The 60,948-nt window shown below is 34.9% G+C and overlaps 4 protein-coding genes across 4 annotated transcripts in view; all 4 read right to left on the reverse strand.

The window, feature by feature from the left end:
• Window positions 1–3,353, reverse strand: part of LOC110716942 (mRNA cap guanine-N7 methyltransferase 2-like) — a 6,672-nt gene extending 3,319 nt beyond the window's left edge. The window contains exons 1-6 of the mRNA XM_021895592.1: window positions 2,918–3,353; window positions 2,017–2,332; window positions 1,832–1,926; window positions 522–593; window positions 322–431; window positions 1–29 (exon numbers count right to left, since the gene is read on the reverse strand). The exon at window positions 1–29 is cut by the window's left edge and continues 94 nt beyond it. Of these exons, the coding sequence (XP_021751284.1) occupies window positions 1–29; window positions 322–431; window positions 522–593; window positions 1,832–1,926; window positions 2,017–2,218 (508 nt within the window). The 5' untranslated portion in view covers window positions 2,219–2,332; window positions 2,918–3,353. The remainder of the gene's footprint in view (window positions 30–321; window positions 432–521; window positions 594–1,831; window positions 1,927–2,016; window positions 2,333–2,917) is intronic.
• Window positions 3,354–28,944: 25,591 nt separating this feature from the next.
• LOC110717014 (protein FAR1-RELATED SEQUENCE 5-like) lies at window positions 28,945–32,226 on the reverse strand. Its single transcript, XM_021895654.1, has 6 exons — window positions 32,098–32,226; window positions 31,855–31,982; window positions 30,734–30,858; window positions 30,020–30,144; window positions 29,136–29,924; window positions 28,945–29,046 (listed from the first exon to the last, which is right to left on the reverse strand). Exons 1-6 carry the CDS (start codon window positions 32,224–32,226, stop codon window positions 28,945–28,947), a joined length of 1,398 nt encoding a protein of 465 aa, XP_021751346.1.
• A 12,157-nt stretch (window positions 32,227–44,383) lies between these two features.
• On the reverse strand, window positions 44,384–47,947 carry LOC110717015 (protein FAR1-RELATED SEQUENCE 5-like). The gene is made up of 6 exons (XM_021895655.1): window positions 47,812–47,947; window positions 47,345–47,661; window positions 46,335–46,648; window positions 45,956–46,177; window positions 45,172–45,590; window positions 44,384–45,063 (listed from the first exon to the last, which is right to left on the reverse strand). The coding sequence occupies exons 1-6, from the start codon at window positions 47,945–47,947 to the stop codon at window positions 44,384–44,386; spliced, it is 2,088 nt and encodes a 695-aa protein (XP_021751347.1).
• A 6,512-nt stretch (window positions 47,948–54,459) lies between these two features.
• Window positions 54,460–59,781, reverse strand: LOC110716963 (auxin efflux carrier component 2-like). The gene is made up of 7 exons (XM_021895610.1): window positions 58,733–59,781; window positions 57,870–58,605; window positions 56,992–57,274; window positions 56,296–56,381; window positions 55,638–55,795; window positions 55,026–55,102; window positions 54,460–54,882 (listed from the first exon to the last, which is right to left on the reverse strand). Exons 1-7 carry the CDS (start codon window positions 59,303–59,305, stop codon window positions 54,816–54,818), a joined length of 1,980 nt encoding a protein of 659 aa, XP_021751302.1. The 5' UTR covers window positions 59,306–59,781; the 3' UTR covers window positions 54,460–54,815.
• Between the last annotated feature and the right edge of the window lie 1,167 nt (window positions 59,782–60,948).

Here is a 60,948-nt window from a genome sequence, read left to right on the forward strand (position 1 = left end):
ATGCTTCAACATTTTTTTGATACTTTGCCCTGTAGTGAAATCAGCAAAGTACAAGAAATGCTAAGGATATATAACCAACAGTTGGAAGAGGCTCATATAGGCAAGAAATATTGTAATCACACCTTATGTTTGTGCAAACAATCATTTATAGAAGAAAAACAGGATACCTATTTGATTTAAACAAAAAGGTTTCAATTCTAATTTTACAAAAGAGCATCATTGTAATCACAAGGAAAAAGAGGGTGACACAATAGCAGTAAAAATACAAAAGGAATTTCTAGAGAAAAAGAAAAGAGGACCTCTGCAAGCATAACTTCATACCATATCATGGAGGAGTCAGGAGTGATTCCTAAAAAGTAACCCCCTGGTTTCAGCAAAGATGAAACATTACGCAGAAGAATCCTTGCTCTCTCTTCAGATGTGAAGCATATCTGCAAAACATGTAAGATGTAGCTAAAATCAAACAAAAAATGCTAAATTGTGCTTAACCAATCTCAAAAACCAAATTTCAGGTTATAAACCTGTAAATGCTGCATGCAGCAAACAATATCAACTGCATTGCACATGTCCAGCAAATGTGGTTCCAGAATTTCCTATCAAGGTGATCAAAGATCAGAAAATTTCATATAAAGATATTATAACTAAAGCAAGAAACTTTAACTTCTACTACTACCATTCTACCAATTACAGCACACAGCAAAGGAAAAAAAAAACATTCAGAATATTAATAATGATAATCAATCTGTATGATCAGGTACATTTCAGACTATGGGCTTCTTTCTTGATAATGTAACAAAGTTTCGATTAAATAATTTCATATTAAATCTTTAAAAAGAAGACTGAATTGTAGTCAGCACTACTCAGCAAGAAATTACATGGCGAGAAAATATCAGCACAAAGATATGATTCATCTGGACATTTTTAGCAAATATATACGCGGTTACCAGAAATATTAAGAAGAAAACCCACATGACACATATACAAGAAGGATTTTATTCCTTTATAATCCCATTCTTAGAGAAGTCAAACTTCAGTTATGAAGAAAACCCCAATCAGTGAATATTATCACAATTTTACTTTATAAAAATAAAATGAGCTTACTTCTTCCCCAGAATAAATCACGCGCTAATCACTCATAGAGATTAAAAACAAATGTTCCACTACATCAGAAAAACAACTTATCTAAATTTTTAAGCCCTTTAATTCCCCATCCTGATTTTATTCTTCATAAGTGAACATGGTTGATCAAGGGAATGCATTCCAAGACTAAAAAAAAGTACACCTCTAAAGTAGCCTTGTATATATCAAGTCTATTGTATGAGTGTAGAACATTTTATGCAATGTGCATGGTACACTTTCAAGAATTAATGGGCTCACCTAATTGCCTATAGATAGACTCAGGATTAATTTGTACAACCCATCCAAGTCTTGTAAGCATTCTTGTCAAGTAATAAAAACTCTTTGTTCTACAACACTTCCAGAGTTCCAGCACACAAATCAATCCCTTAGAACATCTTGTCTAGATAAGCATCGAAAATCTTTGAATTGAAACGAAAAGCAAGTAAGCAGCATGTTTGACTAGCAACAAGGTAACCAGTTGAAATGCAACATGGGAAGTTAATTTGTCAAAAGTACACCTAATAAAACATGATCTTCAATTAATATCCAAGTTCAACAAAGATTATTTACAACAGAAATTTACTTCCAATCAATTAAGAGATCATTGTGGAGAATAACATAAAAATAAATAAACATATCAAGTCTCGTAACATCAGCATATCCTTAGTATATAATACAAATTGTAACAAGGCTAAAGAGAAGAGAGAATTACTGTGCAAGGATCAAGCTCAAAGAACTGTGAAGTATATGCTTTACGCTGACTCTCCCACGCCACTTGAACTTGGCTTACTCCAGAAGTTTCCACATCTTCAAAATTCAAAATTATTGATTCAAATTAATGCAACCATTAGTAGTAAAGAGAAAAAAAAAATTGGCAATGCGAAAGAAATTAGATACCAATCCCAATGTAATGACCAATTAGAGCATCATCAAATTTCTCCACATCTGGTACTTGGCCACAAAACAACTCGCACACCGTAGCATAAGGGAATAGAAAGATCTTGAATAGAGCAGTTTTAGCAAAGTCAAAGAGACGCTGGTGGGTGTGAGAGGTTTCCACTGTTGTAATCTTAGGTGGAACTGCTGCAAATCCCGCCATTACGTTGTCCAATGTCACACACTTTAATTAGGCGCCCGTTTCAGGGCTCTCTCACTACCCGTAAAATCGAAAGTACTCGATACACGAATAATCGTTTTATGCAACCGATGTACCCTACAAGATAAAACCAAAGCAATTACTCGATAACTCGAACATACTAAATACAAGAATAATCATTACTATACAACCATTGTACCCTGCAAGAAACTCCCACAAATGAATGAACATATAATATACAAGTATGATTTTAACAGAAAAACAAATAGCAAAACCATTTCACCTTGATAAAATATACTAGTACAAGATACACATAAATTTATGAACATGTAAATCATAATGCAATGTGATAATCATTACATTTCATTTGATGATTTTGACATAACACAGCTTACAATCTTTGCAAAAAGTATTTAAAGAATGAACTAAATAAGTGGTATTAATAATATCTACTACAAACAATCCCTAAATTAAGCCTAAACAATCAACCATTCTTGAGATACACATCATTCAACTAAAGCATTTCAGTTTCAAAAGAACTAAAATAAAACCTAATAATGAATGTTAAAGACAGATTAGCAAGAATAATTTCAAATAATTAATTCAGTTGGTGTAATTCAAATGCTGAAAATCAGTAAAATTGAATCAAAAACCCTAAGAAAGATGGAACAGAGAGAGAGTAAGAGGAAGTGAAGCGTTTACCAGGTGGTTGGGTGGTTATCGCCGGTTGTTTTCCGGCGCGACGGAGAAGTATTAAGAGTGGAGAGGGTGCGAGAATTTGAGAGGAAGAGTGAGTTAAGACAGAATTTTTTTTTTTTTTTTTTTTTTTTTTTTTGAACGTGACTTAAGACAGAACTCTTCGGTCATTTTTCCGAGTCACACTTTTTTTTTTTTTTTTTTTTTAATTCTACAATATAACCCGCTACTTTTTGAAATTTTATGTTGTGCCCTTACATTTTCAAACTTCTATACTATAACCCCAAGGTACAATTAGTAACCACGATGTAACCTTGTCGCCAAGTCTTCGTTAACAGGGTTCCGTTTATTATTATTGAACTATTGTTTGGAGTGAGTTGTTAAGTTTGGGGGGGAAGTTTCCCTCCAAATCAATAGTTCTCCCCTCCCCCTTTAAATTTCCCCTCCCCCTTTTCCCCAATTTATAATTTTTAGGTTGTCAATTTGTTTTCTCTCTCATCTTCATCCTCTCATTGCCCCTTTCCCAATCATGTCATCTTCAACCTCTCGATGCTCCTTTCCCTCAAATTCGTCTTGTTCGTTGGAGTTTGTCAGCCCTCGATGTTGGCGCAGACCATAGAAGCTTGCGAAGTTGAAGATCTCAAGCACAAATCGCAACCCAGGAAAGCATTTTTCAAGTGCAATGAGTGTGGATTCTTCAAGTGGCTGGACGAAAGTGATATTTTGGGGCTTGCTATGATGAAGAGCAATAATGAGATAGATTCAGTGCTTTTGCAGTTGGCAAAGTTTATGTCTTATTTTAGGGAAATAGTGAAAGTTGGAATTTTTATGTATGTTTTGCTAGTTGTGATTCTGTTGTTAAAAAATGGGGCAACTTAATTGTAATTGCCATGTTAAATTGTGTCTTATTGTAACCTAAGTTAATTATATGAAACAAAATAAAGTCTTATTTGGTAACTCTGTTTTTTTAAAAGCATTTGTTTCAAATTAAAAAAAACCAAAACAATATAACAGCAAAGGAGGCTAGATTAGCATATCTAAACATCAAGCATTGTTTACAAAAAAATTCCCCCTCAACTAAGTAACTAGTATAGTTTGGTAGTAAAAAAAGCACCCCCATTTACATTTAATCCCTAACCATTTTAATCATGTTTATGCCAAAATAATTACAAAAGGGCTGCAACACCAAATACATCAATTTATAGCATGGATAACCTATGCAAAATTTTCTGCCTCTTTGGACTAATGCTCTGGTCAAAGTCCCTGCTTGGTGGTGGTTGAGTAGAAGCACCAGCTTTTGCAGTTGATGCTCTACTGCTCTGTCTTGTTGGCTGGCTGGAACTTGCTCTTGGAGCTGGCATCCTCCCACTTTCTCTAGGTAGCGGCTTGCTTGAACTTGGAGTATACAATGGCTACCGTGATCTCTCCCTTGTTAAATTTTGGCCTGTTGTACAGTTGTTGATCATAAGGTCAATTAGGTTGGTGTTAGTTTGCTGGGCCGAAGGTTGTTATCTTGTTGACCCTTTCCCTTTGGCATTCTTGGTGGGTTCCTTCCCTTGTTGATGCATCGACTCTTTCTTAGTTGCCCCTCTCTTGCATGTAAGAGTATTGTGGTCATACTAGTTGCACTTGCTGCATTTGACAGTGGCACTTCTCTTCCCTTTCCTTTGTTCTCCCTCTTCTCTTCTTCTATTCCTAGAGGGTCTGCCTACACTCCTCTTGATTGGTGATGGCAACAATTTTGGGTTATCCATCTTTAGCCATTGCTCTTGATCTGGCAGTGGTAAAATGTTGCCACTGTAAGTGGCCTTGTACCTAGCCACTGAGTACCATTCACTGAAATAGTCAGTTGGTTCCTTTCCAGCATCCAGCAGAGCCCTCATTCCATGCTTATATGAAATACCACTTATTTTCCATCTTCCACAAACACAACTCCTTGAGTTCAGTGAGACAAGCAACATGATTTTCCCATCTGAGATCTCATACTCTCCCCTTCCAGCTAGGTATGCATGGCAAGATCTAGATTCTTTAATTAGAACTCTAACCCTTTCCCTGATGTTAGGATAAACACCTTCAACCCATTCCTCACTTTTTGGTTGGCTTGTAGCATGCCTCACCATAGCTATCCTCCTCACACCTGCACACATAGATACACACAGTTACCACTTGGTGAAAAAGGAGACATTACTAGTTGGAGAGTTTGATTGTTCACCTTCTAAAAGTGTTAGAATGGGGTAGGATCTGTCCACACCAATTGTACTGTTGAAGCTTTCAACAAAATTGTTGGTGTTTTCATTATAGCACATCTGGGGATCAAATCTCCACCTTATCCATCCTTGTAGAGGCCCAATGTCTAACTGCACCTAAACCAACAAGTCCTTAAAGCTTGATCAGTGCCTTCCTAAAGTTGAACTCAAAATAGGCATTTATCACTAACCGAAACACCTTATGCGTCAACATCCCAAGGTACTCTAACTTAAAATTCTTGCACAAATGCCTTGCACAGTACCTCCTAGACACCTTGGGCCAAAGTTGATCCAATGAGGGTCAATACCCTTATAGTGACAACATAATAACATAGATTTAGTATTACATGCTTATATAAACATAACAACAATAACAATAAAATATAAACAAGATGTGCACCTTTTGTCTATCTGACATTATGGTCCAGTCATCTCTACCAGTTTTAATGAGGATAGCCTTCAAGTGGTGGAAAAACCAGCACCAGCTTGACTCGTTTTCTGAGTCCACCACTACAACAGCAACAGGGAAGATCTCATTGTTGCCATCCAATTAGACAACTGACAACAAGACTCCACCATAATTCCCATTCAGGTGGCACCCATCAACACCAACCAAACCTCTACACCCTTAAATAAGTCCTCTAAACTATGCTGCAAAGCTGATGAATATGGACTTGATTGCAAAGGCTGCTCAGGCTGTTGCAATACTTTCCATGTACAGAAAGCAACAGATTTAGGATTTCTCTCCTTCAACAGATAGTAGTAGTCAGTCAACTTGCTGTAGGAATCATCATGTCCACCTTGTATCATCCCCCTGGCAATCCCTTTCATCTTGTACACAGTGGATACAACCATTTTAATTCCATATCTCTCTCATAACAGCTCATTCAGTGCTTTTCCTTTGATGTTAGGGCTAGCTCTAATCTCTTCCAAAAGCTTCTTAGCTGCTCACTCACAATTAGCCATAGGATTGTTGATAAGATTCATGTCACTCACATGCTTGTTCTTGATACTCTTAATAGCCTAGGTGTATCCATCAGGTAGAATGCTTTCATGAATTCTCCAACTACACCTAATGTCAGCACACTTAGTAGTGTACTTATCACACTCTACCCTCCTCGCCACTAAGGCAAAACCTTCCTGGATGCAGTAATCTTTAAGGGCATCCTTAAAATGCTCCATGTCAACAAATAACTATCATGCCCTAAGACTTATCTTTCCTAGCTCGGCATCATCATCATACACTTCACCATTTCTGTATACCTTCCCCAAATAACCCTCATCCTCAAATTCCCTCTCATGTGATTGAAATGGTACCCAATTCCCATCAACAAAGTTTTGGTTTACCAAATCCCTCAGATTCTCCTCAACTTCATCCCAATCATCCCCACTCTCACTTTCATCATCCTCTTCAGTATCCTAGGGTTGGTAATCCTTCAGAATCAGAACTAGCCTCACTATATCTTCCCTCATAGCACACATTAGGATCCCTAGTCCTGCATCTACCCCTTGCATTGTCAACTATAGGTATGACCTGTGATTCCTGGGTTGGTAATATCTTAATGCCCTATGAGCCATTTTTTTTACCATGAGGGAAGATTAAAACTTTTAGATATGACTCTTTACTTCTTAGGAGAAATTGAAGGGTTTATTTCAGCAGTTGGAAGTAATGTTTGACTTTGATTCAGAAGTAGCCTTGGGCTCCTCCTATTTTGAGTTGGAGAAGAAAATTGGGATTGAGATGAAGCTGCAAGTGATACATGGGGAGGAGATAGGGATATTTCTTCCAATAACCTAGGTAATCTCCTCCCACCACTGTTGACATGGATGGACTGGTTTTGTGGAGGGGAGTTATGAACAGGAGAATGGTATGGAGGGGAATTAAGTGGAGTTGCAGTTTCTAGAGGTGTAAGTCTTGGGCTCTTTCTCTTTATTGGAAGATTTAGTCTTGGGCTCTTTCTGGAGGTGGCTTGGTTGAAATAATAGAAGGACCACCTTTTTTTAAAGAAATTGTACCAACTGATGGGCCAGCTGGTAAAGAGGATGAGTGAGATGGGCCATGAGGTTCAATATGTGTTGCAGGAGGTGGCTGAGGTAGGCCTGCAGAAATTTGGGCCGGGCCTGTAGGTTAGGCTGAACTTGTTGGGGTTTAACAATCCTAGCCAAAGTCAATATAAATGAAGGCTAACTCAAACAACCAACCCACACATCAATCTCTTTACTCTCAATGTTTTCAAACATTTTCATCATTAAACCATCATCAACCAACTTAATTGCTTTCTCTTTAAAACAGTAGTGCAACCCAGGGTATTCAGGCAACTCAAACCCTCTCCTACCAAATTCCTCACACATGTCATTTATCACATCAATTAACAAACACTTATCAACATCATCAATTGTTAAATCAACACAATTTTCACGATAATGAATTTTCAATATTCTCTCCTCTTCCATCTGCAAATTTTTATCCTAAATCGATCAAACAACAACGAAACACACATCAACTACATTATACATCACATAAAACCAAATAAATTACATAAATTTTAACCAAACTCAAACTCAATTATGCCAAAAACCTATAATATGAACTAACCACACCTAGAATACGAACTCCGCAAAATATTACATAATTAAGCTAATTTATACCACAATTATGCCAAAAACTAGTAAATTATCACAAAAAGTAAACAACTTTATGAACTTTACGCAATCAACAACACAACCCAAACATTTAACAACAACATACTACCATAACTCGCAGCAAAAAAAAAAAAAAAAAAAACTACAGAGAAAACACATACCTTGCACGATGACAAATTTCGCACTAGAAAACCTTAGCTTCCTCGCTTCAAATCGTACCAAAAACAGGTTGATAATTTGCCCTTTTGTTTTCGCAATTTAGGGTTTCAGATAAATTTTTTCGAGGAGAAATGAAACAGGGAGCGAGTTTGGGAGGGAATTAATTTTGAAGACAGAGAAAAGAGCAGTAGAAAGGTAGAGTTAGGTGACGTCTTAAATGCCCACCTAACGTCCGTCATAAATGCATGCTGATGTGGGTTACCGTACAGTTACTAACTGTACCTTCGGGTTATAGTGTAGACGTTTGAAAAATTAAGGGCACGACATACAATTACAAAAAGTAGCGGGTTATATTGCTTTTTTTTTTTTTTTTTTTGAAAACTAGTGGTGAAATAAAGTTATTCGGATTATATTCAAAATTCAATCCAATCCTAATCAAATTTGTAATGTAAATTGGATTAAACATAAAGGGGTTGTTAGGATTTTCGATGTTGGCTGGTTTGATCAGTTGGAAGTGTTAGTTGTATGGATTGGTTTTTTTAACTTGGTTGTTTAACCTACTCCCTCCGTGTTTTAATAAGCACAAACTATTGGGTCAATCAAGCTTGACCAAACGTTTCGTCAGTCCAGCGGGTTTCTTGGCCCGACTTCTTTTTTAAGGCAATTTTGTTGGCTCGACCTCTTTTTAAAAAGCTTGTCCAGCCCAACAATGCCTCACTTATTACTCCAGCCCAACAAACTTCCTCAACGTTTATTCTTCCTTTTATTTATTTTTCAAAATAAACCGTCATTTGTTCATCTTCAATTTTAAGTTTCCTCCATTTTTCTTCTTCTTCTCTTCACTCTTACTTCGTTTTTGCTTCTCTGCATTCTTACTTACTCTTCATCATCTTTGTTTCTCTTTCTATTTCTTGATTTTTGCTGTTTTATGAAAGATTTTAGTCATACTTATTATCGTCGCAAATCAACAACGATGAAGTCGAAGAATGCGACTCTTCCTCCGTCTTCTTCCGATGATAATATTCCTGTTAAGTCCAATTCTGCTTCTTTTGAACTTTTCTGTTTTTGAATTTTCTGTTTTCATTTAGGTTTTCCAGTTTTTTTTTTTATTTTCTGTTGATAAAATGCTTTTTGATTTTTCTGTTTTGTAAAATTTGATTGTTGATGAAGTTATTATTGATGAAGTTATTTTATGTTTCTTTTTTTTCCAATTTTCTTCTTCGATTGTTGAATTTAATTTATGTGTTTATTTAACCTTATTTAGGTTAATTTTCCATTTCTAGTTCAATTACAACTTGTGTTTGAAAATTTGTGTTGAAAATTTGATTGTTGATTGGCAGAAAATCTCCAAAGCAAGCGTCGAAGAGAAAGTTAAACACCAAAACTAGGTTAGTTATGTCTCTGCCTGAATAGATGATTCGTCTTTTATTTGTGAGGATATAAACGCTTTGTTAGCTGATATGTATGCTTTGTCAAAGAATATTATTTATTAGGTTCTTTGATATCATCTTTTGTTTCCTGATTATCATTATGCTACTGTACATTATTTTTGTTTTAGTAGATATCCTGTATTCATTTCATCATATCCTGTATTATGTATATAATATCCTTTGTTGTTTTACTGATGTCTCACTTTGTTATGATTTTATTTTATATAGTTTTGATGATATCCTATATTTCTTTGATGATGTACTCTATTGTTGTACATGATATCCTCTAATGCTTTGTTTGATGTCCTCTATTCTCTTGATGATGTCCTCTATCTAATAAATGATGTCCTCTATTCTCTTGATGATCTCCTCTATCTAATAAATGATTTCTTCCATTGTTTTAATTGTATCCTATATTGTACATATAATGTCCTTTATTATTTTAATGATAAAAGACATTAATATATGTTGTCTATTCTTGTATTGTATGTATGTTGTCTTTTATGTTTCAATGATATTGTGTATTGCATGTATGATGTCTTTTATTGTTCTCATGATATTATTCATTAGTTTATCTTATACTTTATTTACTTTTTCAGAAAACAAGCAAAATAATCTCCTATTAAAAAAAGTTAAATGTGATGTTCCAAAGCCTCAAAAAAGAAGGAAATTAGAAAAACAAGCTTTTGATTTGAGGTATTACATTGTAAAAAAAAAAATATTATATGTATTATTTAAAAAAAATTCCTTGTTCTTTCATTTTCCTTTATTTTTTTTGTTTTTCCAGTGATATAATTGAAGATGATTTGTCAGATGTCACAGTTGCTAGTCAGTCAAGTGCACCTTCAATGACTTATTTTATAAGCCTTTTATTTGAGAAACAAAAATCCGATGTTAAGGAAATTGGATTTGGTGGACTTTTAAAGATGAACTTGTTTAAAGATCTAAATAAATCTTTGTATGTGGCTCTTGTTCTTAATTTTAATCCTACTATAAAAATTTTGTTGGTTGGAGATCAGAAGATGTCTTTTAACAATGCTGATTTACACAATGTTCTTGGCGTTCCTCACACTAGGACTCCGGTTATTGAATTGTCAAAAATGAAGCATGGTGAAAATCTAGATAAGGAAATAATCAAGGAATGGAGGGACTTTTTTTGTTTAGATGATGCTGAGAAAGCTGAAGTTGTCAAGCCCTAGAAGAAGAAATTTAATTTTCTATCTGGAACAACTGCTTTAAAACCTGAAAAAGTTGGTGCCAAAGGTATTGATGTCTTTTAATTTTCTTAATCCTATTTCTCCTAGTTATATTATATCCTCAATTGTTTAATTGATGTCCTGTATTCTCATTACTGATATCCTCTATTGTAGTTTTTATTTCTTTTTTGTGTTCAGTATATTTTCTATTCGTGTTATAATGTTCTTAATTGATATGCTGATAGCTTTCTTGATATACTTCATTACTCTACTAATATCCTCTATGCCTTTAACATATCCTTTATATATTTACTAATGTTATCTTTTTTGTTTTTCCAGCTCCTTCAACATTTGGGACAGAAAAGAAGTCTTCTGGAGATAAGTCTGTGAATAAAGAGAAGGCTCATGGAGATAAGTCTGTTGCCAAAAAAAGATATATTACTTTGGAAGTTTGGAAGGAGAAATTTGAGGCTTTAAAGGATGGTGGTGATCAGTTTAAGAGACTTTTTGTGGTTGATGCATTGACTAATTTTTTAGCACCTTACAGTGACAAGTCTCTTAATATTAGTGTTGTTAAATCTTTGACCGATGTTAATAAAATTAAATATTTTAACTGGTGTGGATATATTATGAGGGAAATGTGCAGTTCTATAGAGGATTTTCAAAATTATATGGTTGAAAAGAAAATCCCAAAGGAAACAACTCCTGGTAAATATTTGAAGAAGATTGGTGGCTGTTTACCTGCATTGTTCATTGGTTTTGTGCAAATAGTGCACTTTGGAGAACATGCAGAAGTTAAATTCACTTTATAAGCAATTGGGATTCTGATTCTTTGAATTCTCGAGTCAAGGCTTAGAGTAAAAGCCCATCTTAATTTGGTATCGGTATTGTCATACCATATATTGCTATTTCTACCATAGGGTTTGCTGAATCTTCTAAGGTTGCTCAATCTTCTAAGGCACATGAACAAATTGAGAAGGATGCCCCTTTAAGTATTGAATATAAAAATGACCTTGAGGTTTTAAGTGATGATGAATCTGAATTGTATGTACAATATAAGATTCCTAAAGGTTTTTCTACTGATAAAGAAATCCGTTCTATGGATATTCCAATAAGTTTTTAATTTATGTATTATATTTTTTTAATCTTTTTATATCCTGTATCATATAAATAATATCCTCAATGTTGTTAATGATATCCTTTGTCTTATTTATCATTTATTTTATACTTATTGTCATATCCTGTATCGATTTAATGATATCCTCTATGTTATTAATTATATCTTCTGTTACATGCATTATATCTTGTATACTTATTTTGATATCCTATGTTCTTAAAATAATATCCTCAATTCTATGAATGATATCCTACACCCATTGTTTCATTTCATTAGATGTTATAATAATATTTCTATTTATTGTTTGGCTTGATTATGATAGTTATAATAATATTTAATGTTTCATATCCTGTATTGATATAATGATATCCTCTCTGTTTTTAATTATCTCCTCTGTTTCATGCATTATATCCTGCATACTTAATGATATCCTATGTTTTTTAAATGATATCCTCAATTCTATGAATGATATCCTAAACCCATTGTTTATTTTTTCTTTTTCAGGATGTTGATAAGAAATTGATGATTATATAGCGCAACATTCAAATTGGTTAAGGACCTTAGGAAAGATGGTGAAAAATTATCACAAGAAGCTTCTCGGCGAGACTCAGATTTTGACATGAATGAAGAGTTTTTTCAGAAACTTGATTCTGTAGAAGAGAGTTTTCTCAAACAAAAAGAGATTGCTGAGAATAACAATGGATATACTGTGATGGTTGATAAGAACAAGACATCAAATGATTTGGATCGAACTGGTTTTTATTTACAAGACACTGGTTCAATTCAAGGTAATTTGGAGGGTGATATTCCAAGCACATCAGGGAATCCTTCTGTTGATGTGGAAAAGGATATTGATGAATCTACTGCTGCACATTTCCTTTCGAGTCCGGCTGTAAATTTGGAGTCAAATCATAATGTTACTCTAGAAGTTCCCGTTAATTTTGTATCTCGACAGATAGGTGTTAATATTACACCTCCTAACTTTAACCTTATTGATAGTCAAGAAACCCCTAATCCTCCTCCTCCTCCTCCTCCAATTTCTTCACAACCTTCTTCTCCTGTTTTACCATCCTTTCTACCTCCTCCTCCTCCTATTTCTTCACAATATAATCCACTTGTTTCACCAACCTTTGAACCTCCTCCTCCTGTTTCTTCACAACATCCTCCTACCACTACTCTTCCTCCTTCTATCTCTCTTCCTCCTACTTTTTCTGTTCCTATTCCGATCCTTCTTCTATGCAACAAAAACTCGATGAGGTATCTTCAATATAAAAACATGTTGCGATATATTTATGTTTAACATAAATATATAATATTCTAGTGTTTTTAAATGGTTTATTTAATTGATATTTATTTCAGAATATTAATATCATTTATTTATGTTTGAAATTATTTTTATCGATTATATATCTTCTTGATATTTTATATTCTTTGTATGTATGATATCCTCTATTTTCTGTATTCTATCTTTTATTTTATTATATGATTTCATCTATTATGTTATCTTTTACTCGATGATATCTTTTACAGGTAAAGCATTAAAGGCGCACTAGTCAAATATTGCAAGTGTTAATTGAGAAGAGAAAGAAGTTACCTGCTACTTCAGTACAGGGTTCTGTTCTTCTACCTGTTTCTTCTATTTCTGTTCTTACACCAAAGGCTTCTGTTCTTGTTGATCATGTTGCTGATAGTCCTGAAGTTGTTGTTTCTGCAATACCTCTTTCTGTATATACACCAATAAGTTTTGTTCCTATTTTTCATGTTGTTGATAGTCCTCAAGTTTTTGCTTCTACAATACCTGAATAAGTTCATACTTCTGCAATACTTGTTTTTGTTTGTACACCAAGATCTTATGCTCATGTTGCTGACATTCCTCAAGTTTCTGGTGCTACAACACCTGATCATGATCCTGTTATTGTTAGTGTTGAAACTCCTTTGAATAAAGCAGAATTTGATAAACTATCAAAGAGAATTGCTGCTGATTCTGATAAGAGGGATAATAGGAAGAAGGAATTGAAAGATAGAAGGATTTAAAAGAGGACTACTAATATTCTGTCTTTAATTTGCCAATTGAACTACCTTTAGACACTAGTATTTTTTTGTGGCTAGGACATTGCAGCAAAGAAAGCAGGACTTTAAATCATTAACTGCAGAAGAGAAGCAACTAGTTGATTTTTTTTCTTTTATGATCCTTTTGAAGAAAAATTTACCTTGGAGATATTTGAAACTGAAGAAGGGAGACAAAAGAATCAAGATATTTTCTTTGAAAATGATTCAGGCACACTGCAGAGTTTGGTAGACACTGAAGTTTCCTTAACGAAGAATGATATAGTATCTTTGGCCCCAAGTACTTGGGTGGCTGGTAATGTTATTGATTGTTGTGCTTATCTCTTTAACTTTAAAGAAGTGGAACTTGAGAAGCAGTATGGTGGCACTTCTCCTGACGGTGAAAAGCGTAATCGGAAATTCTGGTTTACACTCAGTATTTCTGTGAGTAAATTTACTATATTATTTTAAACTAATTTTTAATAATTTATTTTACATTTTTCACATTATTTTTATATTTTTGTTTTAACAAGCTGAAGTTAATAAGCAACACAAAAGATGAAGCAATATAATAAGATATGTGAATATGTAAAAGAAGTAGAGTTTGTAATAGAGGATTTGCGTTCTGGTCCTGATTATGCTGCTTATTTGGACGCAAAGCATAACTTGAATAAACTAAAGTCTTCATTTGAATCAATAGATGTTTCCAATAAAGAGGTTATCATGGACATCAAGAGGTGTTGTGATAGATTTCTAGGAATCAAGTTCGACAAATTGGATTTGGTATCTTCTATTGTCCTATTTATTTCCTTTATTGCTTTAATTATATCCTTTATTGAATTTATGATTTCCTCTATTACTTTAATGATATCCTACACTGTTTTAATGACTTTCTCCATTACTTTATTGATTTTCTGTATTGTATTCATGATTTCCTCTTCTCCTTGAATGATATCCCGTACTATTTTAATATGATTATCTTGTGCTTAATGATATCCTGTATTTTATTGTATTTTGTAACAGATTTGTTCTATTTCTTTAATGATATCATGTATTTGTATTCATGATTTTATATTTTGCTTTAATGATATCCTGTATTTGTATTCAAGATTTCCTCTATTGCTTTCATGATATCCTGCATTTGGATTGATGATTTCCTCTTTTGCTTTAATGATATCCTGTAATGTTTTTCAGATAATATTTTTCCTGTTCATAAGCACAATCATTATGCAAATATTGTGGTTAATACAATTGGAAATGAGAAAGGAAGACTTGCAATTGAGTTCATTGATAACCGAAGGGATAAAATTATAAAATATAAAAATAGAGATAACTTGTTGGTAAGTTAATTTCTTATTTTTTTTGTTTTTTTTACATTTTATTTCATTTTGTTTTCTATTATTAACTTAATATCTAATTTTTCATGTAGATTGATTCCGTACAAGAAGCTGGAAGGAAAAATTTTAAACATAAAAAATTTGTTTAATGTTGGTACATGGGGTGATATTAAGTATCTTAATTTCAAATGGAGGTCAACTAAAGAGTTGAATTGAGATTGTGGGTTACATGCAATCAAAGCTATAGAGCTATATAATGGTGGCAGCGATGAAACTCTATTAGAATTGAATTCGGTAATATATAATATATTATCTACATAATTTTTTGTTTTTTTTTAACTTACAATATTCATTTTTCCTTTTTGTTTTACAGAAAGTTAATAGGAAGGTTTTTAGGTGTAAGCTGGCATTGGATTTGGTGCTTCACCCTAATAACCCTTTATGTTGATGCTATTCAAATGGATTGTGTAAGTTTTTGTCAAAAGAAAAAGCAACTTCTTGCACAACAGAAAATTAGGAAAAAAGAGTAAGAAGTTTATTATGCTGAACAAGCCAGATTAGAAAGATAAGCAAGGGCTTTGTCTGCTAAACTTACTTTACAGCAAAAAGAAGAATCAAAGCTAGATGAAAATTTGTGATTATAGGTTTATATATATATATATATATATATATATATATATATATATATATATATATATATTGTTTTTTACAATTCTATTATAGTTTTTTTTTTATATATGTAATATATATATATATATATATATATATATATATATGGTCATATTCTATTTTTTGGTTGAGGATTTTTTCTTATCTGAGGATATTACATATTCGTTTGAGGATATAATTTATTTGTTTGAGGGTGTTTGACTGATTTAATAGTCAATTAATAACTAATAAGAGTGATTTTAAGAGGATATTAGTAAAGCGATATAGGATATGTTTTATTAGTTGAGGATATTATATATCCCTTAGAGGATATTATATATCCCTTATTTATACGTTTGAGGATGTGTGAGTGATTTAAGAGGATATGTTTCTTTTGGACTTATGATATCAAAAATATGATATAGGATATGTTTCATATGGCCTTATGATATCATAAATACGATAGAGGATATGTTTCTTATGGGCTTATGATATCAGAAATATGATACAGGATATGTTTCATATGGGATTATGATATCAAAAATATGATAGAGGATATGTAATTGATGACTGCTGATCTATTTTGTAGTATATATGATATTAATAATGGATAGAGGACAAATGATAATATAATTGTCCAGTCACATAATCTATAAAAATGTAATAGAAATACTCTGCCAAACAAATCTAAGTTAGTTGTGGATTTGGATTTTTTGTTCCAAATTCATTAGCATGTCTAGTAGCTATCTTTCTCTTCTCGAAGTGACCTCTAATTCTCCTGTTTCTTTCAGGTGGCCTTCCTTTGTTTTTGGTCATAAAGGATTAGTTACTGATTTTCATCTTTCTTCTTCTTCATTAATTTCCTTAATCTTCTCCTCATCAGATTGAAACACTTTCTTCACTGCCTGATACATCTTGTCAAGAGACTCATCACACACTTTTTTAGCATTAGTGTTTGTTTGACAAATGCATACTAAATTGTAAAAATTTCTTGCAATAGTGTGTCTCCATGGAGTGTCTAGCATTTATTTTTCTTCTCTAACTTCTTGCACACTTCCTAAAAAATTTTAAATACAATATGTAATATTAGAATAAGCATATTAAATATTTTTAGCAACACTTTAAATTTATATCTTATTATACATACCTTCTCTGTCTTCCCAAATTGATGATTTTGCAGCTTTTGTCCATCTTTTCATAATATATCTTAGAGGAATGATGAACACATTATGCATATGCATTACCCTTAGTATATGATAACAAATTATTCCTGTTTCATTGAAACATAAACAGGAACAAGCAAATTCCTTCAAACTGTCACTGTAAAACACACTATGGCTGTGTTTGAACTCTTCATGCAAAGACACTTCAAACATCTTTAAATTAAGCCAACTGTCATTTCATTTGACACATCGCAAATATGCGATCTCATACTTGTGTCATATTTCTCTTCAAAGCCTTTAAAAATGTTCAAAGTGTAAACATCAACAGCCTGTTTCAAGAGTTTGCATTTTGTCTTTGGCTTTTCTGTTCTGCATCTAAAGTTATCTGCCTTTTCATTGCTTCTCCACCTTTGTACTATAGCTTTAAATATATGGAAGAATTCATATAATGAAATTTTTTTGTTGGCTTTGAATGATATTGCTCAATTTGTAATTTTAGACCTTTGGTACGACAAAATTCCAGCAGAAAGTATGTCTTTGCTAAACACAAGACACCATTTATGCCTTATTACATACAGTCTATCAAACCACTCTTTCTCTTTTAATCCATACTTTTGAATCATATCATTCCAACAATCATCAAATTATTTCTCATCGTCACAACCATATAAGCATTTGTCAAACATGTTCTTGAAATCTTCATTGCTTTTTAGTTGGCCAAATCTTGATACAAAGTTTTTTTGGAGATGCCACAAACACAACCTGATTAGGGGATTTTTCTCCCACCAATCGGAATGCGCCACGTGGGCCAATCAGGTCCTGCCAAGTGTCCACCAGTTGGAACTGTCAGGGTTTGCCACGTGGCACACGCCTATTTGTCCACCCTGGACCTATTATGTCATGACACGTGGCATCCTCCATGCCTAATGGAGAAACCGGCCACCTAGGCCCAACTTCCAAGGGAAGCCCAATCAGCCCTAGGTTAACCTAAACCTAGGATTGGCACGTTTCCCAAGGTTATAAATACCTCCCTTAATCCTCATTAAGGGGGAGGACGCACATTTAACACTCTCACCTAGAGAGACCCAATCACTTTTATTTCCGCATTAATTACTCCTTAATCAAGTACTAACTTGACCGTCGGAGGCGGATCTCCAATCATCCGGAGCATCCGTTTGTTTTGCAGGTACAGACGTCCGGTTCCAATCTCGGAATTGTAACTCTCCCGCAGGACATCAGAAAACCCCGAAACATTTTGGCGCCGTCTGTGGGGAGAGTACTTCTGAGATGGCATCCACGTCTGTACCGACTCCTGAAGAGAGGCGTCCCCTAGACGACCCTCAAGTTCAGTCGGACCATGATACTGAGGAAGAATTTGAAGTTGAAGCTCACACAGCTTCAGACGAGACCCTAAGGGCCCGACGCACCCGTCATACCGAAAGGAGGGAACGGGAACATCTTCAAACTAGACTCAGTGATCCAGCCGGCGAACCGCCTGTTCAGCAGCAGCCGGCTGATGGGTCTGCTCCCATGACAAGAAACGAACTCATGACCTTCATGAGGGGCTTCAAGGGAGAGATTCAAGAATTGCTCAACAAGAAGCCGCCTGCTCTGGCCAAGGAGCAGTCGGCTAAGAAACCTTCCGCTTCAGGGAAGGGGAAGCCAGTTCAAGGGCGAGAGGCGACCCCTCATCCTAACTCTAGGAAGTGGGAGCCGCCTGCCCTTGATTTCAGAAAGTACCGCTTTCCTACTCCAGGAAAGAGGAAGCCTGTTCGTCATATTCAGGCGGACGGGTCGAAGAAAACATACACAGATGCTCGGTTATTGCTGGAACAAAAGAAGAATGACCGATTGTCAAAGTCGGCCTCTACTTCAGACTTCCAAGACAGTCTACGCAATACCTCGATGAAGTATACTCAGTCGCATCATGAGAGTCAGTCAGGCGGCACCTCCCGTCAGTCCGGCTTTCATAGTGACCAGGCGGTACCAAACTTACCATTTGTACCACAACAACAATATTTTTTGCAGCCACCTCTGTTTGGTGGGCATGCAACAAAGAATGTCCAACCTATGGACTGGCAGCTACGGTTGCTTAGACTTGGGGAACAGCCGTCGGCCTTCTCCAAGGAAATTGCTGAAGTCGTTCAGCCGGCCAAAGTGAAAAATTTATTAGTAGGCGCCTATGACGGCACTACTAACCCAGAAGACCATTTGATGGCATTCACCAACCTGATGTACCTTCAAGGGTTGGATGATCCCACTTGGTGCAAGTGTTTCCCATCGACTCTCAAAGGAATCGCACAACAATGGTTCGGCAACCTGCCGACTGGTTGTGTGAATAACTTCAGGACGGTTGCTTACTTATTCACCTCCAACTTTGCCATGAACATACCTACGAAGAAGACGACCCTTGATTTAGAAACGATTCAGCAGGGCGAGAAGGAGGGGCTTCGTTCTTACATCAGGCGGTTTAACCTGATGAGAATACAGATTCAAGGGTTACCGGATGAGGTAGCCTATACTGACTTTTTTAGAGGCCTCAAAGACGGATCGACATTTAAATTTGATTTGGTCCGAAAGAGGGTGGCGACTCTTCAACAGGCCTTGGTTGAAGCGGAAGCCTATATACAGGCGACTGATCTTTGTAGTACAAAACAGTCAGACGGGAAAAGGTTCGACAAAAAAGAAGGACGACAGAAACAGTTGTCGAACAAAGATGAGAAGAAAGAAAAGAGGTTTGGGCGGCTGATTCCTCTAAACAGCCGGCCCAGAAGAAGAAAAAAGAATTCAAACCATACTCCCCAAAGTATGCGTTTAACAAGGATAGCCAAGCTATCCTAAAGGAAATCAAGGGACGGATCTCAATTGAAAAGCCGGTCCCCATGAAGGGTTCTGCAAGCAACCGGAACCAGGAAAAATTCTGTGATTATCATGAAGATGTTGGTCATCACACCAACGAATGCATCAGTCTCATGCGGTATCTGGACCGCCTGGCTGAACAAAGCGATCTTGACTCTTATGTCAAGAAATCTACGGGGAACACTTCCTCGAAAAAGCATTCGGCCAAAAAGAGTCAACAGGCCGACAACTCTGATACAGATGATGCAGTCGTCTACACCATTGCAGGCGGCTTCTCAGGAGGCGGCCCCACTATTAGGGGAAACAAAGACAATATAAGGCGGCTAGATGCAAATTCCGTTTACCAAGAACGACCCTTCAAATATTTGTTTCCTGAGATTGTCATCACTGAAGAAGATCTAGGAGGAATAAGGGGGCCGCATGACGACCCTATCGTTATTGAATGTAAAGTGGCTAACCAGAGAGTTGGCCGAATCCTTATAGATACTGGAAGCTCCTCAGATCTTATCAGTAGCAAATGTCTGTCAAAACTAAAATATCAGACTGATTGCATACATCCGGCATCCCACCCTTTAGTAGGGTTTGGAGGAGGAGTCGTCCACCCAGTGGGACGAGTGGATTTACCCATCCGCCTGGGTGAAAAAGGGGAAGGACGACACATGGTAGTCCGGTTCCTGGTAGTAGAAGAGCTCTCGGCCTACAACATGATTCTGGGACGACCAACCCTGAATAATTCCAAGGCTGTTATAATCCCTTCTCTTATGTTGCTCAAGTTCGAAAGGGATAATGGAACAGTCGGGTCCCTAAGGGGAGATCAGAGGATGGCCCGAGAGTGCTATCTCTCGGATATCAAACCCATTGTTATGGCCGCTGGGTCAAGTGGTGGAAAAACAGACCTTGACAATGTCAAGGAAAGTACGCCTAATCAAGAAGCAGGCGGTAAAAAGAGAAAGGCAGCCCAGGCAGGGGCCGCAAGATAAGACATAAAATAGCAATTATTGGCAGAAGAGCGGTCGGATGAATTCCGCCCTCAGCCGGCTGGTGAGCATACGGACCTGATCTTAGACGACTCACGTCCTGTGTGAACAGTCAAAGTTGGGACGACTGCTCTGAGAGTCCTAGGTGACGATTTTCACAAACTATTGAAAGAATACAAGGACATATTTGCATTCGAAGTCCACGAAATGTCAGGCATTAGTCCTGACCTGGCGGTACATAAACTGGCTTTGGATCCGAAAAAGAAGCCAGTAAGGCAGAAGAAACGGAACCATGGCGAAGAAAGAAGTCAGGCGGCAGCCGCCGAAGTTAAAAAATTACTTGATGCAGGGTTCATTCAGCAATGTTACTTCCCAGACTGGGTTGCAAATGTGGTGCTTGTTAAAAAGTCGAATGGCACCTAGCAAATGTGTGTAGACTACACAGACTTAAACAAGGCATGCCCCAAAGACAGTTACCCTCTGCCTAAAATTGATAACCTGGTCGACTCAACAGCCGGCCATGCTTTGATGAGCTTTATGGACGCCTACTCTGGTTTCCATCAAATTCCTTTATGGAAAAAAGATCAGGAGAAGACGGCCTTCGTCACTGATCAAGGGTTATACTGTTACACGGTCATGCCGTTTGGTCTTAAGAATGCCCCGGCCACCTTCCAGCGAATGATAAACACTGTGTTCTTTGATCATATTGGGAGAAACGTCGAGGCATACATTGATGATATGATTGTCAAGTCTAAGCTTCAGATAGATCATCTGTCGGACCTCCGAGAAACTTTCGCCACACTCAGGCGGCACCATGTCATGCTCAATCCCAAGAAATGTGTTTTTGGAGTTGAGTCTGGGAAATTTCTCGGATTCCTTATCAATCAGAGAGGAATAGAGGCGAACCCTGAGAAGGTGCAGGCGGTCATCGACATGCAGTCGCCTCGTACTGTCCGAGAGGTTCAGAAGTTAACAGGTTATCTGGCGGCCTTGGGAAGATTTCTAAGCCGATCAGGCGACAAATGCTTATATTTCTTCCAAGCCATTAAGAAGAAGGAAAGGTTTGAATGGGGGTCGGATGCTGAGGCGGCCTTCCAGAAATTGAAAGTTCACTTGCATTCCTTGCCGAGGCTGGTCAGCCCTTTGCCCAAAGAAGTACTCTACATGTACCTGGCCGTCTCTGATCATGCGTTAAGCGCTGTTCTTCTTGCTGAAAGAGACGGCTGTCAGCTCCCGGTCTACTTTGTCAGTCATGTACTAAAAAATGCCGAGTTGAGGTATCCCTTAGTGGAGAAATTTGGTCTTGCACTCTTCATGGCTGTTAAAAAATTGAAGCCCTACTTTTTGGCACATGCAGTCGTCGTTTATACAGATCAACCTATCAAGCGGCCACTGACCACCATGGAGTCGTCAGGCTGGATGATCAAATGGGCCATAGAAATACAGAGCCTCAAAGTTACTTTCGAGCCTAGAAAAGCAGTGAAGGGGCAAGCCTTTGCTGACTTTATTGTTGAGATGACTCGTCCCCCTGATTCTCGAGATCCAGACCAAGTCTGGAAGGTATATGTGGACGGAAGCTCTACTTCAAATGGTTGTGGAGCAGGCGTCATATGTCAGTCGCCAGAGGGCGACAGGTACGAGTATGCTCTACGCTTCAGTTTTCAGGCCTCAAACAATGAGGCAGAATATGAAGCTTTACTAGCCGGAATCCGCATGTGCAAGGCGGCAGGGGCACGAAAGATAGACGCCTGTTAAGATTCACAATTGATAGTGAGTCAGTATAATGGCGAATACGAAGCAACCCATCCGGCCATGATCAAGTATTTACAGGCGGTACGACAAGCAGTCGGATCCCTTGAAGACTTTCATCTGACTCAAGTGCCGAGATCAGAAAACAACCAGGCGGATTCACTTTCAAAATTAGCATCATCCGCCTCTTGTGATACTCCTCGAACTGTTTTTTGGGAAGTAATGGAGAAGAGAAGCATCGAGGAAGACCCTATTGGAATCCTAGACAGAAGCTCAACCTGGATGGATCCAATCAGGGCAATCTGACAGACGGTACCCTGCCGGATGATCATCACCAAGCGGCTGCGCTGAAAAAACGGGCAGCCAGTTTTGAAATGATAAGGGGAGAACTTCACAAAAGAGGGTACCTTCAACCCTACTTAAAGTGTGTTACTCCAGAAAATGGACGAGAGATACTAGACGATCTTCACTCTGGTTACTGCGCTTCCCATATAGGCGGTAGGTCGCTTGCTCAACGGACAAGGCGGCAGGGCTACTTTTGGCCTACTTTAGAAGCAGATGCAATGGAGATGGTGAAAAAATGTGACAAGTGCCAAAGGTTTGGCAAACTAATTCACCGTCCGGCTACTGACCTCACTACCATTCATACCCCACTACCGTTTGCTAAGTGGGGCATGGATATTCTGGGTCCCTATACGCCTGCTACAGGCGGAAGGAGGTACATACTTGTTGCAGTCGACTACTTCACTAAATGGGTGGAGGCGGAGGCTGTAAAGAGAATCAAGACGAAGGATGTAATTTCATTCATCTGGAAAAATGTCATCACTCGGTTCGGGGTTCCCATGTCTATGGTTTTTGATAATGGTCCCCAATTTGAGACGCCTGTTCTCAAAAGCTGGTTGGGTGACCAAGGAATTGCACACCACTTTGCATCAGTCGGCCGTCCACAAGCAAACGGCCAGGTAGAAGCCTTTAATAAAATCTTCTCAGACGGTCTCAAGAAAAAGATTGAACGAGCAGGCGGCCTATGGGCGGATGAATTACCACATGTTCTCTGGGCCATTAGGACGACTGAAAAAGGGGCGACTGGAGAAACTCCATTCCTCCTAACTTATGGTGCGGAAGCTGTTCTTCCAATTGAACAGCCGACTCTTCGAATAATGCTATATGACGAAGAGGCAAACTGGGAAGCTATGCGCCTGACATTAGACTCACTCCCAGAAAGGAGGGGCAATGCTGTCTTGCGCCATGAAATTTACTGCCTGAGAATGACCAGATCATACAACAAAAAAGTACACATGCGTCCACTCAAAGTGGGGGATTTTGTACTTAGAAAAATAAAAGCAGTTGGTAGGGCTAATGAGTTTGGCAAATTAACTCCCAACTGGGAAGGACCCTACCGAATCTATGAAGAGGTCAGGGACGGTACCTACCGTCTGGAAACACCAGACGGCCAACCGTTGCCCCGAACCTGGAATGTAGATAATCTTAAGAAATATTTCTTTTGAATGATGTAAATACTCGAGGGCTACTTAATAAAAGTTTGATGTTTCATTCAATTTTGTACTAAGAGGGGCATGCCTACTGACAAACAGTCGGCTACTCTCCATGTTTAATTTTCATTTTTACTTAAGAGGGGCACGCCTACTGACAAACAGTCGGCTACTCTCCATGTTTATTTTTCATTTTTACTTAAGAGGGGCACGCCTACTGACAAACAGTCGGCTACTCTCCATGTTTATTTTTAATTTTTACTTAAGAGGGGCACGCCGCTTGTTCCACACAACTGGCTACTCTCCCAAAACACAGTTCACCAAGAACTATCAAAGGTTCATGGCTGAAATGATCAAACCAGGCGGCAAGCCAACTGATCCAAATATAAGTTTAATTCGACCTGTCCCAACATTATAGCAGGCGTCCGACGGCATCCATCCGGATGAAATTCGTCGCAGAGAGCAGCTCCCTTTTGGGTGGAATATTGTTCTATAAAATCATTACACGGCACCTATACGACTGTCTAACCAAGACAACCACGTAGCCGTTTCCCGGACAAGGATACCTCTCACTTAACTGACTAATCAGGTCAAAAAAGTGTTCGCAGTAACCATCCGTATCAACCAAACCGACTGAACTACTTGGGATAAGAACAGTCGGTATCTTATGAGTTAATAGCCAACAAACATTGGCGAATAAAGGGGAACAACCGGTACCCACCGCTTGAAACCTCTACTACTCAGTCACTCGGCGACTAGGTAACAATTATGTTTACTTGGTCACTCCTTAAAAATTTAGTATGAAACTAAAAAGGTGTTCATACAACGCCTGTTCACAAGAGATTAAATGTGGCGGGGAACAGTCGGCCTGGACCGACTAGAGTCTCTAGCCTAAAAAACAAATAAACAAACAAGGCAGGTAGGAAACCACCTTCCTACTTGGTTGAAGGGGATTCAGTCTGTAAAATGGCCGACTGATCGCTTATCCTGGAAAAAGACAACCAGTCGTCCAGGGGCATAGGTGGCGTGACTAACTATCTCGTACCTGTCCGCAACTATCGGCCATGCAAAACAGTCGGTATAGTATGCAATTGGATATCAGAGTTTCGATACTTAAACAAATTTGAAACAAAACAAATTTGAAACAAAACAAAAACGAAACATTTTGGCATAAAAAAGAAGCCGGTCATTAAAGACCGGCCAAATATTCAGAACCCCGGCCCCCTGGCCGGGTAAATAGAAACAAACGGCACGCAGGCCATAAAAAGAAGACATTTAAACTTAAGAAGGGGGCAGATCTTCAATAGTAGCAGCTGCCGCCTGGTCAGCACTCTTTTTTCTGGACTCGGCTTCAGCCGCATCCTTCTTCGATGCATTCCCCCCAAGTGGCACAAGCGCCACTACCGGCTCCTCCTCCTTCAACGCCTCGTCCTCAGCAGCCGCCAGGATCTCTTGATTATATCTATCAGAACACTGGCGGTACGTTTTTTCCCAGGAGGAAAAGTCGGCATTGGGGAAGAGGCGGCCCCAGGTCAGGCGCTGGATCTGAGCAGAGTCTTCCATCATCTCTCGGACCAGCTCCTTCTTTTCTTGCTCGGCCTTTTCCGAGAGCTCCTGAGTAAGACTCTTCTCCTGGGTCACCAGGCGTTCCTTAACGTGCACCAAGGATTTTTCCAAGGTGTCGTATGTGGACAATATTTGGCGAAGAGGTCTCAGCTCGGCCTTGAGATTGTTGATGGTCGCCTCCAGCTCGTTATTTTTCATCTGGGCCGCCTCTAACTGAGCCCGGATAGCAGAAGTAGCCTGCGCCTGATAATAAAGAATGTCAATTGTCAGAACCTCATTTTGGGCAATTTGAAACATTGCCTTATCACAGTCAGAGGCGGCCATAGCCTTTGCAGCCTTTACCTCTTTGTTCTTCCTGTCAAGCGGCTTGCGAAGGCCGTTCACTCGGAGCAGGGCCTAAGTAAACAGGAACAGGCGTCAGTCCTCAAACAAAAAATAGGCGTCTGGGAATTTAAATAACCAAAAATATGCTAAGTATACCTCAGCAAGGACCCCTGCAATCCCGTCTAGGTCAAGGGTGCCGACACCCCTGACCGCCTCCCTCTCAGCTGGAGGGACGGCTTTAATCATAGACTTGGCCACCTCGACCAAGTCTGGCTCCTGAGGGCCGGCTGCATCAATCATAAATAAACGAGTAAGACCTAGTAAAGAAGGGAGCAAGTCTAAATTCACAAGGACAACTTCATACTTCTAAGCGGCCCGATTGGAGTTTTAGAAGGAGTGGCCGGCTGTTTCTCAGCCGCCGCATGTTTCCTGGCAGAACCAGGAGAGCTCGCAACAGTCGTCCTCCGGGTCTTGGAGTCCGGCTGTTGGGAAGAAGAGGCTCTGGGAGTGCCCATCTAAAAAAAAAAAAAAAACAACACTCGGTCAGTATATGCATAAACCCAACTCCAAAAAGAGAGTGAAAGGTTCGAAGCTCACCAAGGGCGCCCCCTTGTTGGGGGAGTCGGTTGAGGATTGTTGCATGATGGAGGCTCGCAACATGGTCGCCGCAGTCTTGGAGGCGGTAATTTTGCTCATGGCGTCCGCTGCAAGAACAAATAGCAAAGTTAATAAAAAGTCATAACAGTAATGCATGGAAAAACAGAGTATTCGACAGGCCGGCTACCTCTTGAGCACCGACTGCTGAGGCCACAGGCGGCCAAAAAGTACTCGTCGTAGAGCCATTTGAAGCTCGGGACGCAGTGCAGGGGTACTTGCTCTCGTACCCCTGAAGTAGAGTCGACCCTCGACTCTACTTTAAAGAGTCCTTTATCCAGGATCTCTTTCTTAGCTTTGGGGGGAACAGGCGGCATGCTGCGGCCGCCTGCAAGAAGAGGCGGATTCCTGTTCCACCTGTTGAAGCGCTTGTTCAGCTCTGTGTCTGAACTCTTAATGATAAGGAAGGTGCTTCGCCAGTCCTTCAACTTGTTTGCTTTACCTCTTGTCATGAGGTAGCCTCGGTGGCTCGTCAATTGATACCAGCCGGTACCGCCTGCCTTAGGGGTCCGGCTGAGGTAGTTCATGTGGGCGAAAGCCTCGAAGTTTGGCTCCACCCCGTGCAGTTCGCACCCGGCCACATAGCCGAGTACGTTGACCCAGGAGTTCGGGGCTAACTTCCATAACCCCAACTCATACCCATCCAAGATCCGCTGAACAGCCGGATGTAGTGGGAAGCGCAGCCCAGCCTTGATGGCCGCCTCGTAGCAGCCAAAGCAGGCGCCATCATAACTAGTACCAGCCGGCCAGACGACTGTGTTTTCTGGATCCGGCACGAAAACTAAAAAACTGGGGCTCATTGTGTGGTTCGCAATAAAGCTCCCCACTTTCTCTTGCATGGTCGCGATCCGGCCCCGTGGGACAGTGCAGTAGTAGGGGGTATTTTGCTCTCGGTAAGAGGCGGATGGCTCCGCCCAATTGTCCCCCTTCTCAACTGCGTGAGAAAGCCTCGCCTCTTGTAGGCGACTGTTTTTCTCTTCTGTGTCCAGAGAAGTATGACCAGAAGAGCTAGATTCGGATTCGTCCTCTGACGAGTCCGAAGAGGACGACTCCTCCCTTCTCCCAGAGGGGCCCGCCTTCTCTCCTTCAAAAGGGGCAGGAGAGAATGTAGATTTTTCAATTGTAAAATTGGAAGGGGTCACTTTGACTCCTCCCTCAGAACTGTCGGCTTTCAAGCCGCTTTGGTTCACTTCCACATCTGGCGCCTGGTCAGATGTTTCACTAATCGGCACCCTGTGGGAGGAGCCGTCTGAGTTCGAAATCCTAGCAGTTCTTTTTGTTCTGGCCATCATGTTCTGCATAGACACAGAGACAGTCGGACTTTGTATAAAGGGCAAAGATGGGTCCGGAAAAGGGCAGGCGGCACTCCTAGTCCTAGATTCAGCCGTCTCCGGTGACCGGCTGATCACTAACCTAGGTCGTGTCGTGTGCTTCTGTGGTGCCATTTCGAAAAAGAATAAAATAAAGAGAAAATTAAGAGTAAGAGAACTGACGGTTACCTGAACGAGTGAAGTTGACGGAGTTCTGGAAATCCTGTGTAGTCGGCTTGTCAGAGCAGGCTGTAGGCAGAAAGGGTCCGAAATGTCAGAGCAAGTTCAGGGGTCCGAATGTTCTCTCTAAAAAAGTTCTCAAGTGTGAAAATGACTGAAGTCAACACTCCCTTATATAGGCGAAGTGAGAAGGCGAATGGTCATTTCCAAAATTCAAAATTTGGGCGGGAGATTCTCTCGGCCTTTCGCCGAGTGACACCTGTAGCAGGCCGTCGCCTGTCACAATGCGACACCTGTCACAGGTGACACGTGACCATTCACGTGCCACCTGTGAGGGGCAAATGATTAGGGGATTTTGCTCCCACCAATCGGAATGCGCCACGTGGGCCAATCAGGTCCTGCCAAGTGTCCACCAGTTGGAACTGTCAGGGTTTGCCACGTGGCACACGCCTATTTGTCCATCCTGGACCTATTATGTCATGACATGTGGCATCCTCCATGCCTAATGGAGAAACCGGCCACCTAGGCCCAACTTCCAAGGGAAGCCCAATCAGCCCTAGGTTAACCTAAACCTAGGATTGACACGTTTCCCAAGGTTATAAATACCTCCCTTAATCCTCATTAAGGGGAGGACGCACATTTAACACTCTCACCTAGAGAGACCCAATCACTTTTATTTCCGCATTAATTACTCCTTAATCAAGTACTAACTTGACTGTCGGAGGCGGATCTCCAATCATCCGGAGCATCCATTTGTTTTGCAGGTACAGGCGTCCGGTTCCATTCTCGGAATTGTAACTCTCCCGCAGGACATCAGAAAACCCCGAAACACAACCTATGTCTTGAATTTGGTAAAACCTAAAAAATTTATTTATAAAATGTGAATTTATAATAATAAATGATATGGTATAAATGTCGGAGGATATCATCTTTACTTTAGAGGATACCATATAACCTTAACAGGATATCATCTAGTTTTTGGAGGATATCATCCAGTTTCTGTATGATATCATATAGTTTTTTGAGGATATCATTTTTCTGTTAAATGATATACTCCATTATTTTTGTTATCTGATATTAATCATTAAAATTAAAATACTATAATTTAACTAAAAAGTATTACTTACCTTTGCAATTGCATTGCTCATTGCTTGATCCTGATCAGTGAAAATTATCTTTGGTTTCGCTCCAGCCATAGACTTTTTGAAAGTATCAAGTACCCATTCGATAGTTTCTGTAGTTTCATTAGTTATAAAAGCACACCCAAACATTGTTGTTCTCCAATGATTGTTTACTCCAACAAATGGTGCACATATTAAACCATATTTGTTAGTTCTATATGTGGTATAAAATATTATTACATCTCCAAAAGCTTTAAAATCTTCTAAAATCATTGAATCATGCCAAAAATAACTTACTATATGATCAGTTTCACCAAACTTTAATCTGTAAAAGAAAGAAGAATTTGATTCTGCCCTCTCTTGTTGTGTGTTTAGTACACTTTGCATATCACCTCCTTCAATTATCTTAGATTTATACCTAGTTACATAGTTTAATAGATCTCTCTTTGTGTGTCCTAAAGCTTCCTTTGATCCTACTTCTCTTTTAAGAAACTCAAAGCAGTCCATTGGTTTAATTCCACTCTCTACCATCTTTTCAATCACCCATCCTATCTCTTCTTTTACATTTCTTTCAGATTTCAAGTGATGTCTTTCTAAAGGATTAACCAAATCATGATTATGTTTTATATTGTGTTGAATAACACAATACTCTCTAGATTTTGTCCTCTTGAATCTTATATTAGCCTTACAACCAGTTCTAGTCTCATTAACTGACCTTACTGTTCTCATCTTTGATGGCTCTTTTTTCTCTGTTATGAATTCTGTATTTGCTATCTCCTTTTCTTTTTTCTTTCTCTGTACCATATAACCCTCTTTTGAGTAGCAAAAGTAAAATTTAGATATTATTCCCTCTTTTTTTTTTATCTCGATTAAGAGTATTTTTTTCTTACACTAAATCCAATTGCTCTTGAATGAGCTTTGTACAAACGCAACGCATCCTCACGATCATCAACAACTCTTCCCATCAAAGATAAATTGATATTTTCATCATTATCATATTTGAAATATTCCAACGCTACAATTTGAAAAAAATATTTAATAAGTTATTGAGAATATTTAATATTAATGATATCCTCTATGTAATTGATGGATATCCTCTATTTTATGCATTATATCCTCTATTTTTATGGATGACATCCTCTATTCTATGCATTATATCCTCTATTCCATGCATTATAATCTCTATTTCTACTGATGACATCCTCTATTTTATTCTATGACATAGTCTCTAGGGATTTATGATATCATTATTATTATTGAGGTTATCGTGAATTGCATGAAGGATATCAAAAGTAGTATTTAAGTTAGTATTTATATTATGGAAGATATTCTCTATTCAATGGACAACATGATATGGTCGATACGAAAGATGATATCAGACGTAGTATTGAGGTTATCATCTTTACTATAGAGGATATCATATATATTCAAGATGATATTATCTATTCTATTATAAATTATATGATTTGTTGTATATATAATATAATACTCTATTTTTTACCTAAATTTTTTTGTTCTTAGATCAAAATACTTATATATTCAGATACATATGAAAATTAAAATATACTATTTTCAAATGAAGCAAAAAATTTAGATCAAAATACCTATTTTTGCAGATGTTACAGTAGATTCATTAGGAGAAATTGATACTTTTTCAGGATCATTTTGTGCATGTTGAGCATTTGATTCAATTTCTAGAGCATTTGCTTCATTTTCTTCAATGGAGCTTCTATAATTTTTTGACGTTGATGCAGATAAATTCGGTGAAATTGATTCATTCTGTTGATTTTTTTTTTTTTTTTTTGCATTTTGTCGATCATTTGATTTGTTTTGTTGATAATTTTCTAAGTTTTATTCCATCGATGTTCCACTTTTATGTTGATTTTTTGAACAAAAATATCGGCATGGAAACCTAGGTTTTATTTTTAATATATATAAGCGCACCAGCCTGTTTTGGCCGGGCTTAAAACCCGCGCTTTTTTTTTAAGTTGAGGTAGATTTGTAAAACTGATTTAGATGATATAGTTTATTCATAAAAGGATATGATACATATGTGTGAGGATTTGGTTTTCTTGATTGAGGATATGTAATATGTGTTTCAGGATTTGTTTTCAATGATTTTAAGTTGAGGTAGATTTGTTTAAGTTTATAAGAGGATATGATATAAAGCTCTGAGGATTTGTTTAACTCTATTGAGTATATAATATATGTGTATGAGGATTTCAAATAATCAAAGGATATAATTTATTTATAAGAGGATATGATATATGCGGTTTGAGGATGTGTTTTTCTCGATTGAGGATATAATATATGCATTTCAAGATTTGTTTTTATTGATTTTAAATTGAGGTAGGTTTGTTTAATTTTATTAGAGGATATGATATAAGGGTTTGAGGTTTTGTTTTTCTCGATTGAGGATATGATATATGAATCTGAGGATTTGATTTTTTAATTTTAGGTAGGTTTGTTAGATTCTTTCAACTAATCGGAGGATATAATTTATTTATAAGAAAATATTATACATTCGGTTGATGATTTGTTTTTCTCGATTGAGGATACGATATATACGATTAAGGATTTTTTTTTATTGAGGCAGGAATCAAGCCTTCTAAAAAATTGAATACGAAATAAAATGATTTCTAATTCTTAGTAGATAAAGCCATAAATTTTATTAGCAAGTATATATATATATATGTTACATACTTTTAACATTATTACAAACCACACTCTTTCACTTCCCAAGTTCTCTAAAACATCCCATCTTTTAAAATTGGGATGTTTTAGAGAATTTGGGAAGTCAAAGAGTGTTGTTTGTAGGTATTGTCCTGCAGGCTCAAAGTTAAAAGATGTTGCCTTTGAAGTTGAAAAACTAAAAGAAACGCAGTTACACTCCTCTAGTGAGTTCTCCAAAACAGATGACAAGAAGAGATAAAATGATGGATAACTAATTTGAGGATTGTCTAGCCACCCTCTTATTCTTCTGCATTTCCTCCCAAATTCCTTCAGAAGCCTCTGCAGCAGCGGCAATATCATTATCATCTTCCCACGCCTTTTTCTTCTTCTCTTTCACGAGGTTTTCAATCTTGTTCACTTCCATTGTTAAATCAATAAAAACATTTCCTCAGCCTTACATCGATCAATGACTCCCTGTAATTGACCCTTGAGATAGCCCAAATGAATCTCCAATGTTTTATATCAATGTCTTCAGTATCAATCGAATCGCACTTTTTTTTATTTCGTGATGATTTTTTGTTTTCCATTTTTGCAGAAAAAATTAGGTTTAGGGTTGTTGATACTGAAGGATAGATTTGCAGAAAAGGATAGATTTGAAGAAAAGGATAGATTTGAAGTGAGCTTTGATAAAGAAAAATGTACTTTATATAGGAGGGCGTCAAGTAATTTTGTCGTTTAGGCTTTAGGGTAAAATATTTTGAATAATATTAATATATTATTAAAAATATTTTTAATAATAATAATAATATTTTATTTAAGATATTTTTAATAATCTGTATAATAGATGATAGAGATATCCTCAGTTTACACATTTATATCCTCAGTATACATATATCCTCAATTAATATACTTATATCCTCATTTCACATTCTTATATCCTCAGTTGACATACTTATATCCTCTGTTCATTATACATACGAATATCCTGTATTGTGAGAATATCCTCTATTGTGAGAATATCCTTATTTCACATTCATTATACATACGAATATCCTCTATTGTGAGAATCATATCCTCTTATACGTGAATCGTATCCTCAGTCCTTTGAATGATATTCTCTATGTGTAATTGGTATCCTCATTGTTGTGTGTCATATCCTTTAATGTGTAAAACATATCCTCTTTTGTGTAAATTATATCCTCAATTCTTTTAAATATATACTGTATTTTGTAAATCAAATTTATATAATTTTCTGTGTTTTCAATCATTAAAATTGATATTCTCAGTTGACATATTGTATTCTCATTGTTGTTTATCATATCCTCTAATGTATAAATTATATCCTCTATTATGAGAAAAATATCCTCTTATGAATAAATGATATCCTTTATTGAGAGAATCATATCCTCTTATGTATAAAAGATACCCTCTATTGTGAGAATCATATATTTGATAATTGAAATAGTTAAAACAATTTGATACTTAGAGTTTAATTAGATGTAGAAAAAAGCGTAACATATTGATTGGAACATAATCTAATATTCATTAATTAAAACAGAATGAGTATTTCAATACAGTTCAAAATTGTCAAAGTTGTGACAATAAAATACATTTGCAAAAGCTCATTGTCACAAATAAATTTTGACAATCACAAAAAAATATACTTTATTACAAAAGCATCCCCTATACTACCCCAATAAAAATATGCTTACTGGACATCTAAAAGATGCAACCAAACTCATCTTACTCTAGCTTCATCTTTTTTTGGCTCCATGCCAAGGTGGCTTGCCTCTTCCCTCTTTCTCTTCTTGTTGTAAATGGCTTCCTCCTCTACAAAAATTAACTGCGGTCCATCAAGGAATTCAGCCCAGTCTTGCACCATGCCATTGTGGAAACCATATCCTTTGTGCCTCATAATGTCATAGGCAACCCACAATCTATTTGAATCATGATTTTGTTTCACTACTGTTGGAATCCAAAATTTATAATACCATAGTTCATTCCAATACTTACAAGTACAATTAATCATACCCTTGACCTGTGCATGCACAATATCTCTTCTATGGACAGTGTTGGGTGAGCATCTTCTAAAGCATCAACAGGGTGTGGTTGTTGGTTAGCCATCTAGCCTAACAAAATCACCACCAAAAATGCAAATTTAGTTCATAATTTTAACATATCAACAACCAAAAGAGAAAAAAAAAAAAAAAAAAAAAAAAAAAAAAAAAAAACATTACAACAAATAATCTAAAATTGAGGATATTCGTCATATTTAGTCATTAGATATGATATAAATATTTCAGGATATGTTTTTCCTAATTGAGGACATTAACCAAAACATATTAATTAAAACATTATGTAAAATTGAGTATATTAGAGCATATTATTAAGCAATATAGTCTAAGATTAATTATACAAAAATTTACATAAAATAGAGATTCCTTGAACCAAACCCTAACATTCAACAATGTCACGAAAAATTGAAAAAATAATTAAACTACCAATTATGATCATAGAACAATTAGAGAATATACCTTTTGTAGTAGTAGTAGTAGTTATGATCATAAAAATTCCTTCCAAAACGAGTTTGAATACTAAAGAAAACAATTTTTTTCTTCTGAATATTGTCTATTCTTCTTTTTGCTTGAATAAATAAGATTCAGAGAAGAAGAGGAGGGGTTTCCAGCACGCGAAAATATGCAATGTCTTGAAAGATGAAAAGACATGTCACTCAAAGCCGTCATTTCGCATGTCATTATCTTTGATTGTGGTAAGTGCATTTAATTCTTAAGATTTTATTATTGGGTAACTATTATTGATTAATTTTCTTCGATCTATTATTATTTATTATTTGGTTATGTTATTTTTGGTTGATGAAATCATCTCTAGGATAGCTGATATTGGTAAAGTGATAAAGGATATATAGTTATTGTTTGTGGATATATATGTTTTAGAGGATTTCTTTTTCTTGATTGAGGATATGCTATATTTGTTTGAGGATATGATATGTGTTTTTCAGAATATTATATGTCTATTTGATGTTTTTATTTTTCTCAATTCAAGATATTATATATGCTTTTGATGATTTGTTTTTCTTCATTGAGGATATAATACATTTCTTTGAGGATATCATATGTGTGTTTGAGGATATGATATGTCTTTTTGAGTGTTTTTTTTCTTCTCATTTCACGATATTATATATGTTTTTGAGGATTTTTTTTTTATTATTAAGGATATGATCGATATGTTTGTTTGAATATATATGATATATTTGTTTGAGGATATCATATGTGTGTTTGAGGATATGATATATTTGTTTGAGGATATCATATGTGTGTTTGAGGATATCATATATTGTTAGAGGATATGATATATTTAGCCTTTTAAGGATATCATATTAACTTAGGAGTATTTTTTTTTCTCAATTGAGGATATGATATATTTGTATGAAGATATGATATGTATGCTTGAGGATATGATATTTGTGATAAAGCAGGTTATAAAATACATAATATACATAACATTTGAACACTTAGAAACTCTAATACCATCTTAAATACCATTTTCGGATTCGGTAGGAAGTCTTTCATTACCATCATTATCAAAACTCTAATATAAAAAGTTTAATTCTTATAATACACATGCATATTTTCACCAACAGCTAAATTATTTCTATCCACAAAGTCCTGCCACTCTTGATCAATTATCCTCCATTATTGCTTGTATCTTCTTCCACACTCAGCACCTTGACGTTCCAAGCACGTCCATTGTTCCCTCGATACACTATTGTAGTATCTTTAAATGAAAGCAACAATAACTTCCATTTTACAGGAAGAGGCTGAAAACACATATTAACACAAAATTAATTACTAGTAAGATATAAACACTATTATATTAGATAACAATATAATCTTTCAAGCGAAATCCTGCAAGACGGTCATTTCACAGTGCAGTTTTGCATGTTTTCATAAAAATTCTCATTCTCCATTTCAAAGAGGAAAGTTTTTTATTTTTATTTTTATTTTTTTTTAATTTTTTTTTTGAAAAAGAGTAAGTTTAATTTAGATAGACTCAAAGGTTTATACAGATAAACTCAAGCTATATATAGTCAAATGACTAGTTTGAATAGGAGAAGAGATCATTAACGGTAGAAAGGGAATTTAAGAATAAGAGGGTTTTGAGAAGAGGTATAAACACCAATCTTATGAGCAAATTAGATCTTGCCCAAGGTGGAGAATACCCAAAGGTGGTAAACTCTTTCTTTCTCTCTCTCCTCTTATTTTCTCTCCCTTAATTTTTCCCCCTCCCCTTTATTTTTTTACACACCCACACGCACATACAAGGTGGCCGGCCACCACCAACACCTCCCACCGGTCGGCCACCACCCCAGCAGCCACCGCCGGCGTGGAGGGCAACCCCCTCCCCGTCGTGTGGCTGTGCGGCTTCAAAAAAAAAAAAAAATATATATATATAGGGGAGGGATCATGTGAGAACCAAGCCTTATATGAGAACCAAGTTAAAATGAGAACCAATCTTATGCCATTAAAAATTGTGAAACTAACGGCTGAGATTAGACATATGCACACGTATACCCATTGTGCATTTATTGAGACAATGATCACTTTTCCCTCGAAAATTTAAAACTGCCATCCTAATGTCTTATCAAAACTGACGGTTGGTTTGCTTCCCTTACACAACGATTATTCTTACAAATTTACATCATTTCAAAAACCAATTATCTTACTTCAATTGTGTTCGCGTCCATAACTTCCATTGGAAAAAAAACGGAAGTAACTGCTACATTGTTCTATAAAAACCCCAAAAACTACCCAAAAATACCCATTTTCGATTTTGTTAGAAAAATGAAAGAACAAACGCAGAAAAAGGACTACCGAAGTAAGGAGAGTTTCAAGAAATTTCAGTAAGTTTTTTATAATTTAGTAAATTATGATGAAAATAAGATAATGTAAACACTTATTTGTTGAAATTTTAAAAATGTTTGGTTTTCAACAGAGAAAGATTGCGAAGAGAGTTGGATAGAGTGGAGGCGGAAAACCCTACGGAGGAGGCTTCCATTCCCGCCGCAGCCGTACAAGCGACGGAAGACCTACAACCACCAACGACGGAAACTCAATTGACAAAGTAATGTTTCCAATTTTATTGTTAATGTCGCGCGAATTATACTTAGGGTTTCAAAAATTATATAGATTGTGCTTTGGTATTTTTGAAATTACTGCAACTAGGGATCTAAAATTATTGAAAATTATTTTTGTTCCATAATTTTGTTATATTGTTTCTGTATTTGGAATTATTGTAACGAAAAAATGAACCATTGTTTCTGAACGTTGTTATCTAATGAATTATAAGAGTAATTTTGATTTGTTCCATAAGTTGTTGTTATTGTTTCAAAATTAAAAAAACTAATGTCACATTGAATTTGTAGTTTAATTGTAATTTAATGATGTTTCATAAAATATATAAAGTGTTTTAATTTTTCAAATTAATGTTTCATATATTATATTGCTTGTTTCATATAGTTTGGTTCTTTATGAACTAGATGTAGTGATATGGTTTCGTTTTGTTTGTAAGATGTATCGATTTTTCATATTAATGTTTCATATATTATATTGCTTGTTTCATATAGTTGGGTTCTTTATGAACTAGGATGTAGTGATATGGGTTCGTTTTGTTTGTTAGATGTTTCAATTGTTTCATATTAATGTTTCATATATTATATTGCTTGTTTCATATAGTTGGATTCCCTATGAACTAGGTGTAGTGATTTATTATACATTATGTTTCAAAAAATCATACCTTATGTTTCATTTAATTATATTTATATTCCAAAAAATATGTGCATTGTTTCATATACTAATGGTATACTATTTCATTTCTTACATACCTTATATCAATGACTGCTGTTTCATTTCTCATATTTATTGTTACATAGTCATAACTGTGGTTTCGTTTGGTTTGTTAGACGTGTCAGTGTTTTTTTTTCATAGTCATAACTGTGGTTTCGTTTTGTTTGTACGATGTTTCGCTTTTTCATATTAATGTTTCATATATTATATTCCTTGTTTCATATAGTTGGGTTCTTTATGAACTAGGTGTAGTGATATCTTATACATTATGTTTTAAAAAAACATACCTTATATTTCATTTTATTATATTTATTTTCCATATAATATGTGCATTGTTTCATATAATAATGATATACTATTTCATTTCTTACATACCTTATATCAATGACTGCTGTTTCATTTCTCATATTTATTGTTACATAGTCATATATGTGGTTCCGTTTTATTTGGTAGATGTTTCAATGTTCTCATATAAACCGTAATATTTGTTGGAAATTTTTAAAAAATCTCCTTTTGAACAGCGAAAGAGTGCAAAGAGAGTTAGAGGAAGAAGTGGCGGAAAACCCTATTGATGAGGTTGCCGTTCCCGTCGTAGCCGTACAAGCGACGGAAAACATACAACCATCAACAACAGAAACACAATCTACAAAGTAATGTTTCAAATTTTATTGTATTATAACAATAATTTTGACTTGTATCATAAGGTGTTGTTATTGTTTCAAAAAGACTTGTCACTGATTCAATTAAAAAATCTAATGTTACATGGAATTGTGTTGTCAACGTTATGTTAAAATGTAGTTGAATTGTTCTTTAATGATGATTCATAAAATATGTAAATTGTTTCAGTTTTTCATATAAATGTTTCATATAATATATAAATTATTTCAGTTTTCCATTAATTTTCCGAAATAATAACAATTCTGTTTCATTTTATACTAATTATGTTCCATAAAATACATGTATTGTTTCATATACTAATTATATTGTTTCATGCATTAAAACTATTTTGTTTCATATTTTATATTAGGGGCGCTGATAAGGAAAAAGTGGTACCCGTGCCAAAAAAAAGGAAGGAACCTTCAGCAAATGTACAGTCTGCGAAGGGAAAAAAAATTAGACATGTGCAAGTAGACAGTGATGAGGAGGAACAAGTGGTATTTAGACAACGTATTCCACCAGCCAAATTCATGAAACACGTTATTGTAGGACTTCCGGAAGCTCACAAGCAAGCTATACGGGATGTAGGCTTTGGGTCCTTCCTACTATTGGACCTGGATTCTAACAAAAACAGTTTTTGTCACGAGCTTGTGACAAGCTTCAACCCCGACAGAGCCTCTATACAATTGCCAAATAGAGAGGAGATAGAAGTCCTCCCGGAAGACGTCCATGTTGTATTTGGTCTTCCAATTGGAGGGAGAGAAATTAAAGACAATCAGTGGATTGAAGAGGATGAAGAATCGCAGGTTTTCCTGCAAAAATGGAGAGATCAATTTGCTGTTGGAAGTCCAACCAATACCTCATTAATATAGCTGATTGAGACCCAAAAAGATGAAGATGTAACCAATGAATTCATCTGGAATTCATTGTGGCTGCCATAAATTGTTGTGTACGATCTACATCTCGTTCAACATTAAATTTTAAATTTTTGTATTGCTGTGAGAATGTCTCACAAATTAAGACTTGCGACTGGTGTACATACACCTTTGAGAATCTGATAAACTCCGTAGCAGAATGGAAGGAAGGAGCTGCATACTTCACAGGGCCTCTGCCATTCTTGATGGTAATTATATTGTTTCAGAATCTTAATAAAGTGTTTCACTGAATAATTACAATGTTACTAAAATAATCCTTACTGTTACATTGTTAATTTGAGTACTTGCTTTAGTATTAGCTGTTTCATATTTTATGTAAGTTGTTTCATGTTAAATATGTAATGTTTCATATAATAAATCTGCAGTTTCATATTAAACGTCTGTTGTTACATATTCATATTTAAAATCAACTGTTTCATATTGTTTATTTGTTGTTACATATGTTAAACCAACTGGTAGTATTTGTACTTTGATATCTTCTGTCAAAGTACATAACCTGTTTAAAATATGGAAAAATGTTGGTTTAAAATATGAAACAATTGGCATATAAAATGAAACAGCATATATATACCTGATGTTTCATTGTTATTTATGTTGTTTCACAATATATGTCATTTGTTTCATTACATATTACTGTTGTTTCATATAGTACATTATATATAATTTATAGTCCATTATCCAAATAATGTATATGATTTCACATGTACGTTGTTTCATTTTATATGCCTACTGTATAATAAATCTGATGTTTCATATTGGACGCCTGCTATTTCATGTAATAAATCTTTCATCTTATTAATTGTTGTTTCATTTTGAATATATGTTGTTACATATTTAACCGATGGTGTTTCATTTTATTGTGAAACAGAACATACATTTGAAATCACATTTATTATAAAATGAAACACCATCGGTTAAATATGTAACAACATATATTCAAAATATGTGATTTCAAATGTATGTTCTGTTTCACAATATATTTAAGATGTATGTTGTTTCATTTTATATGCATGTTGTTTCAAAATTTAAACCAACAGTTTTCCATACCGGCTTAAACATGTTATGTACTTTGATAGACTGAAGCGTGGCACAGCTCAACCACGAAGGACAATACCCCTAATATTCGTTAGGAACAAGCAGATGATACAAGAACGAATGAAGGTCGAGATGAAGAGAGGATTTGGACAAGGTAAAGTCCTCGACAGGTTAACTGCCATAAACACGAATTCTGGTAAAGGAAATCAAGGGCCTTCGTCGTCCTCTGATCTGAAGATGTTAAGGTAAAATAAAAAAAAAATAAAAAACATAACAATTAATATACCTGATGTTTCATTGTTTCATATTAAATATTATTTGTTTCATTACATATTACTTTTGTTTCAAAATAATGTATATGATTTAGATGTATGTTGTTTCATTTTATATGCCTATTGTTTCATTTTATATGCCTATTGTTTCATTTTATATACCTATTGCTTCGTATAATAAATTTGATGTATCATATTGAATGCCTGCTGTTTCATGTAATAAATCTCACTTCTCATTAATTGTTGTTTCATGTTGAATATATGCTGTTACATATTTAAGATATGTGATTTCAGATGTATATTGTTTCATAATATATTTCAGCTGTTTCAATTTAGATGTACACTATTTCACAATAAATTTCAGATGTATATTGTTTCATTTTATATGCCTATTGTTTCCGTGTTCATGACATTATTGTTTCGTAATATATTTCGGTTGTTTCATGTTTTGTGTACGCTGTTTCATATTGGCTACATGCTGTTTCATATTTTATATCACGTGTTTCATTGTTTATAATACTGGAATTTGAAACGTTGTTGGTTTGTTATAGGGATTTATACTTGATGAATTCAACAACATTTCCAAGGAACTTGTTGGCCATGTCCAGTCAATGTATGCACTGATTGACAGGCATACAAATTTATTGAGGAGGTGGAGATCCCAGATGAGATGAAGGAGCTCATTAGAAATGTATGGGGCAAGTACACATCAGTACAGCCCATTAGGAGTCAACAAGGAATCAAGACCCCGGGTTTTCTATCTCAAGATGAGAACTTATTTCATGAGCCAGCGTTTTTATCTAAGCTCAGTGATGTGATGAACAAAGCATGGGCAAATTTTCAGGCCAAAGACAAACAACAAGATGAACCCCCCCTAGAATGTTTTAACCCCACAAGCTACACCCCACAATGAATCCGTTCAAGACATTGTTCCATTATCTGAATCCCAACCAAACTATAATCTATTTGTAGGTTCACAGGCGTTGCCTCCAACACCCCCAGCAAAAGGAAAGTCACCAGAGCACGAAGAATCTCCAACGGATCAGCAGTTGGAGTCACTCACTGAATCCATCGTTCATAAGATAACGAGGGAACATTGTGAGGAGCCAGTGACTGGTATGCAAAGAGAAAAAAGAATCACACAAAATCTTCCTGTGCACCTTCGATCCCCATTCATGGTGCAGAATGAAAAAATTTCAGCAAAAATTGATGCCCTACAAAGAACAGCCGCCGAATATGCCTTTTGTGCAGGCCCAAAATCGTGAGAATTTTCTTGAATGCTTTGTTTCATATTATATACATATTGTTTCATAGTATATACAATATTATATTGTTTCATATTATATACATATTGTTTCATTAAATTATTTTGCTGTCCCATCAATTTCAGTGAGTAGCTGTACAATGACGGGCTTAACTTCATCAGTAGGGAAGACATTTTAGGACTACAAGGTGACAACTATGTGGTCAACAATATAATAGACTCCTAGGGCCACATCCTTAACATGGAAAACAAAAGAAGGCAACCAGGCGCTATCAACCGTTTTTTCTACACCTCTGAATGTTGGGTAATTATGTCTAAAGTTATTTAACTGTTTCACTTTTAAGCTCTAATGTTTCATTTATCATATAATTTGTTTCATTAACATATTCCATTGTTTCAATTGACAATAAATGTTCCACTATATAGTGCCAATGTTTCATTTTTAATATATTATGCTCCGTATAAAATATTTCAGTTTCATAATATTGATACACTAACAATTATAATATTTCTGATACACTAACAACTATAACAATGATTAATTACCTGGAAAAAAACAGAATATGTTGTGCGGTAACAAGTACTTTACACCAAATACCAAGTTTGCAGAGATATACAACGCTTTCAAGAGCAGGATGGTGGACGAGATGAAGCATTCTAAAATAACTACTTTTGACAAAGTAGATTTGGTTAGATACTAAACTAGTACTGATTCTTAGCATATATATTTGCTCAATAAGATATACTTAATGTTACATATAACTTACTTATTGTTTCATTATAGGTTTTCTTTCTCGTCCCAGCATTTAAACACTATTATCTGTTCTGTTTCAATTTTTCACGCAAGCAAATGCAAATTATAGATAACAGATTTCTAGAAGAAGGTGTTGAAATGGATGCAAAGTACGGCAATTTCCCAGCTACCATGGTAAAAATATAACACTGTTTCACTAAACATCACTAGTATTCCATTTTTATTTTTTGTTGTTTCAATTAGTATATCTGGTGTTTCATTGTTGATTTCTAATGTTTCTTATTATATAGAATTTGTTTCAATATATGTATATATTGTTTCAAATAATACATTTGATGTTCCATTTTTTCATTACTGCTGATTCATATTAAATAAAATATGTTTCATTGTACATATAATATGTTATTTCATAATCATACATCTGATATTTCATTTTTCATTTACGCTGTTTCATATTATATATCAATTGTTTCATTGTATATATTTTTTGTTTCATTGTTCCTTGGTACATCTAATTGTTTCATATTATACAGATCAAGGCATTTTCTAAATTACTAAATGAAAAGAAAGTTGGGAATGGACGGGCAGTGTCTAAATTCAATACCACTATGAAGGAAATGAGATGGAAAAATAATGACAATTATAATGACTGCGGTGTATACGCTCTCAAACACATGGAAACTTACATGAGGCAGCTAGATGAATGTTGGGATATTGGATTCGACCCAAAAGATGTAAGTTTTTGTGTAATTCTTATATTAATTTATACATAATTTATGGTTCATTGTTCCGGTATTTATTTTGAATTGTTAATATATTTCAGCCTGATATAATGAAGAAGCTGAGGATTGAGTATTGTGGGAAAATATTGACAAGCCCTGCAAACGTACTACAAGATGAAATTATAGCCAAATCAAAGACCTGGGAATTAGAGCAGCTTCGTCATGTTAATCAGTAAACAATGTTTATGAATGTTTCCACATTAGTTGTAAGATACATAATTTTTATGCATGTTCTGGATAATTTAGCTAAACATCTTTTTATGTTTCGTCTAATGATTTTCTATTAATATCTGAACAGTTCCTTCTTCGTATGTAAAGATGTGCATACATTATTGTCAATTGTGAACTATTAATATGAAACATTAGAAGTAATAAATGAAACTATAAATATATAAAATGAAACAACAGTTAGGTAATATGAAACAATGTCATTATAGGTTTAGCTAAACATGTTCTGGATCATTTTCCCATAATTAGAAGTATTAAATGAAACTATAAATATATAAAATGAAACAATGGTTAGGTAATATGAAACAATGTCACAACATGCATTGTCAACGGTAAGAAATAAATTTAAACCATGCATTGTCACAACTGAACACGTTTCCACATGAAATTGACAAGTGTAAGATTGCTTTTAAACTTTACCATAAATATGTTCCCAAAGCAACAATACCACGCCAGTACTTTTAAAAAAAGATGACTAGACAAATCAATACACGCTGCCACATAAAATCAATTTGCACACTTTCTGAAAAATATTATATACTCCGTAACTTTTTTATATAAAACATGCTAAAACGAATCTTAATGTTTCAGATAATGTTCCTACTGTTCCCTTAAATGAAACAATTGTTACACATATTAGAACTAATGTTTCTTAAAACTGATGCTTCTCAAAACTGATGTAACATATATTAAAACTGATGTTTCTCAAATGTAACTAATTGTTCCATTACAACAAACATAAAAATGAGTAAAACATTCCCATAAGAAGGAACAACAGCTGCACAAATCATCATGATTTGTGAGGACAATTCCGAATATCATGATATGCTAGCTCGCCACAGCCACTGCATTTCCTCTTCGTTTTCTTTTTAGATTGTTCAACTGCTATTTCTTTAGCACCCTTTAATCTTTTAGACTCACTAGTTCCACAGCCATCATGAACACCTGTACCTTTATTCTTCGACACTTTAGGAGGCTGAACAAGTATTTCATCAGGAATGCTACATCCTATTAACATCTCAATATCATGTTCACTAGATCTCACATTTTGAGTATCAACTACAGTAACATTTTTTGTCGCTTCAATTTTATTCTTGAACTCTCGAATATTCTTAATAAAGTCCTCCTCATGACCTTTAACCCAACTCACACAAGAAAATATCTCCGACCACATTTCATTTATAACCACCCGCCTATCATCTTCGGTGTCTAAACAACTTATATCTAACACTGGTTTCTGAGTAGCAGTTATTGTCCAACGATCTAAGATATATTGCTTTGGAATGATTTTTAAATTCTTTGCCTTCCACATCCATATCATATGTCTGCATGGGATTCCTATCCTATAAAACTTCTTACAAGAGCAGGTAGTGTCATAACTTATGCACTCAAACAAAACTTTAAATTTCCTTATCCTATTTGCCTCAGTAACAATTGCTACATCAATACCATCTTCCTTCCTCAATTCATCTACACCACAAGAATAAAAAGCACTATGAACTTCATCTTGAAATTCATAAAATACAGAAACGGTGTACACCTCAGAACCATGCCTCTCAATCAACAATTATGTCTTACATTGAGGGAATTTCTCCTGTGATTCATTGTCATTCTCTGCCTGACTATGTCTCTGTGCATCCAACGCAGTTTCATACCTCATGAAAAACTCCACAAGAGACACGTGAGGATTTACAACGGATGTAAAAAAATTATTCTCACTCTCTGACCTTGAGGTAGTTCTCATAATACCACCCATAAACACATCTCTAAAATACGCTGGAATCCACATAGATCTCATCTCAAACATCAAATTCAACCAATCATGGTCTTGTAATTTAAACTCAACAAGAACATTGTTCCACTTCTCTTCAAATTCAGGTGCCTCAATTTCTAAATTCCAAACACACTTACTGAGTTCCTTCAAAATTTCAGTATCCTGAATGATATTTCTTCCAACTTTATCAGGCAGCTTTTTCGTTATGCGCCACATACAAAATCTGAAGGACATTAATTATGGGACATTAGACCACTATTTAGAAACATTAACTTTTAATACTGTAACATTATAGTAAAATTCCGGAACATCATCTTGAAGATTTGAAATAATAAAATAAATAATTGGAATAACTAGGCGAATTCTCGTAACAATTGATTAACCTAATGGAACATCAAAACATAAATTTGAAACAATAAAACACTATTTAGGAACAATATTTTTTTTTTAAAATTCAGAATAATAATATTTAACATCATAACAACAGCTGGAAACATCAATAAACTAATATGAAACATCAGACACATATTTTGAAACAATAGTATTCACAAATGAATCATTATAGTTGCAGTACAATAAAATAAATACTTGTGCTCACATTGCTGGAAAACAGAATTTACAGCAATTTTCATAGCTGGATCTTGATCCGTAATTAAACAATTGGGCTCCCTACCGCCCATTGCCTTAACAAATGTTCTAAATAGCCATTGGAATGAAGCAACATCTTCCTTTGCAATAAAACAAGCAGCAAAAGTGAAACATTTCTTGTGGTGATCGACTCCCGTGAATGGACCAAACACCATATTATATCTGGAAAACATGAAACATACGCTGAAATTACGATTCCGATATTTATGTCTACTGTTTCGTAATATTATTCCAATGTTCCGAAAATTTAAACAAATGTTACATCAAATTGTAACGCCAAAAAAAAATTCAAAAAACTTTAAAAATAACACTATGATACCTGTTGCTTTGGTAGGTTGTATCAAACGAGAGCATATCACCAAATACGGTATAATTTCTCCGGCAAATAGGATCTGCCCTTAAAGCTCTACATAGACAGTCGTCTTCATCCATTTCGTAATAAAAAAAATAAGCCGACCACATCAACTTTTTCCTCTTAAAATTGTCAACAAACATCTGGGCGTCCGATCCTTCAATATACGCCTTCAAATCTCTATGAAAATTTTTGAAGTCATTCCTACTAGCACCTATATTCTCATACCCACCAACATATTCCTTCACCATTCTGTATGTCTTGATAGGACCAATATTCACCTGTGGAGCAACAAAAAAAGTATATGAAACAGAATGTAAAAACACTAGACTGTTTGAGGACCATGCTATATATGGAAACAGATCTAACAGTACATATTTAATTTTATGAAAAAAAGGCAAAAAATATTTCAAAGATTCTAAATATAGATGTGTACAAAAAACAAAAAGGCACACATTTAATTACAAATAACGGTACACGTTATTCTTGATGTATAGTGCGAAATTCGATGATGAAGGAAGTGATATGAAACAAAAATGCACTTTATTGTTCCATATATCTGACCTATTGTTCCTTTGCATTACCCTATTGTTACATTTGTTATAATAACTGTTAATATTAAACCTTTACAACCAATCGCTCCAACTATGTTTCAATTATACGTAATATTGTTCCATTTATCAAAACCATTGTTCCATACAATTGTACTTACACCTACTTGAGTACATACATTACAAACAATTGTTCCATCCAAAACAATATATATTTCATATTACAGTACTAATGTTTCATATATGTACACAATTGTTACTTCACATTTAAAATTTAATCATTTTAAACAAAACCATATTCAAATACGATTGTTCCATCCAAAACAATATATATTTCATATTACAATACTAATGTTTCATATATGTACACAATTGTTATTTCACATTTAAAATTTAATCATTTTAAACAAAACCATATTCAAATACCTTTGAATTATCAATTATCATTTTCTTATGAAACATTGTCAGCTTTCTTTTGGACTTCTGAAAATGAGAGTTCTCGGATGAATACATATGATGAGTATGCCCTTCTTCAAAATTATAAACAATGTAACCTCCATCTTCGCAATACTTTAAAATCATCTTTTCCTTACAACCAACTCGAGTAGACAATCTTCTTTTAACCATAGGAGTATTCGCTTCTTGACAATCATAGTCTTCTTTATCTTGACCAACAACCACTTCTTCAACATTCATATCATCTACAAAATTATCATCTTCTTCCCCGATACTATCAACTTTCTCTGTCACCACATTATTTCATTTTTCTTTAAACCCAGCTTTATTACATACAATAATTTGAAAAGAAATAATACCATTTTTTCTTTTTTTGACCGTCGACTTTCTAGTAATAAATCCTACAATAGTTGCGTAGGACTCATAAAAACGCAAACCTTCATCAAATTTTGAAAATTTCATACCTATAGTTGGTCTAATCTCACTATCACAACATGGAATCCATATCTTCGTTCCACCAGGGATACAAACATGAACAACATTAGACGTACCACATTCAATAGACAAATCCATGCTTAATATAACTACATGAAAAAAAAATGAGCTCTAACCTTTGATAATATTTTCAGAAAGAATGTATTCCAATAGCTGAATGTATTCCCATGGCTGAGGTAACGTCTTCCAATGGACTGACGAAATATATTCCAATGCAATACAACGTCTTCCAATGCACAAAAATAAAAATAAAAATAAAAAATTACAAACAATCATTACACTTTTCAAGTTGGCCCACGTGAATTCCCACTGTTGTTACCAATAAATCTGAACCATTCATCTAATAAAAATGAATGGTCTTAGATTGGTTCTCATTTTAACTTGGTTCTCACCTAAGCCATGAGTTCTCACATGATCCCATTTCTATATATATATATATATATATATATATATATATATATATATATATATATATATATATATATATATTGTTTTTGTTTTAATCCTAATCTAGCCTTGATTTAATTATTGTTTTTGGGTTGTGTGATGATTTTTATGATGTTTGATTATGATTATTGTGTATATAAATTTCATATTTTGTTTTTGAATTTAAAAGCCCCAAATTAAAAACCCTAGGTTTCTAAATTAATGTATATTGATGGAATTTTATTGTAGATGATTAATATTATTGAAATAGGTGTTTTAAACATAATTACAACAATTTTACATGTTTTTATAAAGTTGGAATTTTTATACAAAGATTAGAATTATGTTTCTTGAAAGGATTTTTAATTACCCATTAACTATGAATAAAAGTAGGGGTTTTAATTAATTTTCAGCCTGTTTTAGAGGGTTTATAAGTGATTTAAAGAGTGTATATATTGTTGGAAATTTATATTGAATACGTATTAATGTCTCTTTTTAATTTTGGGTTGTAGGAGATTTCCATGTGAGCGATTTCGGGTAGTCGTGGCGATTTTGTGATCATAATCGAGGTACGTTCGCGTACTCGGTAATTATTTAAGTGTATAGAACATGCTAGGCTTTGTTTAATTAATTCAAAGGTAGTATCATGATAGGTATTGGTTGAAATTGTTGATTGGATTGATGTTGGTGATTGATTTGTGAAATATGAATTATTTGTGGTGAATTGATGATCGGAATTAATTATGTTGGCATGTTGAATATGAACCACACTTTTATTATTGGCATGATTGAGAGCATGTTTAATTAAACTAAATGTTTAATTGAGGTAGGAATATTGAAAGAGAATTTTATGATGGTTCATATAATTTTTATTGATGCTATAAGCATGAAAAAAGAAGCTATTTAAGTGTCTATGTACACGAGGATTAAATTATATTTTGGTGCCTAAGTGCACTTAAGGTATTCTAAACACCGAGGGATAGGATTTGTGGTGCTTTATGCGCTTAAGGTGTTATTTAACACCAAGGTAGTTTAAAAAGGATTCAACATTTAATTTATGTGGTCACTAATTATTTAAGAATTAAATTGGTGTGTATGATTGATTGTATTATGGTTGGAGAGTCATCACCAAGTCTAAAAATATGTAAATCACATAAAGTGAAAGAGATTGCACACCAAAACTCTTGTAACGTATATACCTCGAGTATGAACATATGGGAGGAGTTATGCGACTTTATATTTGACCATAACTTCTACTAGGAGTACATGACGTTGTATATTCCTTTTTATTATGCGCAGGAATTCCGCCACTTACGAGTGGTTATTTTATACTGACACGGTTAGCTCCCGTGTTAGTACCCCTTTATTGGGGCAGGTTAGAGGGAAACTCGTTCGATGCGTAATCAAGCTAAATAAATAATCTAGTAGTTTGTTAGTTGGTTATGTTGTATGTTGTATGCTTGTAAACAGGTGCAACAAGGTAAGTTGTGAGATGATAGAATGAAAGCATGTTAGTGTGTTCTATTTATGCTTATGTACTCAGCATTGCTGATGATTGTGTGTTTGTATGTTTGTTTGGCCTTGTCTTTATCTTGGCCCTACAACGGCCCATTTCTAATGGCGAGTAGTGGGGACAAAGTAAAGAGAAGCTTTTCAGGTGATGAGACATATTCATGATGGGCACGAGTGAAGAGCGAATCATGCTTAGTTTCTATAAGAATATAATGTGATTTATTGTTTGATTATCATATATTTTGCTTGTGAGACTAACACAAAGGTTTTAAGTCTTATTTCGGTTTTAATAAGGTCCTACAATGGTTCCAAATTGTAGGTTGACTTCGTTTGACTTTGGTTGACTTTACTTTCATTGGTTTGACTTTTAAGTTGATTTGTTTTGACTGGTTTTTAAAGAGAGTCTTCCGCTGTGTGTCTTTGTTAATTATCTTAGCCATTTTCATGGTGGCAGTAATGTCTTAGAATTTCCTATTTCGTATTTTAAAAAGAGAGCAAAACAGGTATTTTAAAGGGAAGGAATTTCTAGGGTGTTACAATATCATCAAGCCTTTTAAGGATATCATCTTACCTTAGGAAGATATCAACTAGTTTTTAGTCATTAGAGGATATCATCCAGTCTTTGGATGATATCATCTAGTCTTTAGATGATGTTAGTCATTAGTTGGATGATATCATCTAGTCTTTAGATGATGTATACATCGTCAAAGTCACTACACGAAACCCAAAAAAAACATTAAAATCAAGGAAAAATTGTCAAAAATAATACAAACTTTGAGCAGTCCGCCAAAAACAAGTTAAACTTTTGATTATTTCTAAATAATACAAACTTTGGGGGGTATCCGCTTTAAACAAGACATTTTACCTATAACCTAAATAACCACTAAACTTTCTTTTTTAGATAAATTCATTTAACAATTTAATTAACACCTTATTAACACATAACCATAACTAACAATCAAAATAATAATTTAAAAAAAAAAAAAAAAAAAAAAAAGAAAAAAAAAAACCCACTCCTTCTCCCCAACGCTAGCCACCCCTTCACCAACAGCTCCCCCCCCCCCCACTTCCACCACAGGCGGCGCCAAGCCGCCCCGCCGGCCTACCCTACCGTCGCTCTCCCCTTCCCCTTCCCCTAAACCACCATCACCGAATCCTCCTTCCCCAAACCACCATTAACGAAATCCCCCTCCCCCAAACCACCATTAACGAAATCCCCCTCCCCCAAACCACCATTAACAAAATCTTCCTCCCTCCCCAAGAAAACCCACGAAATTCCCCTCCCCACACCTAATCGCCCCTACGCCCACGCTTAAAAACCCTAGTTGGTAGGGTCTAGGGCTAGGAGAAGAGAGAATAGGGTTTCGGGGTTGGGAGAAGGGAGATTAGGGGTTTCGGGGATGAGGAAGGAGGTTTTGTGGTTTTTTGTGGTGGGTGGGAGTCGGGAAAGGGAGCGGGACAAGTGGGGATGCCAGGGATGGGGTCGCCGGCGCAGGGGAGGAGGTTAAGGCGCTAGTACGGTGTCGTCAGAGGGCTAGGCGCCGAGGAAGTGGTGGCTGGTGGGGAGCTGAGGGGGTTATGTTTTTTTTTTTAATAATAATAACAATAATAATTAAATAAAAACATTAAATAAATTTAAATATTCAAATTTAAATTATCTAACCCATAAAACAATGACACGTGTCCTATATACCTATTAATCAAGTCACTAAGCGGTTATAAGTTGTTTTAAGCGGATACCCCCTAAAATTTGTATTATTTAGAAATAATCAAAAGTTTGACTTGTTTTTGGCGGACCGCTCAAAGTTTGTATTATTTTTGACAATTTTTCCTAAAATCAATTAAATAAACTTATCTGACATAAAAATTATTTTATTGATGTTACCAGGATTCATTTTGGTGATCGATTTCTTCGAAATAATTAATCGTTTATTTGTAATTGATTAATTTCTTCTATTGGTTAATTTCTTCAATTTTGTTCTTCGAAATTGAGAATCAGATGATAACCCTAAGAAATGGCAAGTGAAAAGACAAGAAATTAATCGAGCCCATGAAGCCCGGCACAATCGAGCTTCAAATCCGCGCCTTTTTTTTAATTCTTGGGTTTGTGTTTTGACGTACGGACTGTTTCGTGCGGCAAGCCGCACGTAATACGTTCTCTTTAATAAGTGTTATACTTTGACCAACACATAGTTTTAGGCAATTTAATTGACTTAAATAAAATAAGAGGTAAGTGGGGTAGTTAGAGTATTAAAAAATTGTAAAGAAAGATAGTGGGGTTAATAATTTATTGAAAAGTAATGAATGTGAGAGGAGAGAAATAATAAAAAAGTAGTAGTGGATTTAAGTGGGGACCATGAGAAGAGATAGGTTTAATATTAAAATGTAGTTTTTTGTCAAAAAAGAAAGTGTAACACTAATTAAAACACGGCCACATTTGGTAACTATAATACTTATTAAAACACGGAGGGAGTAGTTGTTTACAAAATTGTTTGGCAAAATTAATTGTGGCATTTAATTGATTATTAGTGAAAAGTGGACTACTAAGCCAAAAGTTAATAGAAAAGGCTAAAACTATTTGTTTTTAACTTTTGGTTGAATAGTCAACTTAAAAGCCAACAACCAAACATATTTTTTGGTTGTTTGACCAAAATAAAAAGTCAAAAGTTAGGCAAAAAGCTATTTTCCAAACACTCCCAAAATTTTTAAAATTTGGAAAAACTTCCACCATGAGAAATTAACAAAAATACAATGCCATCATATAGAATTTCCCCAAAAACTAATAAATTACATTTTATATTCAATTCTATTTACAAAATCAATAACTTTATACTAAAGGCAAAACTAGAAATGACACTTGTCATTTTCTATTTAAAAAATTTCCCGCCTTTATTTTCTTTCTTTTTTTTTTCTTTTTTTTTCCCCCAAATTTTAATGACATCTATTTTATAACCTACAATAATACTTATTTTCATTTTGAGAACGTATTTAATCCAATTATTATATATACTCAATTAATTTTTTTTACATATATTCTACTATATATACTAGGAAACTTTTAGTTACAAATGATTTGGGTAAAAATACCCAAGCCACGTAGCCCAATCAGAATGAGACACGTGTCACCTCAAGGCCCAAAAAGGACCAAACACCAGTTGACACGTGGCACTCCCAATCATCAGGGAAAAAGGCGGCTTTCAAAGGCTCAAATCCCGATAACGGCGTAAAAATGGCACGGCCCATTTACTTAGGTTAATGACCTAGAAAAAGGGGTACTCATTCCTATGACCTTATAAATAGGGATATTTATCCCAATTTGGGGACACGTTCATTTATTACATCACAATCAATTCTCTCACATCAGAGAAAATACAGTTCTCGGGATCCGAGAAGATACTCTTACTTTCCGCACATTTACTTCACTTCGACCATTTCTAACTTGATCGTCGGAGGCGGAACTCTGAAACTCCGGAGCTTCCGTTTGTTTGCAGGTACAGCCGAAGTGTAACCAGTCTTGGTGACGTAACTCTCCCGTAGGACATCTCGCAAAAAACCCCGAAACAACAAAAATACTAACATAGATTAAAATTAAGGTATTGTAATGTATTGTAATATATTATTATCCAAGATTATTATAATATTACCAAATTTTTTTCTCCAACTTTTATCATTTGACAATAAAATTTATTTTAATTAAAAAAGAAAAATTATTTTGGTAGCATACTTTGTGTAAATCTTAAAATTATACATAACTTTTATCAGAAGAACCGAACAAAATCATATATATTGGAAAATTCAATCTAATTACTATAAACATTTATGTGATTAGTAAAAAAAAAATTAAAAAATTAAAAACCCCTACTACTCACTAAAAATATATTTAAAAAAGTTGATTACGGAATACTAATTATTCTAAAGTAAATTAAATTTAACTAAATTTTCATATAATGCCGGTCAAATTGTGACAACAAAATATAAGGGCAAATGTATATTAGTTTGTATATAGGTACTAACCTAAACTAATATTTTCAATAATTTATATAAAACCTTATAGCTTCTAATTTCTATTACTATTTTATACAATCCCATTCAATAACCTTTAAATATTTGGTATTAGTATAAATTAAAATTCAAGTTATTTTGTTACAAATATTATTTTTAGATAAATTATTGTTGAATTAACACCATTATTTAAAATTTATTTGTTGTAAACTTTAATTATGATAGTGCATGGCACGGGACTTAACCTAGTCTATTAACTAATACTAAACAAAACACTGCTGACATCATCCCTTCTCCAAATTGTACACATGTCACTCTGACATAAAAAAATTTCCTGCCAATTTGCTATGATGATATCATTAGTTTTTATTTTATTTTATTTTTATCTAATAAACCTTTATCACTTTTTAAAGGACAAATTAGTAAACCTTTATCACTTTTTTAAGGACAAACCTTTATCTAATAATTAGGTTTTTTTTTTTTTCATCATCATCAAACAAAGATTAAACTTTTTTGTGACATTCAACCGTCTATACACATTAGTAAGAAGCTATTAACAATAAAGAATGAGAGAAAATATGTAAATAATATGAAAATGAATGAATTCTAAGTAATCTCAAAGATTCCAATACAATATAAGAAGACATAACTTGGGAGAACTTCAATCTGTTGATCATTCAATTCTATAGCTTCCTAAACACCTACTTTCTAATTAAACCACTAAATTTACACTTGTATATAGTGTTCTTGACATAAATCAGTAACCAATCTATAAGACCAAGATAACAAAAAAATGTTTCACTATATTTCGGACAATTTTGGTAAAATTTATAGTTAAAATTTGTTTATTTTCAATTTTAAAACTTTTGGTTATACCAATTACCAATATATCTTGAACTTTAATCAATGTGTCCGCTATCGTCTATTGGTGTATCATTTCTTCTGCTCTTGATGCCTTGGCTTGACCCAAAAACTTACTAACCTAGGTACATTCATGCCTCTACGTTTAGAGTCCAAGAAGCACGTAGTACAATATTGTAATTGGTAAGGCAATCAACATTCCGAAAATAACCCTGCACATCCAAATTCGAGGATAAAAAGTTTAGATATGAGTTTGATTAAGCTCAGAACATGTTATATGCTCAGATGCATTGTAGTCAATCAAAATTAAGTGAAAAGAACACACAAACAGAAGGCATTTAATAAACTATTTTACCCTGTGCTTAAAATATCGGGATGAACATTATACTCCTTTGCGAATACAAAAGGCACAATTCCTTGAGGTAGAGCAGCCTGCCACAAACAAACCAACAATTAGTTCAAAAAACATCTTGAATTCTTGCTAGTCAAATCCATACAATATTATGTTTGAGAGAGTGACAAACGACAAAAATAATGATGTATGAAATTTAATCTTAACTATTGGAAGCTACCCCCAATTCTTTGACAAATTAAGAAATAAACTGTACTCAATATACTAATACTCATTCAATCCCCTTCCTCTTAAAACCCACTTGCTTTATTATTTAAACACATTGTTAATTGTCACCAACACCTATCTATAGGAGTATAGTATGTATTAGATTAGTTCAACTCCCTCGGCTTCTTTTTAGTGTCTCATATAAAATCTTGAGGGAAAATTCAAGAGAATATATTAAAATAACAATATGCTTATATGCATTAGAATTGTGCAAAATTCCAAATGATACGGAGTACAATTTAAAAAATAAAACAGAGCGAGCACCTCTACATACTACTCCGTATTATTTGAACTCAAAATAGTATGTAGAGGTAAGAGTGTAAAACTAAGAAAAAGACGAAGGTATACCTGAACAATGGCAATATGTAAAAGAACACCACGAAGACCAATGGCGATAGAAGTTGCGGCAATAACAGCGGGACCTGTCAAAAATCTAACTGCCATTGCAAATGTAGCCACTCGTTTTCCACATGCTATTAGCCTTGGTTGTAAGGCCATGAACAACCCTGTTCATTTACAATATTCATAAAACATTGGAAATAATGTTAGATTAATTTCATATACTCTAGACCTTATTATTAGGGTTGTTTTTGTTACATTATCAATGGTCCATCATATGACCTATACTCCTTACTTTTCAAAAATTAAGATCCTAATTATATAAGTCAACTCTTAAATAGTTTGACCTTTTGTCGTCTAACTAATAAATTTTACTTCAATTCTTCTGTGTTAATTATTTTCAATGTTAACACTTCATATAACGCAAGTAAAAGTAAATTTTTTGTATGCATGTGTATCTGATCCATGAATATTTATGTGAGCACGAGGCATTTATCGGGTCTAGTCGTCCGCATACTCTGTATCAATTATCTGCTGGAGAATGTTTCATATTATTAGACCTTAGACCCCATCTAAGTGTGGATAAACCATATACGTTTAATGAACTGTAACATACTCAGAATTTGAAAAATATAAAAGGAAGTGTAAGTAAGTAAAGTAATGGTACCTAGACTGAACATGGCCATTCCTAAGCCGGCATCCGACAAAATTGATATCGATCCTTTCACAATTGCGGGCATTTCGATGTTCCACCTGTTAGTTGGTTTTTATTTATGTTAGTCAACAATAATTGACAACAAAATTGCACTCAATTTAATAGAGGATAAAATAATGGTTGACATAATGCTTCCAATATTACCAAAACTGTTTTATGGCAATAGGGTTCAAATCTTATTGCATACATATTTTTGCACAAAATTAAATTCGTGTCTATAAGTAGATCCTTGATCACATTTTGAGATTGCTCTATAAAGATAGGTTTTAAATGGATCGAAAAATTATCAACAAACTCCGTATCATCACTCATATACATATCAAAAATTATTTAAATGTTTTTATAAATAAAATTTAAATTTACTCTCAAAGATATCGATAAAGAGAAAACACCAACATCCACTTCTAATATGGAGTATTGCTTGAGCAATTACCAAATTCCTTAACTAACTAAACAAATTACTTTATACCCTATGAACCTAATATCAACAAAAAATTCATTTTTATAAAAGATTAACAAGCTAAGAATTTCCCATATCATTGAACAAAAGCAGCATAAAGTGAAAGGTAATGTACTATAAATTAAATGATACTATCATACTACATTATAAAACTGTATAATACTATGTATATGAGAGGAGGTGCAAACCTGTATGATATAAGAGACCAAGCTAAGCCTAAAAGACTAGAATAAGTGTTGGGGTTACGAATAAGTTTCCTCCAAACCATGATAAGTATGAGTCTAGTCATGACACTAGCAGGGGGCATTTGATGCTTCCTCTCCACCACATTCCCTTCTTCCATGTCATCCACCACCTTCTTCTGGTACGGCGATCCCGTCGTCGGGAATTTGAATTCGTCGTCCCCTTCCACCTTGTCTCCATTCTCTTTCCCTGTTGGACTCAAGTTCTCTTGAAAATTGTTCATGCCAGCTGATTGTGTGACAAGCAACACAAATATATATAGCTTTTATTAGTCATCTTATACATAGTTGTGTATAAAAATTAATCAAAGAACTATATATGAATAATGTACAACCGATTTAAATCAGCCTTTTTTTTAGACTATAAAATTAGAGTCGATATACTCAAATTCACTAGTTTCTACTATCGATCATCAACTACTTTTTAAATTAAAATAAAATTGATAATCACAACTTATTTTTATTTTTTTACAAATATATGTCTTACTAAGTGACAACATTAATTTGAGACAAAGGAAATATATTTTAATGATCTACCAATTAATTTATAAATTGAGATTCGGATACTTAATTTCATCATTATGAACAACCAATTTAGTACTCCCTAGCAAGCTTAACCCAAATGATCAAAGACTTTTGTTAATCACAAATAATACAATATATATACAGTTGACCTCAAAATTTGTAGCTTAACCTAACTCTTTACTAATTAATTTACTTGATATTCCAATATTGTATTTTTCAATCAACTCATATATATCATAGAAAATTATATTTTTGTAATCAAATCAACTAAATTAATTAATCATTTAATGTTGTATTACCTCTAGCAGCAGCAATCTCTTGTTGAAGAACAGCCTTAGAAGAATCCAAAATCCCAAAATCATTAGTACCACCTCTAATATTATTATTCATAACATTAGTATTCTTCATATGCTCCGAAACAGGTGACTGATTAGAACTCCATACAAACATATGCAAATCCTTATTAGGCGGCGTAGGCGGGTTACCACCACCCTCCTTCCTCCTACCACCACCCGAGCTTGTCGGTCCCGCGATCATCGGGTTAGGCGGCGGGTAAGGTGGGAGCGAGCCTCCACCATTATACAACTCCCCACTCATACTCCTCCCCATCCTCCTCTTCCCACCAACACCACCTTGTTGTTGTTGTAGTTGTAATTGTAATTGTTGTTGTTTATAAATCATTTCTTCATCAAAGTTTGATGTTCTTGGGGTAGGCCCCTTGGAAGATTGAAGAGAGAATACGTCTCCGCCCCCACTACCTTGGGGGTACCCTGCACCCGGGTGTCTAGGACTCGCAGCTTTGCTAGCGAACATTGCGTAGAAATCGGTTTGATTAAAGCTAGAGGCTCTAGGGGTTGGCTCCCTAGAGGACTGTATGCTGTAGATTTCTACGCCGGTTAGGTTCGACGCTCGCGGCGTCATCGAGGTTAGGGAATGGAGGTGTGATTTGTGATTAGACCCTGATACCATACTTGAAGCAGTTGATCTTCGTACTACTACGTGTAGTTTACCATCATCTCCTATTTCTGCATCTGCCTGTATATATTAACTTATCTATATTATCATCATTTATACTTCTTATATTATTACATTAAATATATGCTTAGTTTAACAAAGAAAAATAGTAATGTTGCATTGAAAAATGTAGGAAATTAAATCTTGCCTGTATAGGCTCCCTGCCGTTAAGGGAGACGACATCGGATTCAACACGGAAAGAAGTGATGGAAGCGGCGGTTTCCGGGAACTGCTCGGAGATGAGCAACTTAGCACCTCTATATTCGAACAAAAACAACATAAGAGTGTACCAAATGATACTTTGTAACACCACAATTTGGACCATAAGGCCACCACTAAAGTCTCCATACATAGCCTTTAAAAGGGGGATCCCCATCACAAGGGTATTAGGCAACGTCGAAAGCGAAAATAGGGTGATCATCCACTCTAGATTTCCTTTCTTGGTGATCATAAGCCATAAGCTGAGAGCGACGAGGATGACGACCTTTTGGAGGCAATCCGCGGCTATGAAATGGTAGTTCATCTTGTAGATATCATTGGTGGAGATGAAGTGGAAGGAAAGCAATGGCACGGCGAACACTGCTACGAAACGGTTGATCCCTGAGCATTGGTCCGGGGTGAAGATCTTCCACCACCGGACCGAGCCATAGGCTAGAATCATCGCCACGTAAAGAGGGGTGATCGCGGAAAACACATCGTATATGTCTTTTCCAGTAATCATTTTAACTCGTTACAAAGTGGTATCAGAGCCAGGCTCAGATTTATCCTCACAAACCCCAAAATCAAAGCAAAACTACCCAAGTATAACCTAGAGGCGACAAAGATGTACGTAACGGGAAACGAGTATGTGTAGTAATTATGAAGCAATCAAAGGTGAAGATTATGGAAGCTTTTCTCTAAGTTGTCTCATGATGGAGCTAGGATTTGGTAGCTAAAAGGAAGAGTGTGAAATGCAAATGGTTGAATTTTGGATAGTACTTTAATTGAAATAGTTTAATAGGTAATATTTGGTGTAATAGCTGTAAACTTGTACTGGTAGCAGATGCTCAGAAAAGAAGTGGAAAGAATCGGGTGTGGCGGGATGGTGTCTTCAACGCAAAACCGTCTTAATAATTAAGAAGAGGTAATAGTAAAAAAGTTAGAGAAGTCAATTAATCATTAACTACGTAGTATTTACTTCTCCATTTCATATTTTTATTTTTTAAGTGCTATTTTATAGGTATATTTGTCAAGGTGAAACTTTAACTACCAATATATTTAACTATCAATAAAAATAAAATAAAAATACAAAAGTTGATATTCGTAAACAATCTATACATTGATACCTATCTAAAAAGCATTTGTATGATTACTTTTGATCTTAATGTATAAAGAAAAAACATTATTCTGATTAATGTATGTAAATAGTGTAAAAGTCAAAGTGAGATACTTACAGAAATATTTTTCATTTATGTAAGTTTAAGAATCCTTTTTCATATGGTATTATAAGTATATTAATATCTGACCTTATTTTTCTTAATCTGATCTAAAATAAGATGAATTAAACATAACTTATACAAGAAAGAATTAATATAAAAAAATTACCAAAAGAATATACCGTAATGTTTAGTGATCTAGTTGCATCTTAATAATTTAATATGGGTTGAAAATACAATGTATATATTTCTAGATATCTCACTTTGACTTACAGAATTACTTGAAGCAACCAAAGGTTATAATCCCAAAAAATAACAATATAATGCTGATTTGATTATATGTAATAATGTAATATACTCCGTACTTCGCTTAATAGAGTGACACATCTGCTAATTAATATTTCAATTAATTTATGGCAGGATAAGGTTCTATTGTGTGGTGTATATCTATAAAAAGATTGCTTGGTCTAGTAAATCTACTGTTAAAATTAAATTAATTACATTACATATGATATAATTAGGGTAGTGTAAATAACTCCGTATGTTATTAAACATAATTAGATTAATTGGTTCAGGTTCTTAATGAGATACTCAGTATCCAAAAGCAAAGACCTAGCTAGCGATATAGTAGCTTAAACTGAAAAAGATTTGGTTGGATGAAAAATATTGTTGTCTATTTTGTTTTAAAAAGTGTTATTAAAATTTCTAGTTGCTGAACCATGTAATTACTATAGATTTTTTTGAGGGAAATGTAATTACTAGATTTTAACAATGAATAACATTCACTTTCTTAAGCATTTTCTTTACAATTAAGTATACGTATGGAGTAAAAAAAAATAGTACGAATAAGAAATAGTCTTTATTAAATCAAACTGATATAACCTCCTAAAACTATAAGAGAAAAGCTCTAACCACTTGAGTTATCCCTCGTTCTCTGACTATTAACATA

Source organism: Chenopodium quinoa, unplaced genomic scaffold, assembly GCF_001683475.1.
Source record: "Chenopodium quinoa cultivar QQ74 unplaced genomic scaffold, ASM168347v1, whole genome shotgun sequence".
NCBI lineage: Eukaryota > Viridiplantae > Streptophyta > Magnoliopsida > Caryophyllales > Amaranthaceae > Chenopodium > Chenopodium quinoa.

Excerpts from the sequence above, each read along its gene's own strand:
- LOC110717014 (XM_021895654.1), bottom strand. The coding sequence starts at position 32,226 with ATGGAAGTGAACAAGATTGAAAACCTCGTGAAAGAGAAGAAGAAAAAG. Across the intron at positions 31,983-32,097 it reads AAATGCAGAAGAATAAGAGG|GCAACATCTTTTAACTTTGA; the intron begins GTGGCTAGACAA and ends TCAACTTCAAAG. Across the intron at positions 29,925-30,019 it reads CAAGAGCAATTGGATTTAGT|AGAAAGAAAAAAGAAAAGGA; the intron begins GTAAGAAAAAAA and ends TATATGGTACAG.
- LOC110717015 (XM_021895655.1), bottom strand. The coding sequence starts at position 47,947 with ATGGATTTGTCTATTGAATGTGGTACGTCTAATGTTGTTCATGTTTGT. Across the intron at positions 46,178-46,334 it reads ACAACCTACCAAAGCAACAG|ATATAATATGGTGTTTGGTC; the intron begins GTATCATAGTGT and ends CATGTTTTCCAG. Across the intron at positions 45,591-45,955 it reads TTCCAGCAATGTGAGCACAA|ATTTTGTATGTGGCGCATAA; the intron begins GTATTTATTTTA and ends AATGTCCTTCAG.
- LOC110716963 (XM_021895610.1), bottom strand. The coding sequence starts at position 59,305 with ATGATTACTGGAAAAGACATATACGATGTGTTTTCCGCGATCACCCCT. Across the intron at positions 58,606-58,732 it reads ACGGCAGGGAGCCTATACAG|GCAGATGCAGAAATAGGAGA; the intron begins GCAAGATTTAAT and ends TAATATATACAG. Across the intron at positions 54,883-55,025 it reads CCCGATATTTTAAGCACAGG|GGTTATTTTCGGAATGTTGA; the intron begins GTAAAATAGTTT and ends TTGGATGTGCAG.